The sequence below is a fragment of the Neolamprologus multifasciatus genome, chromosome 4, assembly GCF_963576455.1.
Source record: "Neolamprologus multifasciatus chromosome 4, fNeoMul1.2, whole genome shotgun sequence".
Lineage (NCBI taxonomy): Eukaryota > Metazoa > Chordata > Actinopteri > Cichliformes > Cichlidae > Neolamprologus > Neolamprologus multifasciatus.
Genome location: NC_140442.1, coordinates 16,780,528 through 16,852,616, shown reverse-complemented (window position 1 = coordinate 16,852,616; position 72,089 = coordinate 16,780,528). Strand labels below are relative to the sequence as shown.

Below are 72,089 nucleotides of genomic sequence, written 5' to 3'. Positions count from 1 at the left end.
ATTTTCTTCTTCACTCTTTTTTTTTCCATTGAAAGTTTCTCCACTTCCTAAAATCAGAATGATGCACAGCTGTGCGGCACTTTATCATTTAAAAGTCGACATACAACCAAACATATTTAGTCTGCCAGCAGTATGTCGGACATTCGGAAGACTTTGAAAAACACTGACGCAGTTTTAGTCAGCATTTGTGGCCATGTTGCTGGGGTCAGCGACGACCCGTTTCCTGGTACCAGTGTCCAAATAAGTTGTGCAAACACCCATGACGTGGCACATCGCACGATAGGTCAAACGGAAATGCAAGTTACTTTATTTTAGGAGCAATATAAAGGTTAAACACAGTTCACTGTCGCAGCAGGATCCAGAATTGAGAGGGAGAGAAAGGTCGGTTTTATTTAACTGAATCTGAGACTCTGAAAAGCTACTTCGGAAAACACCTGCTTTCATTTCTTCAGAGACCAGCTGAACGCGCTGCAGGGCATCCAGCTGATTTACTGGCCCCACTGGTCGGTGTAGTGCAGTCACGGGACCAGCTCTGTGTTTACTGTCACTCTGCATAAAAGCTCTTCCGCTTTCCCGTTTCTTCTATTTTTATAGATTATCAATCTTTGTTTCTTCTTCTTTTTCTTGTTATAAATCAAAGAGTCTAATAAGGGACGGCAATCTGACACTTTGTCTGATTGTTTGTTTCTAAGATTTTCCTTTGAGTTTATTAGTTATAATATTGAACCAGATGAGTAAAGAGCTTCTGTTTCAAGAATGAGGTCAAACGCCAACTGAACAGTTTCCTCTTGATGACCGTTTAGCCCAAAGCATCAGGCGTTGCTCGTACGAGAGGTGATTGGAGAGAGAAGAGTGTTCTGGAAAATGTTGTTTGAAGCATGTGGTGAAGGTCAGAACTCGTCAGAAAATCCTCACAGAGGATAAAAAAATCAGATTGAGGCGTAGGTGTAGACTTGGCTGATAAGATAAATAAAATATTTTAAAGGCTGGAATCATTGCTTTGGCTCTAATGTATGTTGTAGATAAATAAACAGAGTTTCCATCCAAACAGTCCTCACTAATGCTTTCGTGTGTGTGTGTGTGTGTGTGTGTGTGTGTGTGTGTGTGTGTGTGTGTGTGTGTTGCAGAGTTGGTGTCCTCGAGGATGACTTCACTTGCCTGGGGATCCTGTGTGCCATCTTCTTCTTCCCCTTGGGTATCCTCTTCTGCTTTGCACTGCGTCAGAGAAGGTGTCCCAATTGTGGCGCCACCTTTGGCTAGGGGGACCAAACTACAGCTCTCACACGCTTCCCATGTGCGCGCGCGCACACACACACACACACACACACACACACACAGATAATCCAGGATTTTCATTTTGTTTTCTTATCTTTTGTTAATATTGCACATTGCTGTTATGCCATTATGTTATATAAATATACGTATACGACAAATGACGTAGATATTACCATGATTTTCTATTAGAGGCATGTGTAGAAATGTGTTTTCATCCGCGAGCTGAGGATCTACTCTGACATGTGTCCAGCTGTTGTCAGTGCCTTCACTACATGCTGAGTGATCATTCGATTCCATCAGTCATGATTTCTTTCGACGATTTCGCTCTTTATCTGAGGATCTGAGCAGATTCCTTTGTTTTGCCAAGTCACATTTAATCAAGGCATATGTAGTTTTTGTTTTTGCCTGGCCCTTTTTTTTGTGGGTTAACCTTGTGCTTAGTTCACATTGCACTCGAGATCTTTGATGAATTAGCTTTTTGTTTTTTTTTCTAGGAAGTTCTTTTGTTCCTTATTTGTATCACGTGGAATGACACAGAACATGTTAGAGATGAATATAAATCCCTGGATATAAAGTGTTCCAGCTGAAACCCGAATCAGTGGACTTGAATTAGTTTTGTGTTTTTGTTTGTTGATATCATTTCTTGGGGCCATATTTGCACTGAACGTCTGATTGTTTTTCTTTTTTCTTTTTTTTTTCCTTTTCTGCTGAGTTGCGCTCTCCAGGGCCAATGCAGACCTCAGGTAGATATAATCTGAAATGCCCACGACTTTACAACCTCAACTGCGTAAGACTTCTTACTTTAAGAGGACACTCAAAGTCAAAGTGAAGACTACTCCTTTAAGAGTTACTTCAAGGAAGCATGCTGAATTTAAAGAACTGAAGCAATCTATCAATAATGTGTATAATATCTGGATTTTCTCTCCGCGACAAGTCAACGTGCACCATTCCTCCCAGCCAGACAATCAAGAATGTTCACGTCTCTGTATCTGCAGTATCACCCCGTCTACGTCTTCCATCGCAGCAAGATGTTATAAAACTGTCCCCCCGACAGAAGAAAAGGATCTATAACTGGATGGGAGGGATTTAAACAAATATCTTGCTTTAGAAAACACACTACGCACGCTGTAATGATTGAGGTTCTTACTTTTTATATGTTATTGTAATTAAAAATGAATACTATCTATATTTTTGACTTCTTGCCTTCTTTTCCCCTCCCAGATAAATGAATGCAGATGAAAAAGCATTTAAAGTCACACTTTTTCAGATCAACATAACCAACAAACTGAAGAAATAGATCTTTATTTCCATACAGCAATTCCTGTTAAAGGGTGTCAGGGGGAAAGTGCACACACTGATGGTTTTGTTATGTGTAGTCAATGAAGCACTGATTTCACAGATAATGTACGATGAGGTGATTGTAACATCTTGTATGGACAGTTTGAAGAATGCAACATATCGCAGTAAGTATGACTGTGTCGTTAAGGCAGCAGTGCGGTCTCCACGCTCCCGTAGTTAAGCTAGATGGCTAAGGACAAAGCATCTGTTGTGCAAATGTATATACAAGAAGGTATATACACAAGAGGACAAGTCACTGTACCACATCATATCAATATTAAGCATAAACAATCATCTGGACCCGAGGTTGAAATGCAGAGGTCCTGTACAGTACTTTCTTCCACCGTCCTATGGCAACAAATGATCTCTTAACAGTCACTTCTGTCAATGAACAAGCAACAACATAATTCCACTACTCTCTTTGACCGTTTTTATTCATTCATATCTTATGTGCAGGTCAGAATGTGGTAAGTATTTAATACCACAGAAGGGCAAAAATAGACATAGAAAATATATATATATATATGTTTCATAAATATATGTGGATCTGTTCAGTAAACAAAATGGTCCCAAAGTACTTCCATATCAGAGTTTATTTTCATCCAGATCAGGAGAAGCTGCTGGACAGTAAGATGACACAGGAAGTTTGACAAGGGTTTGTGTGAGTTGAGTGTGGGTGGAAATGTGGACAGATCAGATGACTGGCGCGGAGCGGTCGTTGGTGACAGTTGGACGGAGCCTGACTGTGGCGAAAGGGTTCCCTCCCCTGTGAAAAATGCAGCAGATGATGATGAGTTTACGTCCGAGTGACAGAAAAGCAAATTATCTCGCTCTTATGCTCGACTTACGCGAGGAAAGCTGGCGGGGGTCTTGCGGTGCCATTAGGCTGACTCGCCTGTGGAGGAGAAACAGACATGTATACTGTCACAAGCGAATCACGAGCCCAACCAAACACAAAACCGTGACACATTTGCACTTTTAATGCCGCGTTTGTATTTACACTCGTTTGATTTCTAGGAGAATTTAACACATATTTTCCACAGCTGAAGGATTGAACATGCCGTACTGAAAACAATTTAATGCCTCATGTCACAAGGCGGTGTGTGGAACCTGGATCTGCTGGAAATTCAAGTCTGTAGCACAATGAACCGTGCTAAGTTTTCTTATGACAAGCCATGGTGAATGCAAGTGTCTTAACAGGTGCTCGGTGCCTGGAAGGGTTCACCCATAAACTCCTTTAACAGATTTATAGCTGAATCATTACTCACATCTAATAAAAATTTGGATCCTTATTAGATACTAACATATTTTTCTTAACATCACAAAACTCTTGGTTGCACATTTGTGACTTTGCATGAAAACAAACAACAAAAAAGTCATGATGATCACGTTGGCAGTACAGAGAAAAATGTACCTGAACCCCAGCTGCACAAATATTGTAAACACAAATGTTTATATGTTTTTAATAAGTTAAATGTGGTGACACACTTTCTTACACTGCAGTTTGGAAAAAACAAAACGAAACCAAAACCTTTAAACAAAACTCCATGTTGGGTGAACAATTATGGGAATAATTACCTATTTTGTGGGCCCTGGTAGTGCCCTCTAAAATATACACAACAAAATTAATATATTTTCCATAGCCCCGAAAAGTGATTGGTTGTTTTAATAAATAAGATCATGTTACACTACACAATTTACTGCTCACTATAAAGTAAAGGTAGCAGTAGTAATTGAGTAATCTTTTTACACAATAGTGGTTTTATAAACTGTAGCTTGATTTTGTTCGTCTTCCTGGAAACATCCACTGTCCTGGATTTAACGAGCCTTCTGGCCTTCAATCTGCAGTACTCAACAGACTCCGCAAGAGGTCAGTAGTGGACCGATTGAGCGACATTGCTGACCAGGGCGCTTCAGTCTTGACACTACCCATCTCATTTCCAGAGAGGCCCAGCAGTTTCATAACTTGGTTACCTGGACTTCAAAAAGGATCAGCCTTTATTTAAAAGAAAAGTAATAATTTATCCTCTAAATAAGATTCTGTGGAACTTCCCTTAAACCAGGTCCTGGATTAAGGTTTAATATATCCAGCACTAACACAGAGTCACAATATGCTAGCAGACAACACAGAGTTCAGTCAGCTATGAGTATCGGCTTCCCTGATACTCTTACAGTTCAACTTTCTCTGTAGATCTCAATCTTTCAGATCATAGTCTCGCTTTTTCTGCATCTACACTCTATTCATTACTGTTAGTTGTCATCTTATCTCTCCCACACCCAAACAAACCAGTGAGGGTGCTTTTTTTAAACTCATCTCTTGTCTTTTTCTCTCACCTTTCCTTGTCTAGACCAACCAACATCATTTGAAAACAGGCTTTGCTGATACAGACTCCAACCAGTTTGTTGACATCAAGCAAGAGAAAGAATGTGGAAATACAAACAGGCTTTAAGCCATGGTGCTATGTAAAAAAAGAATTATGAACTAGCAGAGAGAAAAAAAATAACCCAAGAAAAACATCTAGTTTATACCAACAGTGCCAAGAAATTTATTCAGAGGTAATTACCTGAGATAACCACGCAGACTGATGCAGTATGCATCATTATGGCAATAATATTCCTGAATGTTCCAGCCCCAAGTTGCTAACTAACTTTACACGCATGCATAAACATGTGCACACACCAACACACAACCTCAGCCGCCCACTTTTTCGCCGAGTATTATAATCTGCTGTAGCTGTAGAGAAATTTTTCCCACACGCGAGTCTATTCTGGGATCCTGCATATGTCTGTGTTTTGAAAAGTTATGGCAAGGGTTCGTGAGTCACTAGGAAGGAATAAACTTCCCTGGAAGTGAACCCTGTTTATCCTGGAACTGGTGGGACACATGTAAAGCAGGAAGGAAAGGCACGAGGATGAAAAGATAAAGAGACAGATATGTGAGTGATGATTGAGTGAAAGAATGAAGGAATTGACAATGAGGGATAGTGGATATCGGGTTCACCCAGAGTGGAATTCCACCATAATGCAGAGCCAGGATGTAGACTGATACAACTGACAATGGACACACACTAACATTTGGTCCCACTAGTGTAAGTCAGCCTGAGGCCCTGACCAAAGTGACTGGTTAATAATAAATGCAGGCAAGGAGGAGAAGAGTATCTCCATTTGCCACCTGACCTTTAGGTGGGTCAAACATCAACCTAACAGAATAGCCACGGCGGTTGTGTTTATTTTGTTTGTGTTTCGTTTGCTTGCCTCATCTTCCATGTCCAGTTGTGGTCAGAAGTTACACACTCATCATGCGCATTAATGTCATGAACATTTTAGGCTTTTAATGATTTCTTTCAGCTGTTGGAACTGGTGGAATAGTTGTACAACATATTTGACAACTTTAAAAACAAGAATTGGGTGAAAAAAAGCTGGGCTTTATTTTGGATAATCTCTAATCCACACCAGGTCAAAAGAAGACATACAGGTTCAAATATATACATACACCCACTTCATCTTTTAATAAGTGGTGGTGAAAGTTCTATGATAACTTGACATGGTTAAGGCGTATTAAGTTAGGGATTATGATTGACTACAACTGTTGTGTCTTTGGAGCATTACAAGAATTTGTTTGACAGCACTCATCAGATTGACCAATACTTGGAACAATGGGAAAAGGCAAGGACATCAAAACTGACTAAGAGGGTGCCGACCAAGAAAGAAGCCTCTGCTCCGAAATCAAAAGCTTCAAGCTTGACTGCCCACATGGACAAGCCAAATGCTTCTGCCAAATGTTTTTATGATCAAAATTGAGCTATGTGGCCACAATAACAAACCTAAGATATCTGTACTTTCTGTGCTTCCAGAAAGACCTTCCCAATGGTTAAGGTCGGAAAACTTGTGGATGATGCATAAATGATGGGTCTTTGCCAGGAAATCAAACTAAATAATGCTACAAAGAAGAGTGGTCAAATATCTAATATCAGAATTATACAACCAAATACTTTTGATGGTCATTTTTAGAAAATCAAAAAAACAAAACAAAACAAAACAAAAAAAACCAAGAAATGTGTTCACAGGTTTGAACTTAAGTCATTGCAGATCTATTCTGAAGGGACGATGCAATAAGAAATCTTGTGAAGTGGGTCACATAAGTAAAGACGTTTAGGACCTTTGAAAACAAGCTACAGTTAAGGTTAAAGTAAACATGACTGCGTGTGAATATTCAATACATGTTGAGCGGATATTTTTCTGTGTATGTGCAGGTTTGAAGTCTACGTTTTGCATTGTAAACAAACTTGAATGTGCAGGAAAAGAAATATGTGCAAAGTCCATATCCAACTGTGGCTAACCAATATGAAAGGTTAAATGCACAATTTATCTGGACAAGCAATGTCAGAGAGGTGTAGTAAAGATGGTTGTAGAGCATATACAGAGCTTGTGTAAGTCATTGTGCAGACAGGTCATGCGCATTTAACCCGTACATACCACAATGCATTTACATCCAACCAGCAGACGGGAACAAAAAGGCCTTCCTAGAACCAAACCACAATTTGCCTGCCATTTTGCATGGCATGCAAATGTAAGAACATTGGTAAGGTAAGAAATAAAACTCTCAGAGATGGATGAAATAATATTAATATTTTAAAAAACATTGTCTGCATACAAAAAAAAAAAAAAAAAAAAAAAAAAAAAAAGCTTCTGGCAAAGCATGGCATGTCTGCACCATCACCCTAGATGATAAAACCTAATTTTCAATTCAATGTGAATGCCTCTTACTAGAGCAGCCTCACCCAGAGACCCATCATCAGCACCCTGGAGAGTGAAGGTGAGTCGTGGGACTACAACTTTGGACACAAAGTCAGTTTTTAGACTCAATATTTACTTTATTTCCTCAGAACACCAAGGCGCATATTCAAAATGCATTTCAGGTTGTGGATATTTTTAGCATCTATTACTACTTATCCCGTTTAGACTTATACTGTGAGAGGATGTGCATCAGAACCTACATTTGCAGTAACTAAATAAACTTTATACATGTGTCTCTCAACCCGGAAATAGGAATTTTTTAATTTTATTTTGCTGGCACACATACGTTGTCTTAAAAATAAGACTAAATATTAGGAAAATAATCCCATACTTTACACTTTTTCAAAAGCTCAAAAGTGTAAAACTGTTCTCGAGTCCTAACAATTACATTCATTGTCTACATCAGTCGACACTCGCACTATATTAAAGTGTGGTCAGGTTTCCAGGACCCACATGAAAAGCTCATCTAACACCACCTACATACACACGCACTGTCACTGGCAGTAAAAACAGTTGAGGGTACAGCAGCCTTTATGCAGCAGGTATAAGGTGAGATGTAACCTCATAGTGCCAGTCATATCACAACATTATGACAGTATGCTGGCAGAAGAAAGCTGGTCAAACTCTTCGCAGATCAAATCAGTTGCTTTTTTAAGTCATGCCTTAAGTCTACCAGACTCGGTGTTTCTCTTTTTAAAACACCAACATGTCAGACAAAGAAGAGCGCACAAACCAAATCGCCAACTGACCGTGCTGTGATCAGACGAGGAGGCTACAGAGGGCGTGGGGGAGTGATGGTGATTGCTATTTGTGGCAGACGAGGTGTTGTTGTTTGTGCTGCGTTGCGGGATGTCGCTGTAATCTGCTGGGGGGAGAACCATGGTTGCCTCGTCTGTTTCCGTGTCCTGGTGGTGGAGGTTAACCACACTTCTGCTGCGGTACGGGGCGGCGGGCTCACTGGAGAGGAAGAGGAGGGCAGTATAAGAGATGGTAAAAGAAAGATGGTCAAAGACATGAAGAAATTAAGAAGCTACATAATGAAACTCATCACAAGTGAGTCTCCAGGCATATGTGAGTATTGCATTTTCATTTTTAGCGGCTGCATCATGGGTTAGGATTGTCAGTTTAAATGTTGACGTTAAACTTAGTTAAGCGATACAGATTGAATGTGGCTACTTGAAATTCCTAATATGGACAAAAGAAGAGGGATGTAGATGTCTGTGTGTTCTGTCCCCAGGTTCTGGTTATAGTTTAAATTTTCACTTTCCGGGAGTGGTGGTAGTAGTTGGCTGGCAGCCTCTCTGTGGGATGTGCCGCACATTAAGATCTAATAAATTAATCCAACAGGGATTAGTCTCTTTGAAGAAAAAGCCTGGAGTCGACTCTGAACCTTTTCTCTCTCTCTTTCATCAGCAGCAAAATCTATTCATCAGCAAACAGCATCCTGTTTCCTGATATTTTGCTGGGCTCGCGTGAAAAGTATCATTTTTGATTCATTAAATAAAAGAAAGGAAAAAAAAGGGCTCCACATGAATCATTTGATCACAAATTACTTACATTTTATCAGAGGCTTTGAAACATTTATTATGTCAGGAACAACACAAGCATCATTTAAATAAATAAATGAATAAATAACAGAAATAAAAATGAAGACAGAATGCTTAACAGCAGGACTCAAAGGTTAAGGAATGGGAAAATCCTCACAGAACTGTAAAGATTATCACGTCAAGCGGGCCAACTAGAGGAAATACTTCCAACAATAGAGCTGGCTGCAATATGACACCTGCAGGTCTGTGTGTGTTAGCTGGAATGTGGCTTCTCCTTACCTGTTATTCACGAGTGTCTCAGTGAGAGCACGGCAGTAAGATGAAGGGAACCAGCCCCTCCTAAAAAAAAAGAAACACAGCAGGCAACTTAGAGAGGATTGCATCAGCGGTCGTTATCAGCTCAATTGAAGGACTCTCCAAGTGATCGGTGACGAGCCTGCCTGCACTGCCCTCTCCATCTCTTATCAAGAAGATACAGAAACCAGATAAAGGAGCAGGATCCGTTGCAGTTGCCTTTACTGTTGTATACACAGTCTGAATGTATGCCTAAGGCGACTATGCCAGCAAACAGGTTGAATCTTTCACTTGTTATTTGCAAAGAGGGAGAGCATTAAAGGGTGCAACTTCAATCACAGTTTTGGTTTACTTTGAAGGATTTCATCTTTGACAATAAAGATTTCAGGCTGAGACAGATTATTTTCCATCAAAGGAAACCGATGACGCAAATGAAGAAAAGATCTTGTGGACAAAGTCTTCTATTGAACCCATCGAGGTGGAACATAGAGTTTGTGCGGAAAGAATTTGATTTTCACCAATTTAATAAATGAGTCACGACTGAGCCAGAATTTCAGAGACCTGTGAGGTTTCAAGGCAACAGTTTGAGCCCCCTCACACACACACAGATGTCTAAATGAAACCTGACTCCAAAGAACATAATGAAAGACTAAAAAATTCATTAATTTCTAAACGCTATGCTAAACATTTCTTACCTTAATAATAAAAAATGGAAATGGAAAATGGAAAGTTCTGAAACACATTTGAATAAAAAAAAAAAAATAAAAAAAAAAAAAAAAAAGCAGCTTCTCCCTATCCCAAGTTCAGACCAAGGACTCCCTGTCATTGTACTATTATGCAGAAAGATTGCTCCTAATCAGTATTTGATCAATCTGCCCCTCCCTTTGTGTGGATGGATGTTAATATTTGCACTAACTTGAAGAATAGGTATTTCCTCAGTGTACTTGCAATAAAAAAAAAAAAAAAGTAAAGAGAATAACTGCTTTTGTTTATTTAAGGAAAAGTTTCCACAGAGAACCCGTGCTTGTTTCAACCATAACTATTAACGCTAGAAACTGAGACTACTTGATTTCAGTCAAGGACAGTTTACAAGTACCGATAGTCAAGAGTGTACACTACTAGCTGTTCCTGGAAAAGAAAGCTCAACTCTAATGATTGTGACTGGATAATTTATTTAGGAATCATGCCAATAAAATGCACACACAGAAGTCAAATGTCATTATTTGACAAATGTTGCTCTATTATCAGTAGATTTTTCACTCCCTGGAATTAAATTTCTCAGTCCTGCTGGAATTCAATCTCTCAGTCCATCAATAGAGTCCATATCTGAAACAGTCCTGGTGAGTTGCTGGGATACAGTATCAAAGCAGATATGAGACAAAGGCAGAAGCCCAGCGAGAGAACCAAAAGCATCAAAGCCGAACCGCCTGTGGAACATGAAGCCCATCTTGTCTGACGCTGTGCTCTGATAAACATGACGATATGCACTTTTTAAGCCTTTAGGCGCTTCAGCTCGCCCCACCTGCAGCAGCGAGGCATCAAGACCAAAGTTTTACTTTGTGTTAGCCTCATTTTTGAAAGCTACTCAGAAATGATTCTTTTATGCCCTTGATCAATCTTTCTGGGTACATTTGTAATGCAATTTCCCTTGAAAGCAATAAAGATCAAACCGGATGAATGATTAAAATTCAAAAACACATTTTCAAGGGCTTCAGATCAAATCCTTGTCTAAAAAGTCACGCACAAGAGACCTGGGGAGAGTGGACTTGGTTGGTGCCTATCTGTGTGGGGGAGCAGGTGGTACTCTGAACTTCTCCCTCCACCTCACTCCAGTCTGCTATTGTACATCCCACCCTCAGGCCATATTTTACTGTGATTTCCTTATCAGTGACTTCTCCAGCACAGGCATCACTTGACAAACCTGGAGCTGTGTGTGCTCATACATGGTCAGCCTAGCAATCAGGCGAGGGACCATCTGGCCAGTTAAGACAGAATTCCACCTCCTATTAATCACCTGATGAACACGGGAATACGGCATGAATTTTTGACAGAGGCAGTAGGAAGAAGGTGATGATGATACAGAGTTCTTGTTACGATTTAAAGACATTTAAAGCCAGCTGAATTACATCTCAACAGTGACCTCATGTGTCACAGATCTAATCGGGCCCCTATGTACAGCACAGTGTGTGCACAAGCCTTCCCCCATATCTGTGATTATAATTTTTCATATCACATATCTGGTCTGTATAAATTCATCACACGTAGTTAGACTCACTTTCCATTCTTCTCCATTTCACCATACATCCATCCGTCTCTCTCATCAGGGATGAGCAGGACAATGACGTCTCCCTCTTCAAAGCTCAGCAGTGTGTTATTGTTGCCCGCAGTATGGGGAAAGATGGTGCGCACGCGTGGTCTCTTCACCATATTGTTCAGCCCTGTGGCGACAGAGACAGACCTGGCGAGATTGCTGTCCTCGCCGTTCCCGTGGTCTGGGAGAGAGGAAGGAAGTTTAAAAAAAAAAAAAAAAAAGAAGAAGAAGAAAAGAAGCAGAAAGCAGTGTTAACACAAGGCACGAAATAATATAAAGCCTTGCTAACGTGGTCACAGTAGCTGCTATGGTTACTGACCTTGCCTAATAGTACTCAACAAAAAGTGCAACTGGAACTAAAGAAACTACAATTACAGCTGCTGGATTTAGACATAATCTAATGTACAAGATAAACTTAAAGCATGACCTGATAGATAAAAAGTAACCATGACAGCAAATGTCTCTAGCAGATTAGCTGTTGACATATTTTACTCTGAACAACAAATGTCAACCTCATGGTCATAATTCAGGAGAAGTAAAAGGGCTGGCAAAGTCAGTAGGATTGCTTCTCTGGGAACCCGGCACATAAAGTCATGATAAATTATCCACTGGCTGTTGAGGTAATTCAGTGTAGGGGCAACTGACCGAGACATCAATTCAGTTCAATTTTCTTTATATAGCGCCAAATCACAACAGCAGTCGCCTCAAGGCGCTTAATATTGTACAGTAGATCGTACAATAATAGATACAGAAAAAAACCCCCAACAATCATATGACCCCCTATGAGCAAGCACTTTGGCGACAATGGGAAGGAAAAACTCCCTTTTAACAGGAAGAAACCTCCAGCAGAACCAGGCTCAGGGAGGGGCGGCCATCTGCTGCGACCGGTTGGGGTGAGAGAAGGAAGACAGGATGAAAGACATGCTGCGGAAGAGACGCAGAGATTAATAACAGATATGGTTCAATGCAAAGAGGTCTATTAACACATTTATTTCATGCAGCTCATCATGGAATAACATTTTCTAGCGAAGAGAAGGAAATGTCATCATTCCATGCAGCATGAAGGAGACACGCATTTCCGGAACAGATGGTTCTTGCATTACACCTGCAAAAACCATCTGTTTGAAAAGCACAAACTTGAGGACACAAAAGCACAGAGCAAAGTGCTAAATGAAAATAACTGTCAAAACACCTGCTGCAATACCTGTGCTGTTGCTTGAAGGAGGGGTTACAGTGGTGGGGTTGTTCTCCTGGTTGAACATATTAACCAAACGGCTGGGCTCAGCTTTCTTAGGTGGTGCCGGGGGAGTAGATATGTTCTGCCACAGTGCAATGAATGAAAACATTAGCGATATGGTGGCTGTATTTGTGAAACCAGTATGTTACTTTTCTCCTTTAAAAAAATTAAAAGAAAATAAAAGAAAAAAAATAATAAATGATTTTTTGTCAAAACATGCAGGTAGTAGCAGCAGCAGCCTCAGTAACAGCTAAACAAATGCCCAAGAATTACTACCCTAAGCAGTTAGAAAATGTCGGGTCTAACAGACAAATGTTTATCATCCAACTACTCCACCAAGGCGAAAGTCGAGGTCTGCGATCACTGCCATCATTATGATATGTTTCTTAAGCAAGATTACATAAGTTGCCAAGGTGGAAAGGTGAAGTGTAGGCAGATGAAGAACCCATTAAACTCTGCGGCTGATCTGGATAATATTTTTTTAAAATTGCAAAAACTGTCCTTGGAAGATACACTCTGTGAGTATCCTTATGATTTAGTCTGAACATAGAAAGATAAATATGATTAAATATTCAGTGTCAGCATGGTAGCCTCATTATATAAGGTACTTCTATAACCTTGACATCAAAACATCCTACACCCTGGGAGCCCCATCACCAAGCATGGCATATTCTTTGCAGAGGCTACCTGCATATATGAGTTATCAATTTTTTGATGTTTGTTTTTGTCCTGTTACTTTTCCCCATTTGACAGCAATGCTAAAAACAACAACAACCTTGTACATAACAGGTTAAATCTTGTCAAGATTGGTAAGCAGCCCTACAGAGAAACACTTGGAAATCGTCTCTCTGAGGTAAGTTTCCATTACGTAGTAATGATATTTTATCTAAAAAGTACTAAAAAAAACCCAAAAAACATAGTACAGTATGAAAGATAGCAACACATGTAGCACAAGAACAAGTCTTATGATTGTCACTTTGATCATACCACACTGTGTCGTGACGGGGACGGGGAGGGCAGTGGTGTGATGGGAACTGGCTTACGCAGCCCTTCAATCATTGACAAAACACTCTCGGGCATATTGGTGGCATCTTTGCACTGGTCCTGCCAGGTGCTCAGCTTTTCCGATAGTATGTCTCTGGCCTATCCGGCAGTCGTGGAAATAAGAAAAGATATTAAAAGAAAACATGAGTAATCAGTAGAAGGAGTGCAACATTTCTATCACTATGGCAACGTGATACATTGAGGCTCTAGAGATTGTGGGTTTCGGAATAAATTCTTCTGGCTGAACCAGCAATATAATATGACTAGAGTTTGATTGATTCCAACATAATAAGAGCAGGACTTTGGCTACCTTGTCATGGAAGGAAGCGAACTGATAGGATAACATGCAGTGTTTGTCCACAAGGAAGCAGAAGCGCCTCTTCTCCTCCAGCAGAGCCTCCTTACAGCCATCGGCGACGAACAACTGCATGTCCATCTGTCGGCTTGCCAACGTTTCTAGACACTGCAAACATGCATGCAAGTGGACATTAAAAAACATGGACAACATTCAAATTGTTTTGTGTACAAATGCACATCTATGTAAACATAACTGAAAAGATGATAAGCTGTAAAACAGATCAGATTCAGCAGGTCTGAACTGTGTTGTGCCTTCCAAACAACCACCATGAATAAATCAAGGTCTTATCTCGCTATGCACATGGTTTACAGCCATTTAGACACAGTCATTGTTGAGCCACAAAGAAAAAACCCAACAAGGGCAAAATGTATTAAAAGACCAGGGTTCCTTTGTCAATATTCTAATCTGTGTTGTGCAGAGGACAAGTATTATTAGTTTAGATCTTATTTTATTGACAGTCTGTGCTGTATTTGATGTTTAGTGAAAGGGCAGAACAGTAGGGAGGGCTGCATTATCTACACTGACAGTCTGGGATCATAAAAAGGTCAGAAAGCTACTGAAAGGATTTGATGTGTCCATGTGTCCATGTATGTGGGATCCAAGCAAATGAACCAGATATTTAAAATATTCAGCTTCACTTTCACTACTCTAGTAAATGCTGGTATCACTGAAATGTAATGAAGTGAACGGTGTTAGAACAACAATCTGAATGAAACGGCTTCTTTTAATATTGTCTTCATTTCCTGACTTCCTCATGCACCTTAATTTATCTCTTTTTTTTTTTTTTGGGGGGGGGGGGGGGGGGGGGGGTCAGAATTTGTGGGAGCCATTTCTTATCCAACTGACTGGAAGTGTCACACCTCTAACGGCTGTTAATGCATTGCACACACCCTCTCTATTCAGCTCTTACAGCTCTGTCCTTGGTTGATAAATCCTCAAATGGCTGAAGGCTTTCTTTACCACAAACCTGTGCCGGGTACAGTGCATTTCTAATCCATGTTATTCCCAAAAACATTCTGCACGTAGAAAAGTGGTCACTATTTGGTAGCACCGTACCAGTAAGTTAAAATGCACAATAACATGACCTCATAATTAAAAAAACAACAATACTGCTTAGTAAAAAAAAAATAAAAAAATCACACAAAAAGGCAAATAAATACAATTTCTTCTGGTTATCTAGACCATGAACAAATATGGTGAACAAAAATACTGTTTTGTCCTTTCTAAAAAGAGTCGCCGGTCTTCCTGACCAAATGAAAATCTTCCTGTTTGTTTATGCTTTCGTGACAGGCACAACCGTATCTACTTAGATCTGTTAATTTCCTCCATCGATACCAGAAATCCTGATAACAGGCTTACCTTTGTGTCTCTATTTCAACAAACAATCATATGCAAATTTCAGAAGCAAATACTCACACCTACACAAATAAGTGCAGAAATAAAACTCTTACTAAAACTGCTCTTGTTACTGACCAGTTGTTCACTCATCATTTCTCTGTGCCTCCGTTTTGTTTCAAACCCTGTGAAGGCACATTTTAATGCAGCCGTGTAAGTTTTTAATCTTTTAGTACAGCGGTCCCCAACCTTTTTTGCACCACGGACCGGTTTATGCCCGACAATATTTTCACGGACCTGCCTTTAAGGTGTTGCGGATAAATACAACAAAATAAAACTAGTACCGGTACCGAAAAAAAGATTTATTCATAACACACGTGAAAAAACCCAGGAAAACCGAGTTAACGATAAAAATGATAACAAAATAACACCGAAAAACATGCATTTCACACCTGAGCCTCAACTCTCGCGGCCCGGCACCAAACGACTCACGGACCGGTACCGGTCTGAGGCCCGGGGGTTGGGGACCGCTGTTTTAGTATCATAATGAAGGATATAATAAAATATAATGAAGCACAGCTAGAAAACTGTAATGGAGACCACACCAACACAAATGCATTAACTGACTTCTTTAGTACATTTTGGGGATTTCTGAAAAGCACCAGCATATATTTCTATATATTTCTACAGCACAGACAGATTATTATACAAATCTGCAGTATTTTGTGAGCGCCATTTTCTGCTGCTTCTACATTGTGGTTTTTCTGACACGTGTTACCTGCGCATGTCAGAAAAACTGCAATGCACAGTCTTTTCTAGGTGAGCAGTACAACCCACATGATCCACAACACTGTTTTCAACAAACTGATTAACACTGAAAAAAAAGAAAAAAAAAAGAAAATAAAAAAAAAAGCAGAAACACTAAATTCAGTGGGATGAATTGAAGTATTAATAACTCCACTACAGCCCATGAAACAAATCATTCTGTGTCGTTTGCTAAATTGCTGTTTAGTTTCACCCTAAAAATACAAAAGGACTTAAGGGCAGCACAGAGAAGGAGAAAAACAGAGAGTGAATATTGTTCCACAACCATGGCAGTGGGTGGCAGAATTTCTACTAATACATATCGCTGGGTGAGGGAAAAAGTAAAAGGGGAGTGTAAAATGCAGTTTCGACACACACACCCTCTTAATCACTTTACATCTGTCAACACCACAGTCACCCTGTTGCTATGGACAAGCTATGTTTATCCTGAGAACTACAAGGTGAGGGAGGTAAGAGTATTGCAGAGGATCACAACAGAGATAACCAAAAATAAAAATAAAATAAATAAAATTACACACCTCCCCAACAGATGATTCTGACTTTCTGCTCTTTGAGGTTTAAAAGGCTTTGATACAAATCCCAATCTTTGCTATCCTTGTGTACAGAAAGCAAAATGTGCAGCAACTTTGGGAGAGTCTTTTAATTAGGTGTCTGACAGCTGTGACAGCACTCCAGTTCATTTATTTCTCTTTTTTCTTTAATTTTATATTCTCCGTCTTCTGTCAGATCCTTCCCTGGCTTTGAAGAATCTTTGGTGTCTGGTGAATCATCTGCTCCTGTAAGCTCCTGTCTCCAAGTCCTGACACACCGTCTGCATGCCAGCCCAACTTGGTGTCTGTTGGATCTCTAAATCGCATACCTGGCTTTAAATCAGATAAGTAGGCACAAGACTTGCGACTTGGTGGGAAGGTGAGAAAGCAGTAAGGTGAAAAGGAAAGAGGAAATGGAGCATGGTAAAGTGAGAGACAAAGGAATGAGAAAACAAAAGAATGAATGAGGTGACAGAAGAATTTATAATAAGGGAGAAGAGGAAGCAAGCCTGAAATTTCTATAAAGCCACAGGGCACGTGGAGTTCATCATCAACTGTGTTCACACAGAAGATTGGCTCTAAAACAAGCTGTAATTTCTTAGATAATTTAATTTGCTCTGACATTTCATGGTGAAAGCAAAAATCCAGGGCTGTAACTAACTTGTTTAAAATGTAATACAAATGTGAATCAATGTCCTTGGCAACTTCACTGAGCTTCGTGACTCTATCGAATGTGTTTTGACTAAAGGTCCGTAACCTAACCCCAAGGACATTTGGCTTACTATGATATTTGATGGAAAAACATCAAATACAGTTCCTTACATGTATCATTTTTAACATTAGTGCTTAAAAAAGTACTCAAAAAGCTAATCACTTCTATTCCAGCTTCTCGTATGCTTTCACTAAAAGAGACTACAGTACGATTCAAGCTCATATATCTTGTAAAAATAAATAAATAAATAAATAAATACATAAAATGCACTCTCCTTTATAATAAAGAAAATAATTCTGGGCAATGACAAGTCAAGTGTAGGCAGAGGTAGAAGCTAAAGCCGAAAATAAAATCAAGTATTTATGTTAGTGCATTCCTCTATTAAAGTGTGAAACTCCTTTTTAGGTCTCCTTCTCTTTCTTCCTTTAACTATGCAGTTTATCAGCCTTCAGTAAAGTAGACCTTGTTGACAAAACACACAAATCTTTAAATATGCAAAAGACACACACACACGCTCAGGCGAATAAGCTGCCTGGCAGGATCAGTGGTAGTTGCATGTTATGCAAGACTTTAAGTTGGTATGCTCATAGGTCGAGGGAACTCTGAGGTTTAACTCATTTGCACTTTCCACTTAGCAGCGTCACTGCCAGGGTGTGGTTGCACCATGTAATAACAGAGTTAACCTGTTATAATGACTTCATATTCCACAGTGATTAATCGAGATCAATGACTTAAAGCACCTGAGGTAACTGTGACACACAGATCACGGATAAGTACCAACAGAGAAATGGTCATAATTTAAAAAGACAAAAGCACACTTAAAAATTTTGGCCCTTGTAAAACATTAAATACATAACAAGACAAAAAGGTGCAATAAAGTCTCCACTTCTCAAAGAGTGGTCTGGTTAACTTTAGCGTTTCCTAATCAAATGTCACTTCAAGTTGCAAGTCTGTGCAGATATTTCTATAGCCTGAAGAGTTGGTGCTTGTTTGTGCACGTGTTTGGCAACTTTTATAAGTGGACATGCGGGTAGAACAAGATGGTGTAAGGGGACCTTGTGCGGGTGTATTCTCGAAGAAGATAAAAGAAGCCAAAAAACTCAAACAAACAAGGAGCTTCTGCACAACTGCACAGACCAGATGCTTCACATATTGTCAGTAACTTCTGCTACTCTGGCTGCAAGTTTCAGGTGTCAAGGTTTGTGAATGAGTGTCGTTATATGAACACGCCCACGTGTGTCAAAGAAAGCGCATGTGTGTACGATGTGTCATGTGTCTGTAGGAGTTGGTTTTTTTGTTTTTGTTTTTTAAGTTCGTCTCACCTCGCTTTCCTTGTTCTCGTACTTGTTCGCATTCTTGCCTTGGCTCTTTCTCCTCAGCTTCTTCAGGTCTGCCTGGGACTTCTCCAGAGAATCTTGCTTCATCTTGTGCTCCATCTGGTATCTTTTAAATGTGGCCTGGATCAGAAGAATGATTCATGTAAATGCTGCAACACCAACCTGATAAGATTTGTCAGAACCATCTTGGGTAGCAGAAATAAGGAGAAACTGTGAACTTTAAGAATAGCTGGATGAATCATTTGAAATTTAAAAATGGTGGCTGCCAAAATATATCCACAGTTAAGTTTGCAGTATATCCTGGATATATAAAAAAAAAATCTTCCAATACATAGTCATGTTTCACACTATGCAGTAAACTACGCAAGCTGATTTGCAATGTAAACAGTTTGCTAAAACGTCTGTGATGATGTGTTAAGCTGGATCCATCTGCTATATGGCACTAGTGCAAAGTGAACATCAGAGAGAAATAACTTTGTTTTATTATAAATAAAATGTAAAGTGTGCTTACAGCTACCTCTGCACAGTCATGTAGATCCATTTAAAGACTCAGAGTACCAAACATCACTCTGAAAGAGCACAGACTCGCTGTACTGCAGAAAATAGGCCCTTCTTTGTCCGGTGTTGTGCTGATAATAACTCTTTCAGTACATCAGGACATATGCCCAATTCAAAGAGTCACAAAAAAATTTCTGCATTATTGCACAGAACGAGATTATAGTTCATCAAGTGCATAAAAAGGATTGCTTTTCATATTTTTCAACTCAACACGGTTTAAAAACCATCATCTACGTTCTCTTTACCTGCTGATCCTGTAGGAAAAAACTATTCAAAGGCTTTTATTCCATTTTATTTTTGCTTCTTCCTCACTTCATGTAGTTGCTGAATAAAAATGTAAAATGTAGCACAAAAGCCAGTGATAACAAAAACAAACCCAAACTTAGTTGTGCGCGAACACAGAAAAAACTACTCACTGTCATGTATTTGACATCCATGTCAGTCTTTCTCTCCAGCTCAGCTATTATGTCTCTGTGGAACCTCTTGAACTTCAGGTGAAGAGGAGGAGGAAGGACAAGAGAGAAGAGAGGATAGGAAGACACACTGGTTATTATAAAGTTGATGGGTGGATGGAGGGCTACAGTTTGTCAAGCTTTGCTGTCAGCAGAAAACAAGGAAAAATGCTGCAAGTCTCATGGAGAAAAATGGAGAATGATCATTTAAAGTGTATCGGTGCGGGGGTGAGAACCAAGTCCAAGGTTGCGCTTATGAATGAGTCAGAAACAAAGCGTGGGAATGCCCACAGTCTTCTCTCAGATGCTCTCCAGCTCTCTCCCTCTCATTAGTGTGAGGGAGTCAAAGCGCTCCCCTTGTTGTGATGCAGTGTCTGCACCCACACGCAGCAGATCAATGATGTGGAAGACCCCCTCACTGAAAACATATAGATGACCTCAGGGACTGTAGTATACATAACACATAGTCATCAGACTCTGACCTGAATTAATGCTGTGAGTCATAAACTCGAGTCCATTAACAACTGAGCCCACCCACTGATGCCGTTTGCAACAATGTCTCAGAAGAGTGCCTCCCAACTTTTCTGCATCATGTTCATGTTTTCTGGTTTACTTTCAGGCACTAGCATTATTTATTTGCACAAAACATGTGCAACATTCAATAAAAATAATGCGCCCAACATGTTGTGATCTTTTTAAAAGATTTTAAACATCTAAATTTTAAGAATGCTTGTGTTGTAGTGAAATATGATACATAAAATTCTGCTAATTTTTTTTCACTTAAAATATCCGATATTTGCAAGTTCCAGCAAAGCGACGGCGTCTTTTTCCATGCTACCTAAACAAAAAGTAAACTGAAATTTTGCAACCTTTACATAATAAACATTTACAACCTGTTCTTCAAAACTGAACAAAAGATTAATAAAGTAGTCTGTGCAACCGTTTCATGGTGTTAGTGTGCTAAGAGCGTACACAATGCTCATACTTAATTAATCAAACTGTAACTGTCCCAGCTGGTACAGGACAGGACATGTTAGGACCTGCTTGTTCTCAGCAACGAGATAAAGCCCCAGCTGCTCCTACAACCCAAAGCCATTTGTTTTCCTTCTGTATCTAATGTTTCATGTTTTTCTTGCTCATGATGCTACTTCAGTTGTTGTAGGTGGGTAGAAAGATAAGGTGGTGTCTATCAACAGCAGCAGAAGGATGAAAAGAACCGTTTGCTGACAGCACACCACTAAATGCCGGTTAGTGAATTCCACCTCGGTCTGAGAAACAGGTTCAGAGAGTGAGACAAGCATGCGTTTGGGAGAGGCAATACAATTAAAGATTCATTCGATAACGTAAAACAAAACATGTATACATTTGCAAAAACATATTCAAGACTCACGTTTTCCTCCAGCTCAAGATGAACGTTCCTGTGGACCTCTGAGATTTCTGTCAGTACTACACCTGCCAGGTGCAAAAACAGGAGGGGGAAAGATGGCACACATGTTAATGTTATAAGATGGAAAGTTTTGTCTCGACTGTACAGAAAATCATTATCTGAAGATATTTCACTAAAGTGTAAAATGATAGCCATAATGCACAGCACAGACTATAGCCTATAAGCCTGACAGTATCTGCAATATTTTTTTAACCAAAAAAGTAACCAGCTACAGATGTGATGTAGGATTTCCTTCACTGGCATGAAAGTAAACTCTATATGGAGCCTGGACCAAACGGGACCACTTGCTGCTCAGAAAATCAAAAAGAGCTCAGATGGCAGGCTGCCACAAATCATAACCTGTTTTTCCTAAAAACAATCAAATTAGGATTACAGAGCACAATACAGAGCATAATAACTACATGCTTGTAGCGCCAAGCCAAAGTACAGCAGTTTCATTTTAAGTCCCCACATCCCAGAGATAAAAATTGTATTACCTCTTCTTCTATTAGACAAGTTTGAAATTTTTAGGTGTTATTCCTTACTTTTTAAAATTACTTTTAAAAGTAAATAGGTGGTTTCAAGTAACAAATAAGCAAAGTATTGGCAGCTCCACTGAAGACTGATTTCCCTTCAACTTCTTTGCATTCAAATAGTACTGCTTAGTACCCAAAGCCAAGCATTATGCAAAACTAATAGCAGTAACTCTACTAACAAGAAAGGCTACAAACTGTCTTGAGTCTGGTTTGCCGTTTACACACAAGCACTGAGGTGTGACTTTTCTAGATATTATTGATTTAGGTGCACGTGGTCTTTAACCTGCCAGCTCACTGAAACCAAGTCTGTGCCTATTTTGTGCCCATAAGACTGGTCTACCCAGGCAGGTCCCAGCTCATCTAACTCAAACGGAGTATCTCACGCAGGCTTTTTTCTGCTGTGCAAGATGTGAGAAAAAAGGACAACTGAAGATAATTTCTGCACTTCATTCTTCTGGCACTGTCAAGAGTTCACATGCAAAAAAGGCTTTTGTAACATACTGCCTTCTGGATAATACTGCTCACAGACTGAAATCTGCATGGGTGTGCGTGTTTGGCTGGTGCAGTCCTTTGATAATCACCATTTTAACACCTCTTAGATGATGGGTAGACACAGAATAATAATGTGTGTGTGTATAAATTTGTCTTGTGCCAATTAATAACTTGTGTTTACACAGATGGTCACTCTGGTTGTTTAGCCAGCATTCTTTGTCATCTTCTTTGTGCAATAATGTCAAAACAGATAAACGAATTTGTTTAGAAAATGAATCATCTGTGTGCAGTCTCATGAACACAAGTTATTCGTAAGACATCCTTAGTTTACATTCAACAGCAATTTAAATTCAAGATAATGCTCAGCATATGTCGGGTATATTTTCTGTTTGTAGCATAGATGTGGGATACATCAGTGGATTTGCCAACACAAGATTACAAGACATTCAACAAATGCACGCTGCATCTTCTCCCACACTGAGCATTTTCCCATGGGTGCTGATTCCCATGCAGCTGCAGCCAACAAATACAGCTGTACTGTACATATAAGTATTGATAATGATGTAACCAGCCATCAGTGGCTTCTGCTTCAGGATACAAACACCTCCAGTTTGTAAACAGACAAGCTAAATCATCATAGAATAAATACTTTACCCATCAAGTCCTCATCTAGATTTGTTATTTGTTTGGTTTACACAGCAGTAGACCAATACTGGAGCACATGAATCAATAGGAAAAACAGCCTGCACACCAAGGTTTAAAAAATAAAAAATTGCTGTCGTCTTTCAACTGTGTTCTGACGTGCACAAATGCACTGCACAAATCCTTGACAGCCTTTCAATATGACTGCAGACACTCTGACCTGTACATTCATCAGTATGTAAACACTGCCCTTCCCTGCTCCATCTTTCCACACCTTGCCTGCTCCACCTTGCCTCACAGTGAGACTGGCTGCTGCAGTTCAAACAGCTCGGCAGATAAAGACTCTGCTCATCCCAGTAAATCTGCCCTTTGACAGAGCAGAATAAAAGAGGCTGAGGGGTAGTGCAGGCAGGATAAGGGTGGGAGGAAAATATGGTAAGAAGATGAATAGTGATGCAGAAAAAGGTACTACAATAAGTATAAGAGAAGAAATGACAATGTAGTAGTGCTGGACATGGCAATACACAGTAAAAGAAAGAAAAAGAGTTTAGAAAGGCTATGCTAGATTTAAAATAAAACAGGGCCCAAGACTGGCCCAACCTTAAAGTCCCCTCATTTTACAGTAAGAATAATCTTAAAAATGTCAACAGGTGTGGTATTGAGTCAAACGCCAGACAGACTGGTTTATATGTAAGGCGTATAAGTCGAGTCATAATCATACCTCAAAAGAAAATTCAGAAAATGATGTCACGTAAATGTTTCATATTAATAACTGCATAAAGATTGCATCACAGTTTCTTTCCAGCAGTTCTCACTCATTTGTTTATTGTTGCACAGGCCACACAAAACGTTGCTCGGCAACAGGTGCATTCTTTTGAGCAAGGTGTGAGGGCAATAGCGTATCATTATGAGGATAACTCTAAAAGCAATGTGCCATTATTACCCAACCAAAACCACAGAGATAAACCCAGCCAACCCAACCACCATCGATTTAAATAAATCCCTTTTTGTCTCTGATGAGATACAATTGTTTTATGTCCCACATGGCAGTGAACTATGTTCTTTGTCTTTCGTAATTGCATATGTTGAGACAGATAGGCAATGTCTGTGTTTGTAGAGAGGCTCTGTGAAGACTGAGCACTTTATTGCATTTTCCCAGAAGCCTGCAAAAAAAAAAAAAAAAAAAAAAAGACCCACAGTTCTTCCACCGTTTTTGACTGTGGACAAAATAATCCTGGCATCTATGAGAGCCACCTGACACAGCATGCAAACATGCTTGGATTATGTAAAGTGGGCCTGGTGCCATTTGAACACTAGTCACTGTGTGTCTGTGTCCACGAAACATCTATAAATACCCTTTTTGCTGCAAAAGGACAAGATAGGATGAGATTAAATTCTTTGGGGACAATGAAATGTGCCACAGTCAAGATATCTTACAGGCTGTTTGCTGTTCCAATTTTTAGGCAGCAGTTTTACGGTTCTTTTCACTGTTCCCTGTGCATTTCTGTTTCTAGCATCAAGACTAGAAGTACAACAAGAAGATGTAAAGAGCAAATTCTAAGCACGTTCTAATCCTATTGCATCCGAACAACCTGGTCTGTACATGTTAATTTCTGCTCTTTGTTTGACCAAACGTCAGAAACCTGAGTGTTCAAATGAGAAAAAAGAAAAAAAAGGTTGACATTTGAACTCTGGCAGAAGTGGAGGGAGAGATAAAGGAAAGGGGCGAGAGAACGAGGTGCACCGGTGCTCTAATGCCTTGCGAGAGTATCTGGTTTCTGGTTATCTGTCACTGGAGCTCATGTTTCTTACAGAGCAGCTTCACTACAAGCATGAGCAGCCTCGTGATGAAGATGTGTAGACTTTAACGCCACATTTCTTGTAGAAGATGTCTCCGTAATTATTACAACTTAAAACAATGTCTTACGAACTTGACAGCAACTCACGACACAAATTGAAGATCCTGACTATTTATAGAGGTGTGCAACACAGACTCCAAGTACAATGCATTTGGGTCTTCAAGCCTGGTTCATTAAACTAAATGAACACCCACCGCTCTACATAATCTAGCATAATGACTCAGAATAAACTGATCCGTCATGAGATTACACTATGCCACACATGAGGAGATTAGTGGGTATGTTACTTTGAATTAAAGGGAGGATTGTTTTTTTTAATGAATCGTTTAATTCCCCGTCTATAGGCCCGAAACATCAAAATGAGAAATAAAATGGGTAATTTGAGAACATTAAAACTATTGATTTGAGTATTTAATCTTGAAAACTGAGTTTTTTACAACAGTTTTTGACTGATTAATTGGCCAATCATAGCTGGGATCCTACCAACTGATTATGGTTGCAAGAAAATGCATGTGTACAATGTGGCGAGATCACAGATGGTCTTAAATTGCAGTATACACATGCTCAGTCTGTACACAGTAGAATCCTATCGTATGTCGACAGGTTCATCATTATAGATGAACCAACCAAAATGTTTTATATCAATATTGTATTTTTTGCAATTCTAAACCAGCCTTAAGGATGCAAACTCCAGAAGGACATGTTGTCACAATATTTTATCATAAAAATGTGCCACTGTGAATTCAAGGAGGCTATTGAGGATTCAAAGGCTTACTTTTCTAGCTACTTGCCAAGTGTGCACAGGGTGTTTCTTTTTTTTTTGGGTGGAGTATCACTTTAACTGTGCCAGGAAACTGACACCAGGTGGCACTTCCCATTGTGCTGCTAAATTTAATTAGCAGTTTTGCTACTAATCAGCAGGGGAGATGAGAGGCGTACAGTGGTTAAATCAAAGTGTGACACTAGTGACAAGGACTTAGGATGCCAGACTTCTTTGGACTACAAATTAGCTCAGGGGAACTGAAGCCTGGGGAGTTAGAGAAGAATGAACAAAGGACGATGAACAAACAGAGTATTCCCAAGTCTATCACACTCAAATATATAAAAATCACAAGAACGGTGCTGAAATTAATCAGTGGGTAACTTCTGATGTGTTTGAGCTAGAGCGCTGCCTGGGTTTAGTTTTTTAGTGATAGAGAGAGATTCAAACATTACCCTGCTCTTTTTCATCATGAAACAATAAACCAGGGAATAGCTGTTGTTCCTTTCATTTATTTTTTTCTAAATTAATTTTAGTTATATTGCACAAAGTGTCTTGTGGATATCTTTTGCAAACCTCTGATTTCTTATTAGGCTTTGCAGGTGTAGAGGCAAGGCTGTGCTTCATTGTCTTATGAGATGGGGCTGAGAAGGATTTAGACCAGCGACTGAGGGGCATACATATTAACTTGCTTTAGCTTGTGATTACTCATCTCATTGACTTGTGAATAAATTAATGATCCATTTCTCACATTTCTCAAACTGATGTCAGATGCACTTTAGAACTGGCAAATCCCGCTAAATTGAAAATATGCTCCCGATCAGCAAGGTCAGGAAATTTTAATTTAAGACTTTTAAATTCACTTTGTTAAAACTTCAAACCTAATATTTCTAAAACGGCAACTGGCACTGAAGGAATTCAGCTCCTGTGTTCCTCACAATTATCCCATGTTTACACACATATTTAGAATGAAGCCGGTGATAAACATCCGATCATTTTGTGAATAAATCTACAGACATAACAAATGCAATGGAGTGAAGCTTGTGAGCTACTTTAGGAAGTCAACTCGAGATGCACTGCATTATTCACGTGTAACATGTCTCACTCTCCTCACGTCATATACCCAACACACCCTCTCAATTCAGCTTTGTCTTGTTAAGCTGGAGAATTTCCCATCTTTTCCCCAAACCTACAACACTTCCTGTTCTTTCACCCAAACCTGCATCTACCCTGTATACTCAGAGAGGCCACTTTCCTATTGCTCCCGCAAATCTGTGTGCAACACATACCAAATGACATTGACTGCTGCAGAAAAAAAATGTCATTCAACTTTTTTCCATCAACTTTAATTAAACAACAATCTATCTGCTCTGGCTGAGGATCAGTAAATCATCCTTAAACTATTATTAGAAATGAAAAGACTGCCTTGGGAATAAAATACAACTGAATAAATTAGAAAGAAGAAAGTTTTTTGAGAAAAAGGGAGCTGCCTCCACAGTCTGCAGATTTCCCCCAGTTTATCCCAGTGGAGAATCACAGGACAGATCAACTTGGAAACTTACCTAATTCTCTGGAGACAGGAGAAACTGCAGCATTCTCCCCAATCTTAGTCAGTGCATCAAAATACAACTTTCCTGCCAGGGTCATTGCTGGGAAAATGATAAAATTGTCATTAATTTTTGTCAGAGTAGCCCCTAATACCCTCTGAACACCACAGAGTAACAAATAGCCACATTATAATCCAACCTGTCCGATCCTTCCTCCAAAATGGCTAACTTGTCCTTCCAGTTAGCCATTTTTCATTTCTTAGCCAACTCTAACTTAATATATAAACGCTGAATCTTTTTTTTTTAATGCAATAGCAAAAACAAAAGGGGAAAAAAAGCTCACCTGCTACTGATTTTTCATAGTTCTTGCCCAGGTTGACCAGGTTCCTCAGTCCTGGGTTGAACTGTTCCATTACGGTCTAAAGGGGTTGAGAGAGAAAAACGATTCACTGTGACTGTCAAACTGACAGAGTGACATTAGACGTAAATAACGAGGCAAAGAATGAAATGTATGCAGTCACACTAGAGCCTGACAACAGTTTAAAGGAAGCTATAACCATGTCCTTCAGGCACACATTCGCATGCCTACAGATAATGTCTACAAATTATGTCACAGAGGCCAAAAATTGCTTCTGTGGAAACTTAAGACAGGAAGCACAAAAACAACAAAGAAATAATCTAATCTGATCTAATCTAATCTGATAAAAGTGGGGTCTCTAGTGATCGCCATCCTTTAATCAACATCGTGGAGTGGAACTAATTATGTCTTGGAAAAAGATTAACTAATTTTCTGAGCTCCATTTTACAGATGTCAAGTCCAACCCTCTGATTAGTATAGAATAGGACAGGTCTTGGCTAACACGCACACACAAGCAAAACCTCCTTATGACATCCATGGCAAACAATGTTTCATGAGTCTTGCATTGTTCAGCCACTTGTACGTCAGACGTTTGTCTGCAGCATACTGACATAATGTGTAAGTAACAGTTCCCTGCTGATACAGGCATTCATAAGAAATGACTCAGTAACCTTTCCTTTAATTTACAGCATCTAATAATGCTGTAAGAGAAGAACTTGTTCTTCCATTGCTGAAAATCACACTGCATTTTAAAAGTCCATGAAACATGTAAACAGCCAAATCATGTTCATTTTCAACAAAAAACAAACACAACTTGCCACCAAGTATTTAAACAGACTATTTTGGGAGCCTGTCTTGCTTATTATCAATGAGCCTGAGGTGATGGCTGCCAAGGAGCTCGCTGTATAATCTTACCACACAAAACACACAGCCAGTTAAATTATTAAACCTGGAGTCTTTTTCCTGCATTTCACCACGCCAATGAGCTGTGGGGGCAGCCCCTGGAGGAGGCCGGTGGATAAGAACTGTTTAAAAAGGATAAATGCATGAGAGAAAGCTTCTTGCCTTCTTTTCCTCCTGCTTTGAACACAGTCATCTTTACTCTGCCACCTGTGGCGTGCACACTGCAGAGGACCATTAAGTCAGAAAGCCTGGTGGGATTTGGTGAGTGCCACTCGCGTTCAGTTTCGTTTCATTTTCAGTGGTTAGGCTTCTCTTTGAAACCCAATTAAATCATAGACTCAACAAAAAAATCCAGCTGATTACATATTAAAATCGCTTTAAAGGGAGCAGTTTCCCCACAATCCAAGATAAGGAGGAGTGGTAAATACCAATTCACTTGAAAAGCTCCCACTTCAGTAAATAAATTAAAGTTAATTAGGCTACTGGTTGGCACGGAACTACAAAACAGCCCAAATGATGCTGATCAACCACGGCAGCAATTTAATGGGAAAAGGAAATGCCACTCCCAGGGTGGGGCTATTCTCTCAAAACCAGTGATTCAACTCACTAATAGGCAGTTACAAGCTCTCGGGAAGCTTCTAAACTAAAATTTAAAGTGCTGCCAAAAATGCACTGAACTCATTAACAGTGCAGGCTGAGATGCTGAGTAAACCAAGAACACACTTAAAGCTCAGGGATCCTGAAAGAGCAAGACCCCAGGGTAGGATAATCAAGTGTGACAAGTCTTTTTTCTGCTGTAACACTGTCACTTACTTGTGATAGTGCCCATAAGCTAAACATATATCACCCTATATATTCTGCTGTGTTTTCAAAAAGAAGGCTAACTACTTAAAGGCGAATGTCCACACAAGTAAACTTTACTGCTAAAAAAACAAAAAAAACCCCTCATGAGGTTCATGAATAACACCTGTTACAAAAGGCTGGTAAAAGTCAACCTGTAAACTTGAACCCGAGTTTAAGGAGGCGCTTCTTCCCTCTCGCACCTGTTGGGTTTCCCACCTTCATAGGAAAGCAGCGCTTACCTTGTATGTACTTTCAGCGAGCTTGTTCACCTCCTCCGCGTTCCTCGACATGTTTAATGTAGTTCCCTCTCGACGCCCGACAAAGAAAATATTATATTTTTAATTATGAATTGACTTATTTGTAGGAAAAAGAAACTACACCGATGCCAAAACCCCCCTCCCCAAAAAACAGGTCCAAGTGGGAGCGGTGACCAAACCTACGCAGACATAAAATTCCTCATAGCCAGCAGGAGACGTAGGGACGCACGCTCAGCAACAAAAAAGGGAAAAGTAACTCCTGTGGTGGAGACTCGAGCTATCTGTTGCTGCTGCCACTCTTCGTGTGAGCACACACTCAGGGGGAGAAAAAAGCTGAGCTGTCAAACTTATTGTAGGTGGTTAGTTCAAAAAAGGGGAGGGGAACCTGTGGAGGTAGATAGAAGTTAAGCAAACGAAAATACAACTTCCGCTTGGACCTGATTTCAAAATAATAGTGGCTGGGTGAAATGTCCACTGCAGGATTGTTTAGACTAGCGCGAAAACTGGTGCTCTAGATGTGAAAAGTTACATTTAATTGAAAGTCACGCAATGGCGTTGATGATTTTAGCTGTCTGGGGGTCTTATCGATTAATTTCCGCTTCAACTTCAATATTAACCCTCTAATTGGGCTTTTATCTTTTAAGGATTTCTTCCATAATTGAGCTGTATATGTTTAACTTGACACTTAGTGTAGAAGAAAGGTGGACAACAGAATAAATACCTGAAGACGGGCGCTCCCTGGAGGCAACTGTTCCATAATGCGGAACATAGCGTACACTTTTCTCTCTCTGTCTTTTTTTAATAACATGAAGAGTCCAAAAACAAAACAGAACAAGGAAATTAAATGTTTGGGTTTGGGATTAGTGAAATATTGAACCGAATGGAGCGCTAATGTAAGTGGAAACCAAATTCATCATCTCATAGTAGTTGGATTCAAAATTACACCTGCTTCAACGTGAATCTATTGCGTGGAGATGTTATAGTTTATAATAGGCATAAGCGATGTGATAACCTGAAGACGAACAAAACAAAACAAAGAACAATCTCTGACACTTTGACATTCATGTTGCAGAAGCAGCTCTAGTGACACTTGATGCCTTAAGCAAGTAACTGCCAGCTGCATTTTTTTTTTTTGCTCGGCTCTACATTTATATTCCCCAAAAAGTACCAAGAAAAACAGCTCTTGTAACTCTAACACTAGAAGCTAACTAAAAAAAACCCCAAAAGAAATAATGCACCAATGCGGAAGTTCCCTAAATTACCACTAGATGTCTCTCACTGTCAGCTGATTTTCTCTCAGTCTGAGAGAAGTTCCATAACCTTGGAGACATTAAATCAACACGCCTTAACACGGCGTGCATGTATTTATAGATTCCTGCGATTTCTTGCTATTTTGATTTTATTCCCTTATAGCCTGCTGTTTTTTTTACCTCCTTTTTTTCTGTTTTATGATGACAGCTGAGGTTCTTTTACATTCCGTGATATCTGAACTTCCAACAAATCAAACAGAGCAACGACAAATATCATGTGTCAGCGGTGGAAGAAAATATGCCAAGACACTTTTATTTTATTTTTATTTTATTTTTGTGCATGTCATTTGATTTCAAAACTTTGGAAAGCTCCATGAAATCATGGGGAGCTACAAAAAGAGCTGAATGTAAAATGAGATTGTACCCTCAGGCTCCAAACACATACCACTGCTCTCAGCCCTCAAAACACTCTTAAGTGACACATACAACATAATTGGTCTCTGAAGCCACCATGTGAGTGCCTCTCTCTCTCTCTCCCTCTCTCTCTCTCTCTCTCTCTCTTTCTCTCTCTCACTTGCTGCTATCTACTGCATTGTGGCAATTCTGCCAACCTCCCACTGAGTTATGTTCCTGTAGGCAGCAATCAATATGTAATGCTAAATAAAGGAATATGGGGGTCAATTATAACCAGTCACTCACATTTCACAAGGTGATGCAAGTTCACGATGTAGAGTTTTTTAAGCAGCTGCACACACATAATTCAGAATATTAAGAATACTAGAGTTAGAATCAGGGTGAAGATAAACTAGATAATCCAGTGTGATGACGGGGGGGAAAAAAGGATTTTGCACACTGTTTTCTCAGAAGTATTCCTGTTTCTGCAAGGTCTAATTAATACCCCGCTCACCTGTATTTTCCTTTTTCCATGAGTGATTGCTCAGATGACGAAATCAATCACAGAGCAAACTGTCAACCAATATGAAGAAATTAATGGGGAGAAAAAAGAGAACGGGAAAGTTAAATCGAGACAAGATGAAGCATAAGATGAGCACGATGCATTAATATCTTAATCGGTCTCGCTTTACAATGCATTTACTGTTAAAAATAATAAATAATAATGGAGAAAAAAGAAGAAAATTCATGGTATGTTCTGCATGCACTGTACTTTCTGGCTTCGTGTTGTCCAGGCTATTGGTGACCTCTCGCTCATTGTCTCTTTTGTGTATGTGCTCTCAAGGACAGCTCTTCACCCCTTTCCACAGAATACCTAAGTGCACCAAGGCATTCAAAAGACAGCTTGCTTATGCTGCGCCAGCAAGGCCACGTCCTTTTCAGGTTCGCCATATTTCTCCCAGCAGAGCTTCACAGAAGCGGTGGGCAGACAAAAGAAATGGTTTAAGAATTTGCTTTTTGCCCTTGAAGACGGCACATGCTTCGGCACTTTACAACCTCACAAGTCTAATCAGCAGCAACCTGGTATCTCGTTTTCAGAAACTCTTTATTCTATGCTATTTTAATTGACGTCAATCATGCTGTTTCTCTAAACTAGTGAATGGATGGAATAAAACCAAGGATCAAGATATAGAGCTTCTCAGTATACTCATCAGTTACAACTAACACTAAGGCCCACTGTGCAAGAAGACTCTAATTTATTGATGGAGCTGCAGTCCAGGAGCTCATTATTTTCACCAAGCAAGATTAAAATTGAGTCTTAATCTGCTGGGTAAACTGAGAACCCCCCCCCCCCCCCCCCCAAAAAAAAAAGATAATTAATGTGTAAAACCATTCTTTTAAAACAGCAGCATGACCATAAAGTTTTTTTGTTTAAAGTAGCACAACAGGCTCCTGCTGCGCATTACTGGAAGATCTTTAACACCATCTGGCAAGAAAGCTGAAGAAATACAGCAGCTCATTACATGTACAATCTCCTTTTAGAGTCTCGGCACTCTTGGTTCAAATCACTGGTAACCTCAGCACATTTAGATACAAGAACTGTAATTTTAACACATTTATTTTTGGTTGCGGTCTGCCGAGTTATTCACAGAAAAAAGTTGTGAAAAACTTTGGTGGAAAATAAAACTTAAAGAGAAGCTTTGCTAATTTCCAGAGGAAGCTGGGAATGCTTGAGTAGGAGAAAAACTTCATATGTGGAAACAGATTATTAAACCAGGATATTTATAAGGGTCAAAACTATTTAACTCGGACTCAAAACTTTCTTTTCAAGGAGATGTAGTCAGACCGAATGTCCGTTTTCTTATTCCTCTGTGATGGAAGCACATTTCCGACACTTATTCTTATTCTGAAGCGATAAAAACTGAGTTTATATTCTTATGAGGGCAAGCCGCGGCCTCACAAAATCCACTGAGTCATCCATTCGCGTATTCTCCAATATTATACAGAGTGAGTCAGGGGCATATTTGATGTGCAGCAGACAGCAAATAAGAGACAGGGAGATTCTTGTGACGGCTGCTAATTGAACACTGCGGCCTTTGCCATGCTATTTTTCACTCCTGTCCAACTGCATCTTTCTCAGGACCAGAGTCAGATCACTGGACTTCTGAAATTATCTCACAACACAGAATCATGCACTCACCAGCGCTAAATACACAAGTAAACAGGCCCATGCGCCTGAGGGTACACAGCAGCGAGTGTTTGCTCCTGATGATATTGCGGTCAGCAGTGTGTGAAAATTTAATAACTGAGTAGATGTCAGGCGCCACATCTCACTGGATCAACCTTGGGATCAACCTTGTTGGGGGTGGGGGGGTGGGGGGGTGGGGGGGGGAATGAGGTCCCCTGCCATGTATGAGCTCTCTATGCTTCACTGGCAACCACAAAATATTTACAAATTGCAAATACAACGGAGAAGATCCCTGCAACAGCTACAACTGCTCTTTTTACCTGTCGCAGGGATGTTTCTGCGCTCTTTTGCTCAACACCGTTAAGCATTTTGACATTCGACCGACTGGAATCAAGCTGTGACCATGTTTGAAGTTGAACTAGAAGTCTCGGTGCAGCGTGCTTGTGTATGTGATCGCGATCAGTCAATGTCGCACAGAAGAGGATTGATTGGAGATGAATAATGTTCGTCATGGGGGCAGCTAACAGGCCATGTGGCGTTTAGAATTGGGAAACCCAGTTTGAGTCTGTGACAAATTTATCACTTTCTCTGCACCTGTTGTTTGAACTGCAAGTCTGTGGGTTGCTCAGCATAATTTTGAACTTGTCATAAATTACAAATGAACAACTTTCCCCGCATGTAGAAACGCACCCGTGTTCAATTCTCCATAAACTGCTGCCTGGAGCCTCATGCGGTGATTTTCCCTTTTAAAATTGTAAGCACTTACTATCTTTAAACTCAACTCCATGCCTGGTGGCAGCAGGCATTAACATGAGCATTGATCCCGTAATCATTGTGTTTATGCCAAACTCCTTGTGGAATCCAGACATTTTTGATCACAGCAAACATCTCAAAGCTGCAAAAGCTCGTAATGCAGCGCTGAGACATCTCGCCTACGAGTCTTGTCTGAATGAGACAAGAGCTGTCATTTTTAGCTACAAAGCTCTGTGCTCAGGGACCTTCATTCAGTTTGTTTGAAGGCTCTTTACACACAAACACAGGAACACACGCACTAATTGCTGCCTCTGTCATCTTGATGACTTCCCTAAATATTCAAGGTTTGCATCTGGGTTAATTACACCTTCCTAATCCCTGCGAATTTACCGCATGGTTCAAATCGGCCTCTATGGCAGACAAGAAAGGCTTTGTACTGTTTGTGTAATATAACCAGGTAAATGTGTCACTTTTTAAAAAAAGATTTCTTTCAGTAAATACAATGCACAGGGCACAGGCAGCTCATGCCTTATGCAAGCGTGGCACAATTTTTCAGAGTGAACAACTCTTGAATGTGCTTTATTTTCTGTTTAAGTAGCAGATTCAACTTGTATTGCAGGCCCTGAGGAGATTTGTGGAAGTGTCTCATAGAGTGAATTCAACTTATTAGAGTCAAGAAGTGGCCATGATGTCTTATTCAGTGCTGAGCTGCATGAACCTACGGGCAGATTGAAGACTGATCAAGCATTTTGTTTACAGAAGGTAAAAAGGGGGATTTAAAGGTATGCATGTCTGTGCATTTTTCTGTGGCTGATTAAACATAGCTGTCTAACTGACCCTTTATCTTGAACATATTTACACAGGCTTTAAAACTCTCCTTGAAATCTTTGCAATGTGCAGAGCAGTGGAAATTTTGCAATGTTCTTTATGCCTTTGAGTGGCATGCCATGTGGCTATAATCCATGAATCCCATGGGTGCTTCTGAAGCATGCGACAGAGATGTGACGGTGTCTACAGCTGAGTTATTCTTTTTAAATGATGAGGATATCTTTGCTTTCCTGTTGCAAGGAGGGAATGGATTACAGCGAAGGCTAAATTGTTATTTAAAACAAAATTTCACAATATATGCTTCAGTGTCTTTGAAACACCCCCCTTTTTATGAGGATAAGCTTCGAAAATTTAAATAAGATGAGAGATGTACAATCCAATTTTAAATTCAGGGATAAATTTGCCAGATTTTTAGCTTTGCCTATGTCAAACAAGGTGGGAAAGTGGGACAAACAGCTAGCTCTGTTCAACAGTGTCAGAATATGCACCTTCAAGGCTCCCTAATTAACACTGTATATTTTGTTCATTCAATCAATAAAAGTGTAAAACTCATACTTTCCTGTTTTATGGGATGTTTATCTTCAGAAAAAGCAAAAACTGAAAAGGTCCTGCTAAAAAATAGTCTAAAATTCGACATCTGGAAGACGGTAAATTGTCAATTTAACATTATATTTATGTATGGATTGATTGCAAACCATATGCCCTGCCAGTTAGTGAGATTAGAGCTGCTGTTAAGTGGATTTTGTTGCTGTCTTAAAGAGAGCCAGGCCTGATGCTACACAATAATTTTCAGATTTTCTCATAAGCTAACTCGAAGCAAGTTCAGATCCACACTGAGGATGCCGTTTTGACAGTGATATTCAATGTCATCTTTTGCTGAAATATCACATAATTCCTCTAAATTCAGAGGGTTTTTTGTCATCCACTTTTCTTCAAGCTTGCCAGAGCCATAAAATGACATTCTTTAAAAGAAAAAGGTTTTGCACCAATTTCTTAAGCTCATAAAGTATATATTCACATTCATATCCATCCAGACTGATTACATCAGGACCTTAAAATGCTGTTAGCAAGGGAAAAAAGATTGCTTCAGTTGTCCATAGCCTCGTGACGAATGACTTGTGTGGACGTAGCCTGCTATCAATTATGCATAATTTACTGCAGTTAATGCAAACAACCTTGAAACTTTTGTGGGGCGTTGGCAAAATTAGTCAGTCTAAGCTTTCATTGCAATCAATCATAGCCACTGTTACTCAGGTGAACGATGGGCTGCTTGGAACAAACCAAGCCTCTGCCAAGTGTCTGCCAGCCCCTAAATCTCCTCCAGCTTTGCATATGAATGGCATTTTAGTGTCTTTCTCACAGAATGTATAACTTTTTAATTATACACCGACATCACCTGCTATTCATGATGCATTTTTCCTCAAGAACCGAATTTTGTAACAAGAAACAAAACTAAGTTATAATCAAATACGCAGTTTCTCTCCCTGGATTCAGTGGATTGCCTCTTGGACTTGCCGTATTAGTCTTATTCTGTAATTCGTGCTCGTTCTCAGGTAATTCTCATTAGCCGTACATCTGTGCATGGCTCAAGTTTATTTTAAAATGAATAAAGGGTACTGGCGTTGCTGAAAATCCCACAGCGACAAACATCTTACAGAGTGGGCATGCAATCACTGACTAATCAGTCCAATCCATTCATTAACAAGACAGGCTGTGTTTAAGCACACATAAACACAATGCAAGCCAGGCACATTTCTTCAGGCTGCATCAGCTTTAACCTTACCCAGTATCCTCACATCCATGTGGGATCAGCAGGACGAACATATGGGTAAAGAGTGATGATACTTACCTTGGCAGTGAGGCTGTTGATCTCAGCTGCCTCACTCTTATAGTATCATAATGATTCCCCTCACATTATTCTCTGACACACACATGCTTATTTTTCATGCTGTCAGTTACTCTGCAGATCCCATCCTCTCCCTCAGTGCCAGAAGCTCAGACATTGAGCTAAAGCTATTGTTTTTTTTGTTTTTTCAACTATCCACTGAAACACACTCAACCATGTTCCTCTCTCCTCGTCTGTCTCATCCACCCAAAGCCTCTTGTCTGTCTTTTGTTCAGACTAAAGCAACAAACCGGAGTTTGCAGCTGGATCCGAAGCATAATGGGCTTACTTTCAACCAGTGAGAACAAGAAGTTCAGATATTTAAAAAAGCAAGCAGCTCTATATATAGAGCCTGCATGGATTTACGTCCACAGTAAATAAATAAAAATGTTTTTTTTTTTCCTTCCTAGATCCTTTTACTGATGAAAGCCACATGATCTGCTCATGTCAGGACAGAGCAGGGCTTAATAACAAAAGCAAGAGTACGCATGTGTGTGTGTCAGTGTGTATGTGTGTGTGTGTGTGTGCACAGTCCTTTTGCTGAAGGGAGGATGGGTTCATCTGTTGGGTAGGAAATGTTGGCTGGTGGTGATTTTGTTAGCAGCGGTGGAATGATCTAGATAATGCACTTATCCACGCCCCCTCTGGGGGTAGGAGAGCCACTGACATCTGATTAGATTCCACAAAGATAAAAGGATCATGAAGAGTCACATGTTTAGTTTATTATTACTGGGTGACTTTGTGAATCTATCTTATGAATCAACATCAGATAATAAAGTGATGACTAACTGTATTTAATCTTCAGTCAAGAAGTGATGATTGGTTTACCGCACTTGTGTTCCTACCTTGAACGACTTACTGGAAATGAGGTGACTGTTATTTTAACACATTCCCGACTTAGAGCTTTCTTTCATAATTACAGTTAAATACTCTTTTTACCTTTCAAGAATTTTGTCTTTGATGCCAGGAGTGTCACAAATAGACATATGTGAGGTTAGGCCATTAATGAATACTTAAAAAAAGTATTTTCTTAAAATACTGGATATTTTGTGTATGTGTTAGGAGACTGGTGCAATATTTGTTATCTAGGGAAACAGGCCTTTTTCTTTCTTTCCGAAATTTACACGAGACTATTAATACCTTTTATGTGTTTACACTACTGTGCAAAAGTCTCAAGGCATCCCTCATTTCTTTATTTTTTTATTAAAAAATGGGTAGAAAATGCTGCAGTTTATTGAATCATCTGCAAATATAAAAAAGAAACAGTATATAAGGCAAAAATGGAGTTTGTAGAATCCTAACAAGCTTGAAAGTCAATATTTGGTATGACCACCTTTGTTCTTTGTTCTTGTGATGTATTTAAATATTCTTCCAGTTCCTTACGGTGGTAACATAGTGTAATGGTTTACACTATGGCTTAGTTTTCTAACAAGAAAAAAGATCCCTGGTTTGATTCTGAGACACAAAATCCCTTTGGGGTTGTGTCAGGAAGAGCGTCTAGTGTGAAAACTGCCAAATCCAACATGCAGTGTTTACAGCTGTGGTGACCCCTCTGTGAGTAAAGGAGCAGTTAAAAGTAGCTTTCAGTCTTCAGGAATAGTTCTCCAGGCTTCTTGTAAGAAATTCAAAGCTCTTCTTTGGATGTTTCTGCCTTTTGTTCTGTTCTCTGTCAAGATGATCCCACACTGCTTCAGTAATGTTTAGGGTCCGGGCTCTGCGGAGACCAATCCATGACTGATAGTGTTCCTATCCTACTGTGTGCTTTTTCCATCCAGGTGTTATTTTACTACATTGGCAGTGTGTTTGGGATCATTGCCATACTAAAAAATCGTATTGCATGATGAATCTGATGGTATTTTTCTGTCTTTGTATTTCGATGATTTTTGACACCATCATCACCACCACAACACCACTGGCGGAAGTATAGCCTCAAACCATGACAGAGCCTCCACCTTATTTTGCTGCTTAGAGAAAAAAGGTTGACTTTTTCTAAAAGTGTCAAAATCAGCCTACCAGCATCTTTAAAGCTAAGTCTTTTTTGTTTCTGTATAAAAAAAAACCCCCAGCCTAAAGCAACACAATATGCTTTTCAACGGACAACCCTCTCTCATTTTTGATTATATTTCCACATACCTGAATTAGATTTAGGCGTGAAACTAGATTTTTGGGATTACATTTAGAAGAAATGTAACATTCAGCAGCAATTTTTTTTTTAGAACACAGCTGGTGTTGATAGTATGTGTACAAAGTGCTCATTACATATGTATCATTATGTAAAACATCATATATAACAAGTCACTGTGGGGTTTGTTATGTAAAGAAAGAAACAGTGATTTGACATTTTACTGATGTACCATTACCGAGGCATGTACACATTTCTTTGCAACAGCTCAAACATTTCTTCTTCCATTAATTGTTGGCAGAAAAAAAGAAAAAAGAATGCTACAGAAATTACTGAAGAAGTCACTTGGATGAGAGATGAAACGTATCTCCCACTGAAAACGTTACATCCAGATGAACAGAATCAACTTTTTGGGATACAGAAATGACACTTCCTTCAAAATCTATTTGGTGCTGTAGTTTAATTTCAAAGAACTTTAATTTCCAGGAGACAGACTAAAGGTGAAATATGTGGCTGACTACCACCTCCTACCTCCACACAGGAAGGAAAAACGAAGAAAAAGTCTCACTTTAAAGCCACGGACTCTTCAGTCATAATACCATTGTGAATATGTCAATTTAGGTGCCGCAAGATCTGTTTTCTGTTCTGGTTACAGCTGGGCAGAACCAAAGCATCTCATGCCCCCCACCTCCCCATTTCACCTACTGACTAAGCTGCCTACTGACAGGAGGTTCATGTTTATTGTGCAGGAATGAATATAGTATTGATCGTCTGATCTTAATCTCAGCAAAAGTGCATGTAAATATACCTCTCAGAAAGCTGAACCATTTTAACCATGAATCATATGTTGTTCCTCCAAAATAAGAGAAGCCTATGTAGCAGCGCTGACTCTAGAATATTGTGGAGCTAAGTCTTTTCCAAAGAAAGACTGTTAATGAAATCAAAACCAGCAGGTGACCATATTTCATTGTAAATGTTAGAGGGACACGAGGGCTGTTTTAAAGTCAGTGTGTTTATTTGTTGCAGGGAAACACACAGGTGTTTTGGAGCAAGTAAAAAGGCAATTTTAGTGATGCGCAATAAGAGAGTTATTGCTGCAAAGCTTTGCTGCTTCTTGCAAGACAGATAGACAAGTGTTGAGTTACAATTTGCCGTCCACACAGCCTGAGGGAGAGATTTCAGCTCTTTCTCTGTCTCTCTCTCTCTTTTTTAACTGGCAGAAAAAAAACACATATTAAAGCCTGTGTTTAATATTTCTCTTAATAAAGTCAATGCAGAAATCTTATATATTGTTAGCAATGTAAATAGTCTCTGTAGGAATACATATCAACCCCAGAAATGAGGACAAAGTGTGTGATTAGACAAGGCATTAAGAATAGATGTGCTGAGGTTAAACACTTTATATTCTGGCTCACAGTCGGCAAACTGTGAGCCTTGTAATCTGAGCATGAAGACGTGTCAGATTTATGATTTTCTACTCTGCTTGAAAATACCCTGTACTGCTTAACGGAATAAAGATGATTTGATATCTCCATCTCGAATCTGCAGGATCTTTGATCTTCAGAGAGGGGGCATTGCAAACTGTCATGCAGCAGCTGTTTCCTCTCCTGTGCTGATTAATTTGTTCATCCCTCCCTCATGCCATCTCCCTCTTTGCTCTTTTTTATTCTTATTCCCCCAAAACAACATTTACTGTGCTCATCTCTGGGTGCTGTGCATAAATAGCACCAAAAGGTACAGCAGGGTGGTTTAATCTTTTCTTGAAATCTGCAAAAAGACAAACTACAAACAAACAACAAAAACTTCAAGTGATCTAATAGTAACTCATTTAGAGGAGGCTACATGTTGTCTTGGACAACCAAAAAGAGAATATATATGTGAATCTTTTAAAATAGTTGCCAAACAGAACCAGAGATGGGAACAGAATGCAACATTTTTGATGCATAATTTTATAAAGGCGGCGATATAACCCGAAGGGAGTTTGTGGGTCCCACTAACAGTCTGTGACATCCAAGAAAACAGCAGTTTTCAAATGCCTTGGAAAGCCTCGCCTTCTGCACAGGCTTTTCTTCTATAAGGCTTTAATTACTGAGCCAAAGGACTTCTCTGGTCTCAATTCTGAAACTTGTTTATCTCACAGCCTTTACATCGCTCGTTCTTCCGGGCTCCACTGGGATACCGCGTGCATGAGAGGGTGCTAGCAGCACATTGGCACTTTAATTCTACCCCCATCTCCGCATACATCTCCCGAATTCTTCCAGTGACAATCAAATTTGATTTTAATTACATATTTTCGCACACTTCGACACAACCTTTGGCTATGTTGGGGAAAGCTTGCTGATCTGGGACACTGAGAGGAGAATACATGGATGTGAAGAGTGGTCTAATAAAAATGTGCCAGGTGAATTTTTCACTGTCACTCTATCCAGTCAAATCTAATAGTTAAATAGAGAAAAAGGCAACAGCACTGAATTGTTAATTTGTTTTCAGTGATGTAGTGCTACCATTACATCTGCAGCAGCTGTTGAAATCCTTTCTTCATGAACCCTCCAGGGCAACGCTGCTTGGAAATCTCCCTTTCAAACTCTACCGCGGTGGGTGAAAAACTTAATAAGTGGAACAAATTTACTCTCCAGACCTAGCATGGCACCAAAGCTCTCTGTCACAGGCCCACATACACTGACACACAAACACATACACTGTTTATCCTGTTGAATCATGCTGCTGTCAGTGAAACAAATGATAGCCGTAAAATTCAAAGATGATGCTTTGAGCTTAATTCCCCTTTCAGTTAGATTTCATTAGTGCCATGTAACACCTTCTGCAAGATAATTTGTCTCATACACAACAATCAAAAACCTGTGGAATAACATCTGAAATTAAAGGGGGAGGTTGGATGAGAAAGCAGGAATCAGTTTGTCAGAAGTACCCACACTGGAATAGTGACTTCTTTCTCTACATTTAGGTGGTTTAAGGTGTGGTTCCAGAACTTGGAACGAGAGCTTAGCCTCTAGGGCAGAAGCCAGGATAGACAACATCCAAACCAGGTTTTCCTGTTTTGTCTGTGGATGATCCAGATATTAATCCAGATACAGTATTGTGCAGAAGTCTTGGTAAATGGTAAATGGACTGATTCTTATATAGCGCTTTTCTACTCTCACAGAGTACTCAAAGCGCTCTATACAACATGCCTCATTCACCCAATCACACCCATTCTCACAAGCAATTTAGGATCAGGTGCAATGACTGGACAAATACATGTATCTGAGTCTAGTACAGCAGACCTGTAGGGTCAGGTACAGGTACAAATATTTTTTAGGCACACCTTAAAAAAATATCTAAAGCCATGACCTTAAGAAACAAAAGGGGCCAAATCCAACAACAGCTGCCTTGAGGCTCATATTGTAAGGCAAAGACCCTACAGAGGAAAAACCCAATAATCAAATGACCCCCTTTGAGCAAGCACTTGGTGACAGTGGGAAGGAAAAACTCCATCCAGCAGAACCAGGGTTAGGGAGGGAGAGCTATCTGCTGTGATCGACTGGGGGTGAGGGAAGAAATACAGGGCAAAAATCACACTGTAGTCTGAGAGCAAAGCGCTTTGTTGGTGTGATACAGTACTATGGGGTCTTTAGCACAAAATAGGGCTCGATTATTCAAGACCTTGTATGTGATGAGAAGGATTTTAAATTTGATTCTGGAATTAACAGGAGCTAATGAAGAGAGGCCAATATGGGTGAAATTTGCTCTTTCCTTCTAGTCCTTGTCAGTACTCTCACTGCAGGATTTTGGATTAACTGAAGGCTTTTCAGGGAGTTTTTAGCACAGCCCTATATAAAAGAATTACAATAGTGCTGTCTACAAGTAATGCATTAACACGTTTTACAGCATCACTCTGAGACAAGATATTTTTACATTTAGAGACATTGTGCAAATGCAACAAAACAGTCCTACATATTTGTTTAGTATGCACACTGAAGGATATCGCGCTAATAAAATGTTATGGTCAACAGTATCGAACACTGCACTGTCTCGCAGGACAAGCACAGAGATGAATCCACTGTCAGAGACCATAGGAATCAATCACTTGTAACCTTCTGTGTTTCTGTGCTGTGATGAACTCTGAAACCTGACTGAAACTCTTCAAACAAACCATTCCTCTGCAGCTAATGAGTTAGCTGTTTCACAAATGCACTTCCAAGGGTTTTTGAGATAAAAGGTTGGAGACTGATCTGTAATTAGCTAAGATAGCAGCTTTTAAAAGTAAATGTTTTATTACTGCCAGCTTGAAGGCCTGTGGTATGTGGCCCATTAATAGAGAAATATTTAACATATTTAAGATTGAAGCATTAAATAACGGTAGGACTTCTTTGAGCAGTCTTGTAGAAATTAGGTCTAATAGACACATTAATGGTGTATATTAGACCCAGTTCAGCAATGCAAGAAAGACCGGATGCAGGCACTGGGAGAGGCATCTGGCACTTCATTTATTTATCTACTGTTCACTGAAGCCTCATCAGAAATGGCCTCAGTGAAAGAGAGGCTGAAAAGAAAACATTCTTAAGGAAGAGAAAGAGAAAGAAAAGGTTGAAGTGTGCCAAATTTTACCTGAACTGAAAATCAGTGGCAACAGGTCTGATGGAGTCATGAATCCAGATTTGAAATTTCTGGTTTCAATCTTCATCTATATGTGGAAAGTAGGTCAGGAGAAAGGTACAAGAGTGGGTGTCTACAACCGAGAAACACGCAGAGGGTAATGTTTGCCAGTGGTGTTGGGGATCTTGTCAAAATTGATCATCTGGTTCAGAAAACTGCTTTCAGATTTGCACCCGGTTGACAATAGCTTCAGTTTTCAGCATGTCAGCGATCCCAAACACTCTGCCAATGCAGTAAAAGCATACCTGTATAAGAAAACACACAATTGCAGACCTCAGCATTATTGAGGGGATCAGTGTGGGATTTTCTTGAGAGAAAATGGAACAAAAGGCAGCCAACAAGAGCTTTGAATGTCCTTTAGGAAGCCTAGAGAACTATGCTTGAAGACTACTTAATGAAATTACAAGAAAGCTTTCCTTAGATAGTTCAGGCTGTGCTGAAGGATAAAAAGTTGTCATACCAGATATTGACCTTTAATCTTGGTAGAATTGTACAAACTCAGATTTTTCCTTATATGTTGTATTTCAGATATTTCAGTAAATCACTATCATTTTCCAGCAAACATATAAAGATATGAGCACGGCTCAAGACAAGTACTGTGTTTAAAAATCAAATCACAGTTAATGATGATTAATTGTGATAGTCTTTTCTTCTCCATTTTGACTGTTTACCAGCAACCTGTGGCTTGGCTGGTCAATAAAACCCAGGTGATAAGTAGACTACAGGGAAAAATATTGTCCCCGGCCTAAAGTTTATATTCATATACAGATGTGTGTTTATAGAGATTATCTAACACTAATACTGTTATGTTGGTAGCCACTAAAGACTTAACACAGCACATATGCAGCGGAACCCACTGGGATCTGCAAATAGACACTGATGTGCACAACTGGTGAAGTCTCCCATGGAGAGCCACCTCACAGAAACCAAATGAAAGAAAAAAAGCATAACGATGTAAAGTTTTATTGATGTCTTCATACAGCTGAGTGCAGATAGAAATGATGAGAAGCCACGAGTTTTTGTCATTAACTCTGTGGCGAACTGTTCTGTAGGCATGTGAAAAAAGAGCCTCAACGAATATTAAAATAAACAAACAAACAAAAAACTAGTGTATCCATCATTTATGTAAATGCAAGTGGGATTCTTTAATTTAACTGCAAATTTTTACTTTACATTTCAGAACATCAAGATGTGCAGTGTTACAGCAGCAATGCAATGAAAATAGATACAGAAATATAGAATATGCAAAACAAAAAAACAAACATAACACATACATATATATATATATATATTTCTTTGATGGTATTTTTTGTTTGTTTGTTTGTTTTTTTGAAGGCCTCATATTGTTCTCTTATAAAAACAGGGGCTCCCTGGTGCACCTCCACCAGCGCAGTGGCGACGGCATCAGAACACATAGGGTCGAGAAGAGAATGAAGAAGGCTCACAGTGTCCTACATTGTAGCAGCTCCCATAATCCGCATGGGCAGATTTTTTCATTTCCACCTGGAAGTCTGCCAATCCAGAGGATTTCTCCGCTGCTGACAACATTTCATTGCCCAGATGAGAGGACATATCCTAGTCCTACAAATAATATGGCTACCAACTGGACAAGCACCCACGTCACCATTAAAATTAATGCAACCAAAAATGTTACAGTAAAAAAAAGGAACTTTTTTTAAATCTCCCTCAAAGATTAAAGTAAGGTTTCCTAATTTAGAAACATCAGTGAAGAATAGAGCCATGACCTTTGCAGGGTTATACTCCTCTCTGACATCATCACTAATGCAGCGCAATGATATTTTAATAAAACATGCTTCGACTGTTTCAAGCGCATGTTCACTTATTCCATCACATCATTAAGTTGCTGCTTAATTTATCACGTCTCGGGAACTCGTTCTCGCTCTTTTAATGGGTGCAAAGGGACATTCAACTGCACCGCAGAAAAGTGCACAACCAAAAACCTCTGCTGCACGCACATAAAGAGGACTTTAAAACATTGAAAGCAAACACATTTTTGCATTTTCGTGTGTCCCTTGTCGTCTGTGCTGCTGAGCTGTGCCTTAAAAGCTGACCAAAATTTCACAAGAAAAAGCACATATGGTTTTCGCAAAAGGCCATTTTCACGATTAAAAAAACAAACAATTTCTCCATCTGTTTTTTTTTTTTAAACACAATGTGCTGCTAATGGACAAAAATCATGAGCAGAAAGCAAGAAAAATACACTTTGCTGAAATCCAATTTCTTGATTTTACATTAAAACACTGTTAACAAAGACACCGAAAAGAAGAACAATCACAAAATGATCACACGTCTTTATGTTTATGCTATTAAGCGTGGACCATCGCTCTCTGCCACATCCTGTGCTGTCCAGTTACCTACTGCATCCTAGTTCTGTCAGCTGTGTGTAGAAGCTTTTTAATGGCTTTTACGCTAGTATCTACTCAGTCAGTTAAAAGTCCACAAGGAGACTAAAAGAAAGCCTAGAGGTGATAACAAAGTTTATATCATTTGTTGCCTCTCTTATATCTGTTTCCTTAGAGGAATCAAATCAAGATGAAACAAATGTCCACCACAACAACAAGAAGTAACAATAATTAAGCTGCAAAAAGCGTAAAAGGTTTCATTAACCAAGCAGTAACAAGATCCATCAGTTTCCTATATATATATATATTTTTTAATATAACATTTCCATCGATTTAGACTTTTTTTCTGGCTTAGTGTGAGGCAATTAATACCAAACTCCACCTGACAGCAACATTCATAACGCCCACAGAGTGCTGCTCTCATTTGACTTCCCCTTTACATCTCAATATTTTATCAGCTGTGAACCACTCGGCTTAGAGAAACACCAGTGGACCGGGGCTGCTCACCAGCACACTCAGTCATTAACACACATAATTACTACCCAGATGAGGAATTAAGGATTGTCCTTGAAGGTCAAACCCAGCCTCTGCCCTCACTGAGCACTCTGCTGGCATCCGCAGCTCAGTTGATTCGCCAGTCCTGGGCAGCTGTCCGACATTGCTATTAACCTGAGCAAAGCCAACCCATCCATAAAGCTGTTTGGGATATGGCAGCTGCTCAAGGGGCAGTGAGGTATTAAGCATAGATTTACAAGAATGAAAATGTCCTCCATCCCTCATAATCTCCAGTCCTTCTACACGCAAGACAAGCCTCACGCACATGAACATACACACACTGACTTATGCAATGTTGTCAGAAAGCGGCATCGACTTGTTTAGACACACCCCGCAACACTGTGTGTGTAAACAGAAAGCATGCACTGCCACTTGTGAGCTGCTCAGGCTCATGCATAATATTTAGACAGTCTGCCATGTTGGAAAACCTCAAAAATAATCAACAGCGAGGGTTGTTCTTGCCCACTTTGAACTCGTGAGCGTCCACCTCATTTCACCTCCCTCCTTGGCTTCTCTGTTTCATTGCTTTTCAAACAGCAAGGAAGCTCACAGTGTGTACTGCACTGCCATGTTATTTAGGAATGGTTTTCCACAGCACATCAAAGCCTGTTTGGAGCTCACATCGACTATGGATACAGTGCAGCATTGTCATTATAAGGAATGCAACCAAGAAGAGCTGTTTTCAAAGAGCAGTCGAATAAAAGTTGATCTACTGAGGAGAAAACGTGAAATGACAGCAGCTCATATCATTATAGCAGACTGATGCAACGGCACATCTTCTTCAGATAAGCAAACAATTTTGAAATCCCCTCTAACGTCTTAAGGGTTCGAATTGAACGGACACATGAACTTGTGTTTCCAATGAACACAGAGTCTTTGAGATTATGCAGACCACATAAATATGTAAAAATGTTGGACTGGTGCTCTTGCCTTTGGGATTTGAAAGAAGCACCAGTCAGAATATTTAGCTTCCAGAGCCCAGCGGCCACACTGGTTTTCCTGCATTGGATCCTTTTAGGAATCAAAAGCACGGTCTTCACAGATTTCCAGAGCAGCCTTGGTCGCACCTCCAAACACTTCCACGTTAGCATCAATCCAAGGAACCACGTTTCCGGGCATGTAAGCTGAACAGTTGGCCAGGCCCATGATGTCCACGGGCCGCAGTACTCTGTCCCACATGTTGAACTGGCTCAGCTCGCCCACAAAAGCCTGGGTGGCATCAAAACGGCCTCCCACAATGTCCTTCATAGAGAAAGAGAACAGAGTTGAGTTTCTAATGGAAATGTAAACAGACTTTAATTAAAATTAATAAATTCTGTTTGATTTTAATCAAAATGCAAAACAAAAGCAAAAAAAAAACCTAGACCCCACTGCAAATTCTTTTTAGTGTACTGCCACTTTAAAATATCCAAATGCTGTGCAATCTGCAATACTGTGCAATCTGCAGCAATCTCACCTTAAATGTATGAGTGAGGAAAAAAATCACCTCCTCCTTAAGCTCCAGAGTAATGCACTATGAGTTAATAGTTCTCTGAGGAGATTTTACATCACTGTATATTTCTATTTATACACATAGTGCTGTCATGGAGCTAACCAGCGTAATAACTTGCTAACACAGCTCCCAGGGGTAAAATGTTGCCTTTTAGAAGTGGATGAGTGAGGTAATACTGAAAGGGCCACAATAGCGTGAGAAGAGCTTCTCTTCCTCCTCTTCCCTGCTCCCTGCTCAGAGCCTCTGGCGCTGAGCTTGGGGGAGAATACCCCCAGGGATGTTATTGACACAAGGAAAAATACACATGCACACAGACACACATATACATGCACATACACCTGTTCTTTACCATCAAAGCTTCTCTATTGCTCTCACCTGCTCCTGGCCCAGGATGATCACCCCTCCAGGTTTAATTGGGTGCCAAGGGGCCAGGTTGTCCCCAGTGCCTAAACGCTCGCCATCCTGGTAAGCCTCCCAGAAACCATCTCTAGTTGTCCAGGTGATGCAAATGTGGTGCCAGCGCCCGTCACTCACTGACAGAGGGAGTTGGGCCACCTGATTGAGAATGAAGTGCGAGGTGTGAATGGCGTGAGCACAGTGAGGAAGGCTGAAGAACGAGGAGCAACGATAGGCAGATACAGTATAAGGGTGCAAGAGAAGTCGAGAGAGGTACAAGTGTAATTGTGGCATGCTAGAAACAAGGACACCAATTAGAAGGGCCGGGGCTTCAAAGAGACAACCCTCTGCAAAGAAATCCCCACATGAGCCGTGTGACATATAAAATTTAGATTACCCAGGTGACATCAAGGGATAGAGCATCCTTCAAAGCAGTCAGATAGCTAACAGCAAAACAGTGTCCTCTTATGCTTTGTTCACAGATCAAAGAAAAACAACCGGTTATTTTACCAGCCAATGACATCACAGTCCTCTGAGGATACAGTGCGGCACATAGGATTATCAGTGTGTACTGTAACTCATTAGCTTTTTTTTACATAACCCTACAGAGCTGCTTTATCCTAATACCTAGTTGCAGATGTAGCTCCAGATGCAAATAAACCCGAAAAGATGGGCAGTCACTCAAAATAAAATTCGACTCACTTGCAATTACAGAAGCAATTGACCCTGTTAAGGACACCAGGCGTTACACTTCACCACAGGGAACACTGGGAAGGTTGTTATAAAGTCTCTCTGATTTGGAGCATTCTGGGCCACATGGACTGTTTAAAGATTCAGGTTGTAAAAATGAAAAAACAAACCAAAAAAACCCAAAAACAACATTCGTCAATTATTCTGCAGCAATGGATTTATGCCAGCTGTGATTCTTTGTAGACACAGAGTTTCAAATTAAAGCACTATATCCACAGGGCATACTCTTGAGAATGACTGACTCATTTTTTAATACTACAAATGACACACTCACACCGTAAAACATACAATTTTGCAGTTATTACATCGTTGAAATCCATATTCTCCTCTCGGCTTTTTAACAAAAAAAATAATAACATTTTGACTCGCTATAGCAGGAAAAGCATGCATGTTTCTCTTTTGTTCCATTTCTCTATAAGACAAAACAAGGAAACTGGAGCCTGGAAGGGGACACCTAAAATGAAAACCATTGTTGGTATCTACATCTATGCTTTTCCCTCTACGAGATGTCAAAATGGCCCGTAATGTGTTTTACTTAATGTTCAGAGGACTTTCTGTTCCTCATCTCCAGCAGGGTGTTGATGAGGTTTTGCAGGTAAGTGTGAAATGTTTTTAGAAGGTGACGCAAGAAAGAGCGAAGTCATTAAAGTGTCCGTATTCTACAGCAGTGATTACAGTGATGTTTGTCTTTGCAGACAACCCAACAAAAACCCACCAACTGCATGAATTTTGAATGATATTTGGAAAAATCTGGACCCATCACACATTTGTACACTTGCCAACAAAACAGTGTTACTATTGTACAAGGCCAGCTGAATCCATTACTGATTAAACTTCTGGTAGTCCCATTTGAATGAAAAATTGAGATGCCACCAGCATCTTTTGAACATTGGAGGGAAGGAAAAAAATGACAAAAAAATTAACTTTTTTTTTCCTTTTTCTGAGACAAATTTATGACGATGAAGATGCTGCTTTATAACAACAAAGACACTCTCTCCCCCCATAACCAAGTACAAATACATAATACAGACAACGCTGCACTTTTTAATACTGTCGAAGCAGCTTTCTGCTTTCTTCTCACTATGCTGCCAAACGAACAGCATAAACAATGTGCCCCAGAGGGCCCTGTTATCGCTGCGAACAAGTTTAGCACATGGATGTGCTGCTGCACATACGGTTATCATATTCACCAGCCTCTCCTCGCTCTCTTCTGCTCTCATGCTTTCTGTCTCACTTCCTAACTTCCTTTTTTTCCTTTTCTTTCTGGCACCTTCTCATCCCCCCCCCCCTCTCTTTACCAACTCTTTCTTACACTGCTCCATCACCTCCAGAGCTTGTTTAATTTCCACCCTCTTTTCCCTCTTTTTCTCAGTCATGCTCTCATCATTTTCTCCCACCATCTTTCTATTATCTGCCTGACTTGAACACATGTATAATGCATAGTGAAGGAAAAACTGTGGGTAGACCTGTCTGTGCCAGTAACACCACAAGTAAACAAGATAGTGGGACTATGATTGTTTCCAACGCAGGAAAATGTTATCATAAAATTCCCCAATTTCAACAATAAGCTGCAATATCATAAGACAAAGAAGTGTTAAGTACTACATTGGATAATGTGTGTTCTTAGCTTTACACTAAGAACTTATTTCCCATGAAGATGTGCTCCCAAGTTTCCATGTGATGTGAAGCTTGATCCTATCACAAAGAAAGCAACATTTAGCCTCAAAATTTTGTCTTTCATCAATAAAACAATTATAATTCTTCTGCTTTATGACAAAATTGCATTAAAGTTTATTTATTTTTTAACATTTTCTTATGTTTTGGGTTAATTGCAATTACACTGTTTAACTACAATATAACCTCCAAAGGAAGCAAAGAGGGCAATGAAGCAGATGAGCACACGTGGCAACACAACTCCTCTAATGAATTACTGTTATTCGCGGGTGTGAGCGAAATGTGGGTCGATGGTATTAAATGTTTATAAGGAGCAAAATTAAATATTCAGAGCTAATGGTCAGCGAATCGCTTCTTGGCTGAATCGTTATTGTGCACACATGTACGTACAGAAGCTATGTGCTTGTTTTGGATCCCAAAGTCGGCTCGTTCTTATTCATTCTTTGCATTTAATTAGTGTCTTTGCTGATCCACATTTACGCCCATCATTAGAGCCAGCTGTGTTGCCAGGAAAATACTAAAGGATTTAGAGCATCTGTCTTCAGAAAATCAGGTCAGTGTGAAGGATTTACTCTGCAGCATGAGCAAATGGTGAAATTTAAGTTCATCATAGTAGACTTACCTTGTCATTGACTAGTAGCTCAATGGGATTGTTCCCCCATTCGATGAGGACTATCTCATTGGCCTGGCCTGGAACGCCATATGAAAATGGAGTTCCTATTCCCGGACTAGCGCTGGACTTGAGCCACATGCAGACAGTGAAGGCGTACATCTCTGGGAGGCTCTTCTTGATGCGTCCATACAGGTAGTTTGTACGGAGAGGAAGGGACACCTTGAAATCCTCAGGTGACTTGAAGGCATTATTATCTGTTAATAGATGAGGAACACTTAATGTAATATATTCCAAGTTATTTTTAGTGTGTCACGACTTGATAGTTCTGAGGATGACGACAGAAAAAAGAAGATAAGAAAGGGTGAGTCACTGTCACACACATCACTGCTACTGTCTTGGTAGTCCAAAGATGAAATGCAGAGCTTTAAAGATCCATTTTCCACATTTTGCTTTTTTGCCAATTAAGAGCAATTTCAAAAATATGTAGAACAATTGGCAAGGTGGGTTATTGCAGCTCACCTATGTGCTGTTATTCATTTATCTTAACCTTTGCTGTGGAGAAGACTGATGACGTCATAAGAAATGAAAAATGTATTTGCAGTCAAGTGGACTGATTTTGAAAAACAATTACAACTTTCCACTCAGTCCCACTGCATTTCTGTCTTTTTTATGTTTCTTGCTCTTCACTTTTCCCTTTCCTGTTCAAGCTAACTTTTTAACCAGTCAATATTTGACCTAGGCATACTGCCAGTGCATGCTGCTGCATATCCATAGCCTCTGTGTTTTTATGATCCTTCACCCTGAAAAGCCTGAAACATCTTAGATAGACACAAATTTGGGACCATAATTCTAGCCTAAAACAGGGAAGAAGTTTCATAGACAGTCACTACATACAAGATATTTAATATGAGGTACAGCCTCCTCTGGAGGTGATGCAAACTGTCTCCCATCTGTTCGTGGAATGAACACGTGTCCGGATCTGTTGTTGAGGAATTGCTCTCCATAGCTGGATGTGTGCAGCCTGCAGCTGTGCAGTGGTCGCTCTGTGTGGCTAATGAGCACGTTGGGCCAGCAGGTCCCAGGCATGTTCAGTGAACCATATGAAGACTAAATGATGGCCAAGAAGCTGTCTGGATATGTTCTTGATTTACAAAGATCTGTGCTATTCTGGCAATGTGGGGGCAGGCATTGTCCTGCTGAAACAGGTGCAGGGTGAGGGGCTACCACAAGAATAGCACAAGCACAGGTCGGAGGTTGCACCTCTATCCAGTTAGATTTCCACCAAGGATAATCAGATCAGAGATGGTGCTCTCATAGGCATGCAAAGCTGTAGCAGCGGCTTGGACATGCAAGTCAGCATCCAACATGCCAACAGGCTGGCCTTGTTTGACTTCATTCAGTCACAACACAGTGGCACTGATGACAGTGTTGTACAAACACTGTTTTTGTCTTCTAACATTTATGGCTTGAGCATCCAATAACTTCAACCAATTATTTTAAAATTACCAATCACAAATGATTAAAACCATTGACTGTAGAAAACATGGACGACGCGACCCCGCCTCCTCCCATTGTGCAAAAATGAAGCCAAAATTCCCCGCTTGTGGAGGCTGCCATCTTGCAAATTTGGAGCCAGAGTCTGCGCAGTAGTGACTTGAGGTGGAGCGACTGTGTAACGCTCCCGCCCACACACCCGCTGGACGTGACCGCAAACACGCCCCCCTACACTTTTTACGTAGCCCGGCTGCTCGAGTTTTTTTTTGCTGGTTTACCGTGACTGACGACTCGTTTAATTAAGGTAAATACAACCATGTCACTGTTATAAAAAAGACACACAGCTTATCATCTTATAGTTCTAAAATCACTCTGTTGTTAATTCGTTAGTTAGATTAGCCGCTAGCATACGCACTGTGTTGGAGGCTTGTTGCTAGCTAGTTAGCGATGCTACACACCTGCTACTCTTAATAGTCTACAACACTTATGTTTTTTTTTATCCATTTTTAGACAGCGATGAGATCAGCTGCACACTCTACAGAGGCCCAGAGTTACTGTTAATATCAAAAATATAATGCTGTCCCTTGAGATTTTAACATAAGACTGTGAGTGTAATGGATCTAAAACGGTTTAAATCTCTACAGCCTGGTAACATGGAGACTTTAAAAACATCAGCAGAACGTTTCAGTAGTGTAGTCTAATTTGTTCTTTTCATTTAATAATAGAGTCCATATTATATCAACAGCTACATTCACCCTGGAGAGAAACTAGTGAGGGAGACCATCAGGACCAAGCTGGGTTTCCTGGGTCCAGAGGTTTGGAGAAACTTCTTCCCTTTCTTTCATCACAGCTGTCCTGTGCCATAAGTTCTGTTGACCCGCTGTAAGAGGCATCATTTAAGAAACACCAGGAAGACTGAAGCTCATGGCATTGATCAAGCAGGATTCATGATCTTCACCAGCAGCTCCCTCACAGGGAAATCTTCAGCACTCCTCTGTAGGCCCAGCATTGGATAAACCCAGCATTTCATGAACACTGTGATGAGACCTTTGGTTTGTGTAATGTTATAAATACTCAGATACTCCCCAGAGGCTCCGGACTTTTACATAAAGATATTATATTCAGTCCTGTAGAAAGTTATATATTTAAAAATATGTGATCCTCTCTGGTTACTCTGGTATGAATAACTCTGAATCACTTTTTTTGACAAGTTTGTAGTTCAACATACAAGTGACGACCTTTGACCTTCATCAGGTTTTATTTAATTGTGTTAGAGAAAATCTCATATGCTCTTCATGCAGCTGAGTACATCAAGTGTTTAAAACGGAAGCTGTGCAGGTCTGAGATCAGCAGCTTTGTGAAACACCAAACTGAGGTCCTGTTAATGCTGATATATAGTGACACAGTTACATGAGTGATTAATCCTTTTGTTTTTTTGTCTTTAACTTTATAAATAAAGCTGCAGCCTTCACTACAGCACGTGTGGTACTTTAACCTTTGTACTGTTTTCATCAGTTCATTTTGCAGTTAACATGTGAACATGTTGGATGATCTGTCTGCTGTCACTGGGTGGTGCTGAGGTCTGAATCTGAGGGCAGCTCCTGTAATCACAAAGACAACAGAACCATCACAAACTCAGATATAAATTTTATCCCTCAATATTGAAATAAAGCTGATTCTTCTGTCCTCACACACTCAGGATCTGAAGCTCTTCTCTTACATTTTTTTCAGTATTACAGTACACTACAGTACTTTAATCCATAGTTCCTGATTAATGAGGAGTTACTGAAGTACAAGCTTTTAAAAAAATTGCTACTGTCTTTACAGATGTGGCAAGAGACTGAAAACATGCTGTTGTTTGCACATATTTAATATTCAGCTCTGCACAGGAGCTGAAGCAGGGTGCAGCCTGTTGCTTTTACAGTATAATACTTGTAATAAAAGTACAGTAACAGTAATTAGTGACTGAGCAGCCCGGAGCGTTTCTCTTGATTTCTTTAGTAAATTCATTCACCTGCACGGGTTAGCTAAACGAACCCTGACAGCCGAGTGCTCATTTTAGCTAGCTAGGTCTCAGGAGCTAGTTAAGGACGGTAGTTACGGATTAGCTTACAAACACGTTTAACTTACCGAAAAAGTGCAGCAGGGCCTCGGGTCCTTCCGTCGGGTAGTCCAGTTTACTGAGGAACACCTCAGGCTGTCAGGTTACAACACTCGGTCGGGTTTTCGTAGCGTAAACGCTGGCCCTCCTCTCAGAGCCTACGCTCTATTTGCTATTCGCGAACAGAGATACGCAAGTTTCTCCGTGACTGCAGCTGTCAGTCAAAGCTCTTATGATGACGTTTCACCCCAATTTAACATCACCGCGGTAGGAATTAGAATCAAACTTATGGGAGAGGAGACCCCTTGAACATCAATCAGCGTGATGAGAACTATTGAAAACAAAAGAAAGAATCTTTGGAAAAAAATTATCTGAGGAGAATTAATTTATTTTAGTCCGACCCCAGTCCCATCCGCTAACATGGAGGAGGCGGGGTTTATGACCTATACTGCAGCCAGACACCAGGGGGCGATAGAGACGTTTTGGCTTCATTTTTGGGGAGCTGTCGCGTTGTCCATGTTTTCTACAGTCAATGATTAAAACCAACCAACCAACTTAAAACTACTCACAGAAGATATTTGGACTTTCCAAGAGATTAAAATCATCTGATGAGACTACACCAGCAGTTGGTCACCAATTTTTCTTTTTTTTAGTCTAAAATGTTGGCATTCAAGTAATTAACCATGACGAGTAACAGCGCAAGTTAACAATTAAACACTTGCTAAGTAGCATGAGCACTGAGTCTGATAGATTTGCAGGTGTCTGGTGAAAAACTACAAAAAGAAAAACCTTTATGAGTCCTATTAAATCATATCTATACCAAATTTCACAGTGACAATGACAGCAAAGAAAACCTATATAGCAGCAGAGTGGTGCAGTACAACACTGTCCCCCCCCCCCCCCCCCCCCCCCCCCCCTTGCTTGTGTGACTTCTCTCTGGGTACTCCGGCTTCCTCCCGTGATCCAAAGACATGGATGGGGTTAATAACAATTCTAAATTGGCCATAGCTGTGAATGTGAGAGTGAATGGTTGTCTCTCTGTGTTGTCACCATGATAGATTGACAACCTCTCTACTGTGCATCCCATGTTTCACCCTGTGACCGCATCCCTATGGCCTTCAAATTTCAAGTTTTCTTTTTTCATATTCAGGTAACAATGGCACACGGGCTTCATTTGGACAAAAAGTTTCCAAAGAGAGACAGAGAGAGAAAGAGAGAATAAAGCTAATGGCCAGCTCTCTTGTAGTGGTCAGGATATTTTCAGATTTGAGTAAAACATGAATTTAGTGGATTGAGAGTGCCTAACAAGCAAAAGATCCCTGGGAAAACACACAAGACTCTGCCAAATAAAACATGTGGAGTGACCGTTTGTGAATAAAGGAGCAGCTGAAAGTAGCATCTTCTTCTAGTGAAACACAAAGTTAAAAAAATAATGTTGACGCAAAAAGAAAAGCCAGGAGAAATCAGGAACTATCACCTGGGGACTGCAAATGTCTAGCATCTTGTTCTATTGATTACTGAGATGCCCGAGTCTGGACCAAAATGCTGAATTGACCATGAACCGGCAGACAGATAGGGGAACTGGCTGACACACTGCTAACCTTGGAGTCATGACTTGCTCCAGGCTTGTTTACCAGGTGTTTCCCACTCTGAGGAACACTGAGGAACACGTAGATAGTTCAAGAAAATGTTTCACCGTATAAAACTGTGAATAACCTAAGGATTTATTATTATCAGCTGTTGACAGCTGCTGAACAGCTTTAAAGAAGATGTGAGGTGGCATTAAAAGTGCTTCTGTGCCAAATTTGTAAAAACCATGTTGGCATCACATGGAAAGATTAGCATTTTCTTTTTTAGAAAAAAAAAATCCAATTTAAATTTTGTCAGTTTAAAAATTTCATTAAAAAAAAAACTTTGTACTGTCATAAGTTACATCAATACAAGTTTTACAATATTTTCAATTTGTTTCCATTGAAATTTGTATGAAATTTCAACTTTTAAAATTGTAAATGCACAAATTTTCATCCTCCAGTCTTATTATGTTAGTGCTCCAATTCGCTTAATTCATTTCTGCTCAAACTCAAAGCTTGGAGTTAATTATTTAGCTGTTGGTCAGCTACATAAAGGAAAGGATAGTTGTGAAAATCACACATAATATGATTTTGTGGTTGATTTGCAGCAAAGTAACACATTTCAGTTTTCAAAGTGGTGGAATCAGAGTTTTACCTGTGCTGAGCACAATACTCGGGCCTTATACACTGCTAAAAACCACAACTCCTCTGGTTATAATGAGTGTTGGTCAAGTTACTTGAAAAAAGTAATCAGTAACTAATTACTGATTAGGTCCCCAAAAAAGTAATCCCATTACTTTACTGATTACTTATCATCAAAAGTAATTAATTACTTAGTTACTTAGTTACTTTTTAAAAACACGATTTACAACCTGAATAGTTTATAAAGCGATAGATCTTTCAGCCCAATTCTACTTTTTCTGCATAATCCATCATACAAAATGTAATCAAATGGAAAAGTCTCTTTTTTTAAACTTGTTTTATCAGTTTTAATCTTTTAACTTTATGCATCAAGTAAAAATTAAATTATATGCACCATTCTCTGACTTGAATAAATTAGTTTAACATTTAAACCTATTTTCTGCACATTCCAGCACATAAAATAAAATATTTTTTGTGTTTACACTCAGTCTTTCAAATAGATGCAAGTAAAACACAGCAGAAAATAAATAAAGTCAAAGACTAGCGGTCCTTTTGCTCTATTTTCACCTCTAAAGCAGGAGTGGGGTAGGCGGAGGTTTACCCTGGTGCAGGTGTGCCACAGCTGTCAGTGGAAGAATCTGCGAGTTTCTCTGTGAGTTTCCCATTACGTCATTGTGCACTCTGAGCTTGTTTAGGTTTTTTTTTCGCTGTATAAAGAAGTTTTCTTCCCACGCACAACGGACACTAATGTTTTTGTCACTTTTTATGGAATCAAACTCAAAGTAAGGTCAGTACTTCCAAGCTTTTAACGCTGCATGCTCATACTCTCTCCCGTACTCCATATATTATCCATTGTTGATCTGCACACAGCTGTTGTCACGAACGTCACACTCCCTTATGTCACTGTCATGAGACATTCTGCAAAAAAATCACGATTTTAGTAACGCAGTAACGCAGCGTTCCTACAGGAAAGTAACGGTAATCTAATTACCGTTTTTGCGATAGTAATCCCTTACTTTACTCGTTACTTTAAAAAAGTAATCAGATTACAGTAAGGCGTTACAAGTAACACGTTACTGCCCATCTCTGGTTATAATGTGCAACTTTAGCACTAAAATAAGGTTTTACAATGCAGACCATTTTAGAATTAAATTGGTTTGACTGCTGAACCGGTCAAATCAATTTAACCTGCAGAATTAGAAGGTGAAATGTAAAATCTAAAAATGTGCACTGAGCTTTAAGTCAATACTGTTTTATAAACTTGCATATTTTACTGTAATGCACAGGGCAGATGATACCAAGCTGTTGGAGAGCTATCACCAGTGTAAAAATCTTCTCAAATCCAACTGACACAACAACACCACACCACAGCCTTGAAAATCGCTGTGGAATTGAATCAACATCTCTCTGGCACAGATTTGATATAAATTGAACTAAATAAGTCTCACAATGTAGCATTTGTTGAAGGGCTATTGTACTGACTTGCAATATCATACATGCGGTTGTGTCCACTGCCCATCTGAGCAATTAGCTTTAGCTACCCAAATCTATAGCTTGTATCAGACCCCTGACTCTATCAGCTAAACCTTAGGGGGGTACATGGGGAATACAGGAAATAGATGAGTGGCGGGATCATCTTCTAAAACAGTTTTCCTTCCAGCAGACATATTTTGTGGTATTTTAACATGTACCATCAAAGTGATACCCTGGAGTGTGGACATCTCTTGAACATTTCTTAAACTCATTAAGCATTCAACGTTGCTTTCCAAGCCTTATTTTCAAGACCAGGAACTTCTCTGAGAATGGCTCTGAGAAAATGATCACTTTTACTTGCATCATCAGAAAAGTGCACAGGGATTGACTAATGAGTTCTAAATCCAGCAGACAACAAAAAAGGGGAAAAGGAAAAAAAAGTTTGGCATTAAATTTTGCCATGAAATTTCCCAGCACCCATTGTATCACTTACTTTTTTCGAGCTCTGTAATCCTCTCCAGGAGGGAATTGAGCGCACTCTCGGTGCGTTGGCGGTGGGCTGCTGTTTCATTGTAGAGCTGGCTCTTCTCCTCCTCCAGCTCAGCCACCTTCCGGAGGAGCTGGGTCTCCAGCGCCCCCAAACGTTGCCGCAGCAGCTCCCTGAGCTCTGGTGGCAAGGGAGTCAGGGCCGAGACACCAGCAGTTGACACATTTGTGATGGGGAGACGCAAACTCTGCTGCTGGGAGATAGATAGATAGATAGATAGATAGATAGATAGATAGATAGATAGATAGATAGATAGATAGATAGATAGATAGATAGATAGATAGATAGATAGATAGATAGATAGATAGATAGATAGATAGACATTTATATAAATACCCAGATTTGCAGTGGATGACTGAAGTTATCTATATATTGATATCTGATATTCTTTTAGCACTATTGTTTTTGATACATCAATATCAACATGAAGACACTGATTGGTGACCTGCCATATATCTGTGGATGTGTTGAGTATTTGGTAGATTGCACAATGTTTGTCTCCAGGTTGTTTTTGGACACAAGGAAACAGCTCTACAGCCTCGTGTTTATAGGGGGTGCATGGTTTGATTGCAAAATGGCCCTCAGACATTTGTTTCCTTTGCTGCCTGGTTTGCCATGGAATTCAGAAACCTTGTGGCACAGCCATCTGATTATTTTTTTTCCTGACACAATGACACCATCCCAGAGCCTCAGTTGAAGAGGTTATTTGGTAATCTGAGACTGAAATCAGAAGCAAACAGTCACATGGTCCTGACTGCAACTGTTGATGTGTGTAGATGGCTTTGATATGAGATGCACATCCTACTCTAGACAGCCATATTGCTATCAGCAACACTGGTTTCGCAATAATCAGGATGTTAAGAAGGCCCAGATCAATAGATATGTGATTAAAATGCAATGTAATATGTATCCTTATGACTGCAATGCATCCTTCATCCAATCGGGGTATTGAAGCTTCCAATCAAGTGAAGAGGGAGAAGAGGGAAGGGAGTAGAGAGATAGATGGATCAGCAATGCAGTATACGGAATATAAAAATAGCCTTGAATTTAAAAACAGTATTATAACTGCTTATGGCATCAGGGCTGTCAGCTGGTGAAAAACACAGTGCGCAGTGACATGACATAAGCGACAAAGCCAGGGCTTATGTTAGCGCATGTAAAAAACAAACAAACGAAAATAACCCACTTCGCTATAGTTGACCTCACTAAATGTGATCTTTGAGCCTTGTAGAATTAAATGGGACTGAGCAGAGGGCTGGTGATGGTGCAGAACTCTCAGGCAAACAAGACAAACCATTAAGCATTTGATTTGAAAATGTAATGCTCTGATGCAGGTAAAATCTGGGGAAATCAAAATCATCAGCTGCCATGAATAATTAGCCACACGACCGCAAATAAAAGCGTATGTGTAACACATACACGCGGCACTCATAAATTATTCAAGGTTGCTTTGCAAATTCCTGCACCACATGTATGATTACACCTTTGACAAGATTTATTTATTTTTGTTACTCATCTCTTATTGATGGCTCTTATTCAGTGGGTTTCGCCATCAGAGATATCTTTTAATGATTAAAGGGGTATTGATGTGACATGCCCATTACGTGACCCTTTGATCTCCCGATTCCCCCGAGAGGTCTCCTGCGGCGGGGAATATTATCAGACGCGCACTATCTACTACATGATAGTAGAGGGGGAGGGGGACTGGAAACGGTGCAATGGTGCATCTTATGTTCACGGGGGGTGAGAGGGAAATAAGACAAAAGTGCTTTTCTTATATGTACACAGCATGTTTCCACCTTACCTCCAAGTTCTCGAGCCGACCTTTAAGACTCTGCATGGTCTTGCCCAGTTGATCTATAGTTTCACTGGGGTCCCGGGGCAAGTCTCCCATGGTGTTCTTGCCGTACTCCTTCCGTCTGGAGCCCTGACCTCGGGACTTGCCCTGCGACGACTCGTCGGCTGCCGCCTCACAGCGCGCAAGCTTAGAGTTGAGCTCTTTGATGGTTCCCTGCTGGCTCACGATGGTCTCCTTCTGCTGCAGGATGGTCTCCCTAAGCTGGATGATCGTATTCCGAAACTCGTCCTCCACTGGGCTGCTGCTCTGGACACGGTTCCCCGTAGGACCATACCCGCAGCCGGGCTCTGCGCCCGGAGGAATAGCGTTACATACAAAGCGGCTACCTGTAGCATCCTGGCTTCGCACCGCGCGTCCAGCGACTAGATACAACAGTCCAACTACTAAGGCCAGCATCCTGACAAGATAGACTACACAAATCCCACCGTAAAAAAGGGCAAAATGATCCTAAATTACGCACTTAACGTTTGAAAATCTTCTGTAAAATAATAAACAAAAAAACCCAAACTTCCTACAACACAACTCATTCATTCAAGTGGCCGCGGACATTTTTCTGGACTTTCAAAGTGTAGCAAGAAGAAAGAAAGGATGAAAAAAGATCAAACTTCATCTACAGTGTAACCATGGCAAAAAACTCGATCAGAATCCGCAGTGAAAAATCATAACAGCAGACATCCACCAAACTCACGGTCCTCTTAAATAAATAGGCACCAGCAAATCTAAATTCTTTCTGCAGATGGTGCAAGAAAAACAGGTTTTGATAACTCCTTTACTGGGAAATGAGTTGCAGTCTATTGAGTTGTTATCATCACAGAGAGAAAAAAAGAGATGAAAGGGGAAAAAAACAAATCGGGCTGCAGAGAACTCAGTTTTGCTGTCTTGCCTCTCCGGTTGGTTGGATTGTGAGTGAGTGGTGCTGAAAAGACAGCGACGCTGCTCAGCCAGATTATTATGGGGAGGTGCGCACTGGCGCATCCGCTCATCAGTGGAGCGCTCAGGTTATTCAGCTTCAGCCTACGTCATCACTGAATCCTAGTGGAGCGGGTCCGCGCTCCAAGTGTCTCTCATTGAGTTTTTATGACCTGTTTAGAAGCGCTGAAGCTTAAAGATGTCAAAGATTCTTTTTTATTGTGTTTCTTTTTATTAAATAAACGCACCGATAGTGAATGCTTCGCCTCTCTACGACCCGTAGAGCCTATTATGGAATACACAGGAAAATGTCCCCACTGGGAATAAACATGTACCACAGACTCAATAATGTGACACCCCCTGACGGATTTAATTTAACAGCTGTCGTGATCTTGCGTCAGCTCTCTCTCTCTCTCTCTCTCTCTCTCTCTCTGACCCACAATGTCTCAGCGTTGAAGTAAATGGCGTTTTTCTCCCAAGGTGCTCTAACTGTAAGGTCAAACATTAAGATTAAAACACATTTTTCCCTATTCACGCACTGATAATATTGAAAATGGTTTTCATTTCTTACAAAATAAAATATCCAGTAACAGACTGTTAAAATGGGGTAGTTAAAGGTGTATTTGCACCAAAAGTTACAGTGAATAAGCCACTGGTTTGTTATTGAAACTTCATGCTGTTACAGAATATAAAGCATAAAAGGGTGTGCTTCTTTTCAAGTGTTAATCCTCAGTCATTTCTCTCTGCAGGGGGTCTATCTTTGGGTCCAAGCTCCACCAATTTAATGAGGCTACACTCTCTCTGTTAGATAGAAAATAAAAAAAAACTTATAAACTTAATTTGTGTCATTTGAAGTCAAACTGGGCCAAATATAGTTACCAAATTATGTTGCAAACATTTTCTAACATTTGAATCCAGTCCCTGTATATGTAAATCTTACACTAGCTTCCCATTTTAATGTGGAAACCTGTCTAAACTCTGAGTTAAACTGCAATCACAACATCTTTTCAGGATAAGAGCTCTTCTCACAATACCCCGAAGAAAAAGAACAATATTTGTAAAAAAGAAAAAAAAAGTCTTTCTATTACCAAACACACAGCGGTGGTATGTTGTAGCGTGTGCAACATGATTTAAAGTCATCTTTTCTATATAAACCTGGAGGCAAACATGTGTAAGTAGAAGACGAGGTCATTAGCCTCACTAGGTTTTCACAGTAGGGAGAGTTTGGCACTCCCTTTAAGATAGCAGGTGTCTGTCAAGTATCTAGTAAGAATAGTAGAATATGAAAAACTTCAAAGCCAGACACCGACTGAGTTTATATTATAAATCCAGCTCAGCACACCTGATATCACACACTGAAACTTTTTTTCCTCTTGCCTCATCAACTTTTATTTCTCTAAGATGTTTCCACTCAAATTCTGAAACAGTGGGACAGCGACAGCTCCTGCCGGATGCTCTCTTAACATGGTGTGCAGGATTACCACGCTGCCCATCACATCCTTCATCTCCAATCTGTTTGCAGGGCCTAACAGCTAAATGTCAGCAGGCATTAATGCACACACAGCGTACAATGGGAGGGGAACAGCCCGTGGAAGTCACTGCTAAGGGAAGCAGTTTCTAATATGACAGGTCCCCCGAGAGAAGGGACGCGCAATCACCATGGCAACTTTATCTTCTAGCTGGCTGCCCTCCAACCCCAACATCCCTTCTCCCCACTCTTTCCACCCCACCTCAGCGAGGAAAGGAGCTGGCAGAGGTGAAGCGGGAGCACTGAAGACTGAGCAGAGATGACAACTTTCACTTCAAAGTTGATGGGATAAAGTTATTTCCTTTCATGTTGCAGCTCGTGAGCGCTGGGGTGAAGCAACTTTCCCTTCTTTTTTTGGCGCCTCAGTGAGGGTTAAGAAGTCAGCAGGGATTGAACTCTTATCTTAAGCTGAGTTTCCCATCTAAAAGAATACATGTCAAAACTAGGTTGCTCTGCTTGCCACTTTATACAAGACAATAAATCTTGGATGAGCATCCAGAAAAACAGAAACAGTGCTGCATGCAGTGGTGAAACACAACGCAGTGACAATTCTACACTTCTCAACGCTTTGCAGATGCTATTTTATGGTTGCAACTACTGTGTGACTTTACAGAAGTGCATTAAGTAATGAGCAGTTTTCAACATAATTCTAGCCACCACAATCCTCTGACCTATACAGCCTCCAACATAGTTTCAAAACAGAGTGTAATTTGTAAATATTACACAGCTGATAGGTATGGATTGCTTACCTCATAGACAAATAGATTCATCATAGACTCGTACACATGGATTGTGATTTGGTAAACACAACTAACACAGATAAACATGTGATTTTTCCCATTGCATTAGGAATCAAATCACATCCCCTCCACAGATTTCAAGATCTCACTGATGTAATGGCAACATCAGCATCCTAGCAACTCTCATTACCAGCTGCTTTTGACAGTAATGCTTCTGGGTCTATTTAAGACCTTAAGGAGTGTGATTCATTACCCCCCTCCCTGACTCTTTGCTCATTCTGTGTACTCATTCTTGCTCACCATGTGATATTTCACTACTTTCAGTTCCACCTGTTGAGTGTGATGTAAGCGCCACACTCACAGAGCATGACACATTACAATGGCTGTTTGATATTTCAGCGAGTCACATTGTCCAAAAACACTGAGCGCATCTTCCTGTGTTCTCAACATCCCTCGAACCACCCAGTGCCCCCCGCTGCCTGCTACCTGCTCAGCAGCATGCTCGTAGCCATCAGTTCTGCAAATTAGAGTCTGGCACAGCTGCCGCACTGCAAGCAAAGGGAAAGTGCACGTATACTGCACACAAACGCATGCCTGCAAAGGCAAGCATGAGGCACTTGCGTTATGTGAATGGCAAAAGTCAGTCTCAGACATAATTGTGTTTGACGTGTATTTGTGTGTTTGAGGAGAAAATGACAAAAAAATTATAGAAATATAAAAATATATTTCATTAAAAGTGAAAAAAATATAACGTATGAAACATGTTCTATATCAGGTAACAAAGGACTAACAACCAATTTCAAAGTCAAATGAAGTCTCCAATATAAAACCTGGTGGTGCTTACCGTACTCCACCTGCTGTACTACATCTCTAACACACACGTTGCGGTAAGGTGGTAGGTTTAAAGGACATTTTTTTAATGCTGCTGCAGAACACTCATGCATACTGTTCATGTAGCATCTCATAAGCAGCCCCCATCTGCCAACAGTAATGCAGCTTGAGGATGACTTTGTGTGGGAATAATCATGTTTGCGACACACTCCCTGCTGGTGCTGCAGTTACTCAGCGACTCCATTCATTTCTCACATCAGCTGTCAGCCTCCAGCACCCCTTCATGGCAGAGGAATATTGTGAGCTGATGTCTTGGCTTTGTTCATCTGGTGTTTGCGTTCCTGACAATATGCTGTTGGCTGCTTTGCTGGTCTGCTGCAGATTTGCTTGTAGTCGACGCCTCGGCATCTGATGTCTGACAATCTCTCCTCTTATGCGGCTGCTGTTGCCAAGTATACTTATGATGACTACTCGGTCAAGAAAAGTTCATGGTTAACTTAGCAAAGGTCAGTTGTCAACAGATGATAGAAACCAAACAGTGGACTGTTTTGTAAAAGTCCAACTACTGATTGAAAAATCAACTGTGGACAAAGAAAACCATCTCCATTTGTGAATTTTTTGGCTGTATTGCAATGTACTTCATCTTTGCACTGAAATGAAAAAGAGTCATAGTCATAGGCTGCTCGGGACTTCATCACTCAGCATAAATGTACTTATATGTTGTTTTACTCATTTGCTTGGGAGGAAAGCATCGACTATAGTTTGATTTATCAAGGTCATACACTGGTTAGTATTTAATGTGTCCCTGAGGTGCCTATACTTTCTGGATAGTACATTTACTGCATAGATAAAATTGTTTACACACTTTTGAATAGTGATGTCAACTCATTTTAGATTGTGGGCCACATACAACCCACTTTGGTTCTTAGTGGGCTGGGCCAGTGAAATGACCATTTCTGTCAGTGTAAATACATTTAACTAAACATTTAATCCCTGAAATGTTTACATTTAAGAAAAAAGTGCAATTTCAACAGTATGTCTCAGTTTCTCTACATGATAAATGTGTAAAAAGACAGAAAAGCTTCTGGTAGCCCATTGCCCAGACTGTTTATTTATAAAATAATAAAGTTTTTGTTAATTTACAGATTTCTTAAAAACTTGAATCCACTATAATAAAAACAGACATGTCTATAGCAAATAGTGGAAAAGCAACTTTCCTCTGATTTAATTATTTATGTATTACTCTACTACCTTGGTGTAGTATAAATGGCAGTGCAGGTCTTTATTAATAGGAACAGCTGCAAAACGTATGGCAATACATCTAAAAAAATTCAAAATCTATGCATTCCTTTACAAAGCCTTTCTTTGGAAGTCTTGCAAAGAAAGGTTGGGCCCCTGGTCTTATATTTGGGAGTAGGTTCATTGTGGGAGCCTAAAGTCAAACCCCACAAATAGTCTTTTTTTGTTCATACTGAAGTAAGGTTTTCTAAAACAGGCCTGCACCAAAACTCATGAGCAGTCTTGAAACGAACCGGCGGAGGAGGATACGGCACAGAAAACAAACACGGTAATCTTTGATCCCTCTAATTTCAATGCTGGGTGACACATCCCAGTGAAATTAGACAATTATTTCTCCACATGTGCATCATTACACATTGGCCCTTTACGCAGCTATCATGCTGGATGTAGGGCAGCTGCCTTTTATAAATAAATAAATTTAAAAAAATGACAAGGACTGATTGACTTTGTTCAGAACCCTGCCAAATCCTTTGATGTTGAGAGTGGCATTGAAGTGAAGCAGACAAGAGAATCATCAAGTTCAAATTGAAAAGAACTTAATCTCGGTCTGTGTTGGGAATGTTATCAAGCTGCTGAAGTGCTCGCCTTGGAAAAAGTGGGGAAGGATGTGTGAAGACAGGTGGACTTAACTAGGGCTTTGCAATGACCTGAACCCTGATGCAGGGCCACGTATAACACAACACAGTGTTTTAACAGGTTGTCTGAAGTGGAAAAAAACTGTCTTTTTTCCCTTGCATCACAACATTCTGGCTTCTTTCAATTAGAACTTGCATGACACTTATTGATTTAACTATTATCAAGTAAACTATGACTGACATGCCCGAGATTTGTGCTGTTATTCATCTTTACAGTCTTTCTTGCTACATTGCTCCCAAGGCTGTGAGCACTGCATCATGTGGAAGTGCAATAAGGTCCAGTTAGCACTTTATGGCCTAACACACAGCTCTTAATGACTTGTCCGCAAATGAAAACAAACAGGGTGGCTCACAGGTTGCATTATGCAATTCACATGCTGCCATAGGGAATGGCCGCCCACAAACACCACATGGCCCGCCACCATCGCCTGGCCATAAGACTCTGCCTGACTCAGTGTTTTTGCATGTGTTATAATTTGTGTATGTATGTACTCTCTATTGTAAAAATGAGATGCAGTAGCTTCTAGGAAAACATTTATAAGATAAGAAAACAGAAGGGAAATTATTTAAAGCTCTAATTCTCTGTGCAGTCCTCTAGTGCACCGTCTCTCCCCGCCTCTGTTGTTGAGTAACATAAGATACACTGAGCACTCACCGAGACGCCCCTCAGCACAACAGTGATGGTTGTTGTTAACTTCTGAGGAGAGGGTTTTATCTCTTTCTGTGTTTTAATAATTCGCTGTTTGGAGGGTTATATGAGGAATGTGCTTCTCAGTCCCAAGAGAACTGCTGGCCTTGTCTTCCTGCTTTGTGATCAGAAAAACCGCTCCCATTTTAAATTAAGCAATTGAAAATCAATTAACCTCTAAAGCATGAACAGTCGATCCTCTAAGTAAGAGTTCTGCTAGATGATACAAGCATGGCTCATTTGACGGTGATAGAAGTAACCTTTGGGTTGTTTTCTTGTGATTTTATTGCTCTTATTGCCAAAGTACCCATTTAAACTAGAAGTGCTTGCTGCAGGTAGATAACCCACATTTGAACCTTGAATGATAACTCAAGTATTTGTTAAACTCCATGCAAAAATAGAAAACAGTATTTATTGGCTGGCTCTAGGCCATAATTTTACAGCTGCACAGGTCTGCAAAGAACAACCCAAAGTACAGTGGAAGATATATGATAAACAATAAAATATACAATTCTACATGTAATCTTGTAATCAATGCAATAAGCAAGTGAAATCCAAAGCTGTCCCTTCTTTATCTTTTCCTTTCATGCAAATGTGCACAAATATAAAAATGAAAGACTAGTATTTTATGTCCTTTTTGTGAGTTCAGGTAACAGATATTTTTTGGGATTTAGTGCAATCCTTCAGCAAGCAACAGGTACTATAAGGACAAAACTGGTGCGATAAACATTTGTTGATAATAACAGAAAAGTCTGTGGAAAGCCATCCCTATTTACAATTCTCCACTGATATCTGGGACCCAAATAAATGAGCGTTCAGTGTTCAAAAGGTCTGCTGGTGTCTCATAATATCATAACTGCGGGTGCTGTCTGCCAAATGTGGCTGTTTTTGATTAGAAGCAGGCCATGGGGGACTGAGCCAAGGTCCAGCTGTAGCAGGTTGTGGCTGGACTGGGAGATGGAGCATGGTGGAGGGCGGAGGGGTGCAGGGCAACAGGCCTGGCAGCATCCACGCCCAGGGGACATGCAAGATTGAGACCGAACCTTCTGCATGTGTAGGTTGCCAGATGTTCTCTGGACAAAATATAAAGCTGCCTAGCCCAGCAGGGGCTAGCCAAGAGAAAGCCAGTAGCTGTGTCTTTGTCATGGAATCCAATAGGCTCACATTGCTGGACTACCAGCTGTCAGTTTATGAGTTTTGGGTTGTCTCAGCAGGAAGCCGAATAATTTGGGAGCTTTTTTATTTATTTATTTTTGTCTGTACTGACTTATTATTGGTTAACTTTTTCACTCCATTCCCTCACAATACAAAGTAAAGAAGAAGAATATTTTAGACCAGCCTTCTTGACAGACTTCCCAAGTCTCACTGATCACGTAAGCTTGCCAAATGGCTCAGGAGTCACAGGAAGCTGCGAGCGCCACGTCATGTTGGGCTGTGATCTTTGATCACAGATCTCACATTTCAAGTAAAAGGTCAGGATAATACCATCACTGTTGCAGTGTTGTCAGAAAGATGTCAGAGTACAGGTTAATTGTTGAAAATGTACTTTTTTCTTCTCCTTTTCACAAATCTGTATTGCATAGAGAGCTAAATCCATGTGGAAAATACACGCAGCTTGCATGAAATAGTCAGGTGTCATTTTGTTTGTGATTTGTTTTATTCATCTTTTATCTGTCTGGATGTTATATCTGAAATCTAGGATTGTGATTATAGTTGTTGTTTGTCTGCAGATGTGTCTATAATAGATCTGCACTATAGCTTCAATAATGAGATCGCTATCAGATAATGTCTGAATGCTAAAGATCAACATCCCAATATTGGACAATAACATCAAATAAACCCTGCTGACTGTCATCAGCGCACTGCTGCGTGGATGACTCCCAAATGGTTGTTACATTTTAATTCAAATTAAGGATCCAAATAAAGAATACACAAGGCAGGTATAAAGAACAAAACTCTGGCTGTAATTAAATCTGGTGAAAACCTACAAGAAGCTCAAATGAGGAATAACAAGCAGAAAAGGGAGAGATGAATAAACAAAAAGGTGTAGCAGTTCACTACATTTTAACAAAGATGTAAATTAAACTACCGTGTAGATTATCGGTGAGAGTTTAAAGTTATTCAAGCACATTATTGTATTCACTGATTGTTTTCTCTCAACCACGTTGCTGAGGGTCAAACCACATAAAAGAGGATGAAAAATTGCAAGTAAATATGGAAATGTGGAAATAATCTGGCTCATTTGTCTAACTTTTCCAGACTCTATGAAAGTATAGCATAGATCCATACATGGATTGTTTTTATTTTTCTTTTCTCTTGATCCATTTGGGCTGAGTTTAGTGTTTTCATTAAACAGTTGATTCAGCCATCATTTTCAACTACTACATCACTGGAAATTAGGAAAATTTAAAATAACAAGTTTCAGTGTGAAATAAAGTTTTATTTCCTTAATTATGCCAGCAATTTAAACAAAACAAACTTATGATGCAAACTTGGCAGAACAAAAGGAGAGTGTTTATTGAGGCTGATTAAATCTAAAACAAGAAATCCAAATAAAATAAAATAAAATAACAAGTTTCAGTGTGAAATAAAGTTTTATTTCCTTAATTATGCCAGAAATTTAAACAAAGCAAACTTATGATGCAAACTTGGCAGAACAAAAGGAGAGCGTTTATTGAGGCTGATTAAATCTAAAACAAGAAATCAAAAAAAAAAAAAAAGCACAAAACAAGGTTCCAGATCCTAAGGAAATCAGAAGGAACCCACACAGGCAATATACTAAGAACAACAGTGCAGGGAAGCAAGAAATATGAAGCTATGAACACATATGAGGTAATGAGGGAAGAAACAACCAGGTAACAAGAGGTAGCTGAAACTAATCAGATAAAAGCGGGGTGGGGGGGGGCTCAGATAAAGCGGATGAAGATGGATGGATGGATGGAGAAATTACAGACAGCAAACTACCAAAATAAAATGGGAAGTGAGCTGCATAACTAAAGGAGGAAATGCAGGCACAAGTTAAACTAGGGCTGATGAAACAAATGGATGGGACAAGAGACAATGACAAATAAACAATAAGGAAACTTGTAATTTAATAATAAACAGAACTTGAATGTCCAGAAAATTAAAGTGTTGGGTAATGAAAGGCATCTCAAGCTTGGGATTTATGTGTATTCCTAGTTGTCCTAGATAACCCTGTCCCTCCCAGGGTGCATAACTCCAGGTTGCTGAAATAGATTCCAGGAACTGTCCAGACTTTGTAAAGACTATGCTCCTCAAATGATATGTGTTGCATTTATAAAAACTATCTTGAGGGAAACACTAAGATGTACGGCCTTGGCTGGTCTTTTGTTATTCATGATAATGGCTGGCTGCCAGCTACATAAAGTGTACATGCTAACGTCTTCTATTTTGTCTCCACTGCTGTATAAATGCCACTATCTTCTTTGTAAATGTATAACCTTAGACATCATATGGTATAGAAAGAGACAACACTATACTGGACTTAGGCGGTGTGCTCTGAAGGACTTATCAACTCCATTTGAAAGCCATGTAAACATCTTTTTTGGTTTGATTTAGCTGACTGTACATGCTGTCTTGTCCTTGATATGTAGCATCTGTGGGTATTTGGATATCTAAGAGGAAGTAATAACCTCTGACGTGTGAAATCTGCTGCAACCTTCAGCCAGAAGACCTCAGGATTATCAAGAAACTGAAGATGCTCTTTTTAATGTCTTTGAAGAAACTGTCGGCCTGTGGTTCAATCGCCAGCTTAGTGTTCTTGGAATTACTTTCACCCTGAAATGTTTACAGGCAGCCCATATGGAAAAGAAATAGTAAAAACATATATGATTTACTCATGAAAGTGGCCACTTTCATGAGTAAATCATATATAAATCATATAAGGCTTACATCATTTACTCATGAAAGTGGCCACTTTCTCATTACTTTCATATATTGTTTTAGTAAGTATCCAAAACATACAAGTTTCATTATATAATTTTTCAAGGAATCTTATATGTGTTTTCACTCTTGTATGCTTTTCATACAAGTTTCATACAAGACAGATACAAACTTTATAAGATTTATATATATCTTTTCCATATGGGAGGTTATGTCCCAGTGAGGTGCAGCTGTGTTTGATATAGAGACTGGTAGGCAATCTCTAGCTGTGAGAGCTCATAGGTTACACTTGTAGCACACATTATAGCACAGCAACTGGTGACGAGATGCTAAGCAGCTAAGTAGCAGATTTCACAAACAGCAGCCGACCATATTATTG

At 39.9% G+C, this 72,089-nt stretch overlaps 3 protein-coding genes across 5 annotated transcripts in view; 1 reads left to right on the top strand and 2 right to left on the bottom strand.

Annotated features, from left to right (window-relative positions):
- The window catches only part of bri3 (brain protein I3), a 7,728-nt gene extending 2,640 nt beyond the window's left edge, over positions 1–5,088 (top strand). The window contains exon 3 of the mRNA XM_085156608.1: positions 1,128–5,088. Within this exon, the coding sequence (XP_085012734.1) occupies positions 1,128–1,260 (133 nt within the window). The 3' untranslated portion in view covers positions 1,261–5,088. The remainder of the gene's footprint in view (positions 1–1,127) is intronic.
- baiap2l1b (BAR/IMD domain containing adaptor protein 2 like 1b) lies at positions 1,915–31,134 on the bottom strand. 2 transcript variants are annotated; one of them, XM_085156606.1, is made up of 14 exons: positions 29,556–31,134; positions 27,556–27,631; positions 27,228–27,314; positions 21,341–21,402; positions 19,915–19,986; positions 18,926–19,060; positions 14,154–14,306; positions 13,787–13,942; positions 12,767–12,881; positions 11,527–11,743; positions 9,237–9,296; positions 8,160–8,367; positions 3,462–3,508; positions 1,915–3,379 (listed from the first exon to the last, which is right to left on the bottom strand). In XM_085156606.1, exons 1-14 carry the CDS (start codon positions 29,604–29,606, stop codon positions 3,307–3,309), a joined length of 1,512 nt encoding a protein of 503 aa, XP_085012732.1. In that variant the 5' UTR covers positions 29,607–31,134; the 3' UTR covers positions 1,915–3,306. The 2 variants fall into 2 exon arrangements, with proteins under 2 accessions (XP_085012732.1, XP_085012733.1); XM_085156607.1 differs by lacking the exon at positions 29,556–31,134 and adding an exon at positions 29,287–29,549.
- A 7,169-nt stretch (positions 31,135–38,303) lies between these two features.
- Positions 38,304–62,199, bottom strand: nptx2a (neuronal pentraxin 2a). Of its 2 annotated transcripts, none has more exons than XM_085157470.1 (5): positions 61,124–62,199; positions 59,266–59,512; positions 51,501–51,745; positions 48,434–48,613; positions 38,304–47,808 (listed from the first exon to the last, which is right to left on the bottom strand). In XM_085157470.1, exons 1-5 carry the CDS (start codon positions 61,571–61,573, stop codon positions 47,581–47,583), a joined length of 1,350 nt encoding a protein of 449 aa, XP_085013596.1. In that variant the 5' UTR covers positions 61,574–62,199; the 3' UTR covers positions 38,304–47,580. The 2 variants fall into 2 exon arrangements, with proteins under 2 accessions (XP_085013596.1, XP_085013597.1); XM_085157471.1 differs by having other exon boundaries at positions 59,266–59,509; positions 61,124–62,198.
- Between the last annotated feature and the right edge of the window lie 9,890 nt (positions 62,200–72,089).

What these genes read in the sequence shown, in the direction of transcription:
- nptx2a (XM_085157470.1), bottom strand. Translation starts at nt 61,573, where the DNA reads ATGCTGGCCTTAGTAGTTGGACTGTTGTATCTAGTCGCTGGACGCGCG. An exon ending in GATTACAGAGCTCGAAAAAA is followed by an intron (nt 51,746 to 59,265) that starts GTAAGTGATACA and finishes ATCTATTAACAG; the next exon opens with ATAATAATGCCTTCAAGTCA. An exon ending in AGCTACTAGTCAATGACAAG is followed by an intron (nt 48,614 to 51,500) that starts GTAAGTCTACTA and finishes ATTCTCAATCAG; the next exon opens with GTGGCCCAACTCCCTCTGTC.
- baiap2l1b (XM_085156606.1), bottom strand. Translation starts at nt 29,606, where the DNA reads ATGTCGAGGAACGCGGAGGAGGTGAACAAGCTCGCTGAAAGTACATAC. An exon ending in CTATGAAAAATCAGTAGCAG is followed by an intron (nt 27,315 to 27,555) that starts GTGAGCTTTTTT and finishes TCATTTTCCCAG; the next exon opens with CAATGACCCTGGCAGGAAAG. An exon ending in GAGACACTCGTGAATAACAG is followed by an intron (nt 8,368 to 9,236) that starts GTAAGGAGAAGC and finishes CTTCCTCTCCAG; the next exon opens with TGAGCCCGCCGCCCCGTACC.